We start from the raw sequence: 72,089 nt of genomic DNA, 5'->3' as shown, positions 1-72,089 counted from the left end.
TCTTTCTTTCTTTCTTTCTTTCTTACTTTCTTTCTTTCTTTCGTATGGCCTAATGTGGACCACGTTAATTCGATTTCAGCTGCTTCTGGGCTTTGATCTGCGCCCAGTAATCCTTGATTCTTTCACTCTGCAACCTTCTTCTCTTTTCCGTCGTTGGTGTTTTGGTCCGAAAACTAACTTTTTTTTGGAAACTCTTTGTGTTCTTTATTTTCAACTTGTAAGTTTCCCTGTTGCATATTTCCGATCTTTGTACTCCCATTTCTGTCAAGTCCTTCTTCACTTCCTGATGCCAGCGTAGCACAGTTTTCCTGGTCTCAAAAACCTTACTCTCTGGTTGGTCAGTCTTCCCCGGTCCATTCTGTAGATGTGTCCAATGAACATGGCTCTCCTTTTTCGGATGGTGTCTGATATTATTATTTGTTGTTGTTCTTTTCTATTTGCAATATTAATAAATATTTGTTATTATTGTTTACATAATTTACAACATTTGTCATATTTTCACTGTTCGTCTGACAATGAATCTCTCGAACTTGACTCATTATTACATAATTTGTGTGGTATTTTCCACAGAAGCACCGAAAACAAAGCATTTCGCGTCAACGAGCACATTTAATTAATGCAAGTGCAGAGCAAGAATAAGACTTTGACCTCAACGAAGAACAGATGATGTTCAGAAATTTTTAAAAAAAGATCAACATCGGATTCGAAATCCCAATGTCACGGAGACAAGTCAGAAATATCTGCGAAAATAAGACTACAAAACATTGAGGATGCATTTTAACGTTAAATTTTTAACAAAACAAGGCCTATTGGCAAAAACACTACAACACTTGTTAATGAAGGGCAAATCCTCGAAATTTGAACAATTTTCTAGAAAAACACAGGGCGTCCTCCTCTTGTAAATCTAACCGTCGTCGGCTTGTTCTCCCTCTACTTCTCTGAACCTCCATGATCGTGTCCCTTCCGTGGTTTTCTATTTTCACACCAGGCCAATGTTGTGGCTCTACCATAAGTAAGGCCACGGCCGCTTTCTACCCACTCCTAGCCCTTTCCTGTCCCATCGCCACCATAAGACCTATCTGTGTCGGTGCGACGTAAAGCAACTTGTAAAAATCCGAGTTCACTATTCTCCTAGTTAAAATATCCTGCTGCATTCACCAAACATGACCCCATCATCGAAACCTGTTTATGCGTATAGCTTCATAAATGGAGTGCATTCCTAACTTAGAAGGAAGATTTGGTACAATGACTTCAGTAGGAATGCTTCATCCAGCAACATCAAAGTCAGATGCGCAGTCGTATACTTAGCACTTGTTTTGGGGTGTCAATGTTTGCTCATTTAAGCACCGCGTAGTGAGGAGTGAGTGACGGGAAGCAGGTAGAGGTGGGGAAATAATGTGTGTGCGAGAGAGGAAGAGGTGCCGACCGCCCCTCCTCTGAATTTGAACGTACTAAAACTCAATCAGATCGGAGACTTGCAGATGGAAGGTTTTCCCTGTTAGCCTTTGTTTCCTCATTCCCAGCAACCTCCTGCCATTCTTCCCACGTGCTTTTACCAGCGATCATTCTCGCTCCTTTCATGTCTGTTACTTCTAACTTACGATTAACATATCTTGAGTCAACCCAGATTTCACTCCCGTGCAGCATGTTGTTGTCGAAACATCCCGCTGTAAAGAAAGTTTCATCCGGGAGCTGGCTTCTTTCTTCTGTTGATCACAAGTGCGAGATCAATGCATCAGCTGTGCTGCACTTGATTCAATCTCACTATACTATCATCCTGCGAGAACACACGTCCTAAATACTTGAAGTGATCTGCCTGTTCCAGTTTAGTATCCCCAAACTGACATTCATTTCCGTTAGGTCTCGTCCCTACTGATATGACTTAAGTATTGGAAAGGTTAATTTTCATGTCATACTCACTGAACCTGTTTTCAAGTTGCAAGATACTAGATAGCAGGCTTTCAGCACAATTTACCATTAAGACCAAGTCGTCAACATAGCCCAAACTGCTTACTACATTTCCACCTAACTGAATCCCTACCTGCCATTTTATAGCTAAGCTATGAACAACAAAGGTGAACAATCAATCAATCAATCAATCAATCAATCAATCAATCAATCAATCAATCAATCAATCAATCAATCAATCAATCAATCAATCAATATTGATCTGCAATTAGGGCAGTCACCCAGTTAGCACATTCCCTATCTGTTGTATTCCTAGCCTTTTCTTAAATGATTGCAAAGGAATTGGAAATTTATTTATTTATTTAACGAATATTTGCCCCAATTTGTCCTCTTGAATTCCACCTTTATCTTCATATTTTCATTATTCCTACTTTCTAAAACACCATTCGTCTGCAAAAATCATTCCATGCCATCTCTCCACTGACAGCTCCGAACATATCAATTAGTCGAATAGCTCGTCTCCTTTCTCCCAAGTCTTCCCAGCCCAAACATTGCAACATTTTTGTAACGCTACTCTTTTGTCGGAAATCACCCAGAACAAATCGAGCTGCTTTTCTTTCGATTTTTTTTTCCTGTTCTTGAATCACGTAATCCTGGTGTGGGACCCATACACTGGAACCATACTCTATTTGGGGTCGTACCAGAGACTTATATGCCCTCTCCTTTACATCCTTACTGCAATCCCTAAATACCCTCATAACCATGTGCAGAGATCTGTACCCTTTATTTACAATCATATTTATGTGATTAACCCACTGAAGATCTTTCCTTATATTAACACCTAAGTACTTACATTGATCCCCGAAAGGAACTTTCACCCCATCAACGTAGTAATTAAAACTGAGAGGACTTTTTTCTATTTGTGAAACTCACAACCTGACTTTTATCCCCGTTTATCATCATACTATTGCCTACTGGCCATCTCACAACATTATCGAGGTCACCCTGCAGCCGCTCACATCTTGTACAGAATAACATCATCTGCAAAAAGCCTTATCTCTGATAATCCCTGTAAGTTCGTTGAACCAAGAACTAATTTTACATCAATTCTCACTGCAGCCGAATTGTCAAAATAAATGAATTCGATTGCTTTTAATAATCTCCCCTTAATCCCACAGGCCCCAGTAAGGCGAATATCTTATCCCTCAGTACTCTCTTATATGCCTTCTCTAGATCTACGAAATGTAAACATAACTAACTGTATATTCCTCTTGTAACATTTTCAATTACCTGCCGCATACTGAAAATCTGATCCTGAAATCACACTGGTTTGTACCCAGTTTACTCTCAAAATTATTATTTGCGCTAATCCTGCGTGGTTCAGGCGTCCGTGCACCGGCCTCTGACCGCTGAGTTCCTTGATTCAAATCCCGGTCACTCTATGTGAAATTATTGCTGGACAAATCGGAGGTGAGACAGGCTCTTCTCCGGATACTTCGGTTTTCCCTGTCATCTTTCGTTCCAGCAATACTCTCCAACATCACTTCTTTTCATCTGTCAGTCGTTAATCATTGTCCCAGAGGAATGCGACAGGCTTCGGCAGCCGGCACAGTTCCTATCCTCGCCGCTAGATGGGGCTTCATTCATTCCATCCCTTACCCGGTCGAATGACTGGAAACAGGCTGTGGATTTTCATTTTCAATTAGCATAATCACTTATGTTTGAGAACAACACTAGCAAGGAAATCCTTCCATCTGTAAGTTTCCTATCTGATTATGATTTGGTACAACAAATTCAGTTGGAATGATTTATTCAGTCATATGAAAATTAGACGCTCAGTCGTATATTTAACACCTGTCTTGGAGTGTCAATATTTGCTCATTTTAAGCACCGCGTAGACAGGAGTGAGCGGTGGGAAGTCGGTAGATGCGGGCGCCGGCCAGTTCATGTGTCTCGCTCTCATTCTTTCTCTCTCGCACACACATTACTTCCCCACCTCTACCTGCTCCCCGCCACTCACTCCTGTGTACGCGGTGCTCAAATGAGCAAACCTTGACACCCCAAAATAGGTGCTAAATATACGACTTGGCATCTAATTTTGATATGGCTGAAGTGGTACCAAATCTCAATCAGATCAAAGACATGCAGGTGGCTTTCCTTGTAAGCAAATATGAACTTGTCCGCTACGTGTAGGCCTCAGGCTGTACGGAGAAAACTTATGAAGACCATTGATAACACGGTTTGTGTGTCGCTTTTGACCAAATAGTAAAACGTATTCTTCGTTAATAATAATTAGAGTCCGGGTATTTTGGCACTGAAAATTGTTGAAATAGGCTGGTGAAAGAAAGGTAAACAGAACATGGAAAATAGGCACTAAAACTTAAAAGGACGCAATTTTAAATTTCTTTACGATGAAGCCTGCTAGGGATCACATGGCAATTTCAATTCATCCTTCCATGTTGTTTTCTCTTCTGTGCTTTCCACTATTCTTTCATCATTGCACTAACTTAAGCTTTAATTCCTCTCCCATCAGACCACTGGGGACCACGTTTCCCTTTCATTCCTCCTTACATTCCTTCCATTCTTACATTTTTTTAAAAAAAGTATCCTTCTATAGTTTCTTTTTCTCTCATTTTTATTTCTTTCGAAATCTTTGTTGACCTCTTGTATCCGGCTCGTTATTGACTTTTTCTCCCAAACGTACTAGAATATGTGTTTTGTCAATCTGTTCTTATCAAATCTATACTTACTTACTGGTCGGCGCTACAGTCCATGTAGGTCCTTGACCTCCTTAATCACCTGCCTGTATTCGTCCCGGTCTTCGGCTTTTCTTCTCCAGCATTTAACTCCCATCTTTCTAAGGTCGACCTCAACATCACCAATCCATCTCGTCCTGGGCCTTCCTCTCCTCCTCCTCCTTCCTTCCGGTTTTTCTATAAAGACATTTTTGACAGTACTGGTTTCTACCATTCTCTGAACATCAGCCCATCCAATTCTTCCCTTCTTAATTCTAACAACAATATTTGGCTGGCCAAACAATCCTTGCAGCTCTGCATTTGTCTCATTCTGCATCCATCCTGATTTCTAACCGCTCCAAGTATGTTTCTCAGTATCTTACTTCCCCACCGTAGCAGCCACCGTTCTTCTCTAGTGGTCATCATCCATCGTTCTGAGCTATACATCACTATAGGTCTTAGTACTGTTGTGTGTATTTTTATTTGTCTATACATATGTCCAAGAAAAGAGCAATCTCTTTTTCTTATTGTTACTGTTCCATTTTATATGTTCTGCAATATTACCTTATTACTTCCTAATTTCCATTGTTCCGTTGTTTTCATTGGATCTGAGATTTTTCTCATGATTCTTCTTTGTAGCACTTCCAGTTTAACTAAACTATAGTACAAAATTAGACATTCAGTTGTGTGAATACATTCTGGTTCCACTACTGTATTGTAATGCTTTATTTTAAGACTTTTACATAAGCATCCCTTAGATTTAGATTGATGTTTTCACGTCGTATAATTGTAGACATCATCATAGGCTTTAGGGATTTTCCACTGTCAAGAAAACAAGGTGAAATTGTTTACGTATCGCAGAGACCTTTGATCCGTGTCTTCAGAAGTAATTCTTGTCTGTCCACGAGCAAGATTTCTCTAATAATGAAGGTTTGAATTTAATAATGCTTTACCGTTGGTCTTTGGTAAGTGGTTCTTCGTTCGTCACTATAACCGTAATATAAAAAGAAGCATTTTGACAGATAGAGCTGGAGGGAGGAGCACTGCGCGTTGTTGCCACATTCCTGCATTTCTTTCTCCTTCCCTTCGCTTCCGGCTCACTTGTTCCTTCAGACCGCTGTGTTCTGTTGTACGTAACTCAGAAGTGAGAGGTTTGGCAACTCCAAGTAACACGAGCCGACCAGCAGGCTTATCTCCAAGGCAACCGCAATGGGTCCACCCGCGTTTCCACGGTAACCATGCCTCCTACTCCCTTCTCCCCACCCAGGCAGGCAGTAAACGGACCTCCCTCTAAAAAGTGTCAGAACGCATCTTTTCAATTTACGACTATAGATGGCTCACTGTGCGCTAGCCCTCCGAGCTCCAATAAATATGTTCCTTGCTCCATCGTATGTGCGTGCGAAGTAAACGGCAAGGTCAGAGGAATCAAGGACGAATGCGGTAGAAAAAATAATAAGTGCAAAATCAAGTGCAAAGAAAGATTAATAGAATGAATTAATAGAGTACACAAGAAGATCGAAGAAGAAGAAAAAATGTGTAGCAGAAAAAACAGATGCAAGAGTAGGCCTAAGCAAAACATAAAAGAGAATCCTAAGGAAAATTACGGGACCTACTTGGGAGAATTGCGCATACAAACTGAGACCAGAACAAAATTTATACTAAACATCAGACTAGAAGAGGATCAAAAGAGGATCAAAATTCCTTGGATACCTGTACAGAATGGACAAAGAGAGATTAAGGGGAAATGGAATCTAATTTTGAGTGAAAAAATCAAATTTCGCTTTTTTGTCTTAATTTGTTCTCTGAATCTTCCTCTTTAAAATTACACCTTGAACATGACTCTAGAATAATTGTAACTATATTATTTTTCCATTTATCTGAGACGGAGGGGGGGGAGGGGACGTGGCGCGATGGCTGACTTCATAGCTGTCAAACTTCATTCGTGATTTCAAAGCTTCTACTTTTCAATTGGATATTAGTCTGTGGTAAAAGAAAGGTTGATTTCAACAGTTGGTGCCATGCATGTGATGCTCTTCTGTTTTATTTATATATTCCTTGGATTTTGCAAACGATTCAATTGTTTCGAATCCGTATCCGTAGTTTAGTGATCTATCTTTCTGTGGAAATGCCTCGAGTTAGCGGGGAATTTTTAAAAGGCACGTGAACTGGCAGGATAAGAGAAAAGAAAGCAATTTTCAAGGCAGTGGCAACATACAATCAAGAGAATATTACGAAGTGTCACGTTCTTGAAACGTTAGGGTTATATGCTGCTTCTAAGACATTTGATGCTTATTCTGGCATCAGACAAGCTCAGACTCAGAAATGGATACAGTGCAATCAAGATTTCAGTCAGAAAAGCAAGATAAGTTAGAAGAAATGCAAATAGAAGCCTCAAGGATGTATTTGGAGATGACGAAGGAAGTGGAGATTATATGGCACGGATGTTCTAACTTTGAGCTCGGTTTTCTGTACATTTAAAATCTTCATACTCAAGGTAAATTTTTTCAGATTCTACTGACTCTATTCTTCTGAACTTTTCAGGACATGTTCATTTAAGTACTCTAGATGTACTGAAACAGTTTTATTTCAAAATATATCATAACTAGCTGATGTACCCGGGATTCTCAACAAAACTGACTTTGTGGTTTTCCTAACTGAAGTCAACATAGCTCATTACAATGTAATGTAGCAATTAAAAGCAATGTTATCACGTAAAATACTCAATGAAATGAAAAACTACACATTTTCTCACTTTTAACAAACAGTACTACGGTGCCGATCTAACAGTCCATAGTTCCAGAGCTGGAATGACCAGGCCATAGACAGCCGTGAACACTTCTCTGCCATTATTCTGTTAAATATGCACACTTCTCATTCCAATCAGGGATTGAATAACGTGAATGCTGTGATGAAACAGTGTGTTACGTACCAGTAGTATCGGAAAATTTATGAAACAGAGGAATGGCATGCTAAAGAAGAAAGTTACCTAACTCCCCAGCTGCTTCCCGCCAATATTTAGGCAGACTGTTGCACATGTTTGACTAGGCGAGTTGGCCGTGTGGTTAGGGGCGTGCAGCTGTGAGCTTGCATCCGGGATATAGTGGATTCGAACCCCACTATCGGTAGCCCTGAAGATGTTATTCCGTGCATTCCCATTTTCCAAATGCTGGGGCTGTACGTTAATTAAGGCCAAGGCTGCTTCCTTCACACTTCTAGCCCTTTCGTATCCCATCGTCGCCATAAGATCTAACTGTGTCGGTGTGACGTAAGGCAAATTTTAAAAAAATACTCGGTATGCAGCAGTAATCCTATCTATCGGAGATGAGTGGCAACAGAAGACAAGACACATCACAACAAACAATGGTCAATGTAATGTTATTGTTGATCAATTTTATGAGCTTTCTATATTGTAGTTCTTCACATTTAGTCTTCTTTAGACTCCGTGATATTAGGGCGTCTTATAAAATTATTTATAGCGTAGAATCTAGTTCCTTATTCTCCGACTTAACATACCGATTTTCATTAAATCCTGTTTACCCATTTTCTCATGACTCGGTGCTGATAAGAACTTAGTAACAAAAATGCAAATTCATGAATATCTCTGATCATAGCCGGTATGGCAACAATATATGACATAAATAATCGGAAATATACATTTTAGGCCTACCCCTAAACTACCATTTCATTCAGCGTGAATAAAATTATTTATAGCCTAGATTATAGTGACTTATTCCCCGACTTTGCATACCGATTTTCATTAAGATAGGACCACTAATAACATAAATAGTTGAGAATTCCATTGTAGGCCTTCCCCTAAACTATAATTTTACTCAGTGTGAATACAATTATTTATGGCCTAGATTGTAGCGACTTATTCCACGACTTACCCTACCGATTTTCATTAAGATACGACCATTAATAACAAATATTTGAGAATTACATTTTAGGCCTTCCCCTAAACTACCATTTCAGTCAGCGTGAATAAAATTATTTATGGCCTAGATTGTAGCGACTTATTACCTGAATTTGTATACCGATTTTCATTATATTCTCTTCAGCCGTTTTCTTGTGATGCGTGTACAGACAGACAGACAGACAGACAGACAGACAGACAGACAGACAGACAGACAGACAGACAGACAGACAGACAGACAGACAGACAGACAGACAGACAGACAGAAATTACGGAAAAGTAAAAAGTGCATTTCCTTGTTACTTTGGGCACGACTGATACAGAAATACCATCCTTTTTAAATTCTGAGCAATGTACAGACAAAACTCTTATTTTTTATATATAGATGAAAGTTTTTTGGGGGGGGGGTAATTGTTCTAAAAGGTGTTGAAAATGTCATATACACAAAATAAAATAATATATCACATAGGAATAGCACAAAAAGAAACTCTTGTTTCTGTGCAGACAACATAGGCCTATATGTTTGCATCAATGTCAAAAATATATATTTGTAGCTGCAGTAGTTTATAAAAAAAATATTCCCTATATTATTCACACTTTTACAAATTTTTAAACACTATTCAAATTAAAAACCAAACCACCATTTTTGAAAGAGGCGGAATAAGATTCAACTACACAATATTAAAAAATAACAAATTTCAAATAGAAAGTAATTTAGGAAAGCAATATTTGAGGTTGAATTTCCAGACAATTCCAAAATGAAATCGGGCAGTAAATGCACGGAAGAAAGAAATAAAGAACACCGAGAAAAGATGAATAGGTTTTGGGAAGACAAGATAAGAAAACTGTTTCATATGTTCCTATGATGGACAAACAATGAATAATAACAATCAACATAGTACAGTAATAATATTGATGAGTGACATTTGCGATGTATCATCTCGTAAAAATACAGGTTCACCTCTCAATCTTTGAGTCATTGATATCATCATTACCAAGGAAGACGTTTGTGGTTTTGAGATAAGATCGTGTTTCTCGGGAGTGAGAAAGCCTTCCGTAATTGACAGGAGGGTGGCTTCTTAAGGGCACTCGTTAGGGGTTGTAGGTAGACAATAACAATACCACGGAGATGGAGGGGAATTGTGACCGTAACCAATGCGAGTGGGAGATACGAGGTGTGTCCAGAAAGTTTCAGCAAGTTGGAAATACAAAGCTACTGTAGTGTTAATTATTATTCCCCACCAGACAGGGGCGCTGACTGCGGGGGTGCTACGATGTTCGAGCAGCAACGTCCACCAAAAATAAAATGTAATGGTGGAGCCCAACACTCCCTAAAAACAATTTTTCACCGTGACGATACCAAGGTATTTCTGTTCCTACATTAGCAAGAGGTGTGGGGGTTTGGGACTGAGAAAACCACTAAGAAATGTTTGGTTATTTTATTTTCAATCGCAAGTGAATTATGCGGATATTTTATTTCATTAACAAACAATGAAAGTGGCTGAGTAGGCGGAGAGATGTATGCAGTTGGAAATTTCTTCGAAGTTCTGTCATATTCTTTTACAGTTTGTTTCTACCACTTGATACTAAGTTTCAGAATGAGACCATGCAGTTTCCTGAAGAAATAAGATCGTTTAATTACCTGTTAAATGCACATGTCAATACTTACGGTAGAACTACAGAATTAAAATTAATGACATGTGTCATCCCAGTGAAAACTCGCGTTTGAATTCACAGCGCGAGCAACGCAGTGTTAAATATTACCTATTTTAAATTATATCGTCGCCGTTACATCAAAATCTCGTATCTCTTACATGCTCTTCCTGTCCATTGTACTCCTTAAGACTGCTCACGCCTCCCAACCACATATGGAAAGCTTACGCAGTCTATGAGAACAATTTTCGATGTGTTCGTTTTCCTATGCTAATATGTAAAGGAAAATGAACCAGGCAATGTATCGGTGAAATTTGGTGAAAATAATGCCAAAAGTCCATTTATTTTACGTTTTTACTATTGTTACGGAGTTATCCGTGGTAGAGGTGAAAGAAGGTGCGGGCGGGAATAGGTCTCAACTACAGAATTAAAGCTAATTTTAAACTTTAACAAAGGTTATATTTTCTTTTTCCAAAATCAACAAATGACAACAAATAACAAAGGTGTAACAGGTACCAAGTAGCAGATCAACAATTTAAGAATTTACAGATTACAGTCGTTACAAGATTTGGGCTTCGAGCCCCAAGTTTAATTCCTGAGCTCTCAGCTCACAACCACCATAGCTGAAGGGCAGAAAACCCCTAAGTACGAGGAGCACTTGCTCCTAATTACAATGTTAAGAGAAAAACAGCAGACCCGCTCTCAATTTTACAAGCCTATCAAAGACTACAACAAACTTCATTCCTAACTTCCCTTAAGGCACACATACAGTGAAACAGGGTTATCTTGTACCCAACCTACAGGGCCTTCACATGAAGAAAACAAATTCTGGGTTAATTAAATGGCCCAAAAAACCAAATTGACTGGAGGCGTAGCTTGCACTCCTACATGAAACCTCTTAAAACCTAGGTGGCACTCGGCCAGTTATACAAGGGCTAATCCCATACTAGGGAGGTGACTCGTAGAAGAATAATTTATTACACTAAGAAGAGAAGAAAATCGGGTATGAAAACGTAGTCACCTCAAAACAACAAAAGTGGGAGCTCGAGAGGGTTAAGCACTCTCTATCCCAAATTGCGTTTAATTTACATGAATATAGTAAGGTTTACATTGAAAAGGATTCGAACCTTCCCCCGCGGGTTAAAACTGCTGAGCTAGCAAGAAATAAAGATGTTAACAGGCCATTACCTTGTTGATGAACTGCTGCCCGAAGAAAGAGGCGCTTCCCGCCCCCTGCTACATAATCACACACTAAGCAAGTTGTCGATAAAGTGGCCCGGAGACAAGAAAATCAGCAGTTTTAATACCCTCGTGGAAAATTCAAGACCTTTCAAGAATGAATAGACACACCCCTTCAACTTTATTGGTAGACTAGGAATTACACATGGAAACCTGAAGAAGAAAGCTATGATTGGAGGAAAATTAATTACAGAAATTACTGATTGGTTAAATTCAAAACTGGCGGAAAGAGAAGGGTTATACTGCCAACCCAAAAAATGAATGAAAGAAATTTAACAAAGAACACACTTATGAATACCAAATTTCTTCAAAAAACAGTTCCTTCACTTCGCACTAGGGTGCATAATTATAGTTCTTAGGCAGTGACATCTAGAAGAGGACGTCCACACTTCTTGCTAGATAGTAAACAAAAACACGTCGGAATGGACACAGTTCAGAAAATTTCAAATTTACACCATTTACCGTAGTAACATCTTTAAAGAAATAGTAGAATTAGTTCAGTTTTCAAGGTTCCAAACTTCTCCTGTAGAGGAGTTTAAATTGGCGCAATATTTGAACTAGCGGCGTGGAGGTGTACCGCCCGGTACAACTATGTTCATACCTTGTATTTTCTTTTTGCGCTTTGTTTTATCTAAATATCATCCATTTAAAGCCCTTAGCTGCCATTTAAATGACCCGGCGCAAGTGGGCGTTTCCTTACATTGTCACTATTCTCATAAATATCTTTAGTGTTGTTTTTCGTAGATTAACAAAAACAATTGCAAAGTATTCTATCTCTACATGTAGTAGCTGCCTCTGTGGATCAGTGGTAGAGTGTCGGCCTCCGGATCCCAAGATAGCGGATTCAAACCCGTCAGAGGTAGTCGGATTTTTGAAGGGCGGGAAAAAGTCCATTCGACACTCCATGTCGTACGATGTCGGCATGTAAAAGATCTCTGGTGACACATTTGGTGTTTACCCGACAAAATTCATTAAAAATCTCAGCCACAGACACCCAAGAGAGATCCGGTTTACTCTGTTTGCCATCTAGTGGTCCTAGAGTAAAACGGAACGTCGAAATTGACGAGCAGACAGCCAGAAGGCGTCAAATTGAAATGTCTACACACCGTAGCTGAGGCCATGCGATTATTATTATTATTATTATTATTATTATTATTCTACAGGTAGTACGTAAATAATAATTCCTGTGTATCAAAGACTTTCTTCGGATGAGATTTTAAATCGCTGCACAGTAGATACTGTAAAACACAGAATGCCAATGAGTCATTGCATGGTGTAATTTGGGCTAAGTGCCCGAAGGAAGTGTTTGTGTCAAAGAAAACAAATGGAGAAGGCTGTAATATCAGCAATTGCTGAATTCAGCATGGGTTGTGAAGCAAGTGCGAGGCTAAAAGTTAGTGTTAGGAGTGTTAAGTTAGCAGTTCAGGACAGAAAATTAGTGTAATGAGGGACAAGCGGAGTGTCCGGTCGACAAGGGTTCAAAAGAGCCCGAAGGAATCTAAAATTCTCAAAGACTGCTAGTGAGACCAAAAGGAAGTCAGCAGTGGATCCAGCATATGGTAATAATAATGTTATTTGCTTTACGTACCACAAACTACATTTTTAAGGTTTTAGGAGACGCCGAGGTACCGGAATTTAGTCCCGCAGAAGTTCTTTTACGTGGCAGTATATCTACTGACACGAGGTTGATGTATTTGAGCACCTTCAAATACCACCGGACTGAACAGGATCAAACCTGCCAAGCAGGGGTCAGAAGGCCACTCAGCCCGGCTCAGCATATGGTTCTGGGGAGTTCTAAATCAAGTAGGTTCAGTCAGGTACTTGACTATTGTTCACATCTAAAACATCAGTCTCATTTTTCTCAAGATTTTTCCCCGGCATTTTTCAAGATTTAAAATGTTCCTCATGTCACAATTTGCAATCAATGTACTTGAAATTCTTAGAATAGTTTCAGATACAACAGAATAACAAATTGATGTGCAAATTTTACAATTATGGAATAGATCAGAAGCAATTGCCATTTTTCCCATCGTGATCATCATAAAATATAAACATTGAATTATGACAATGTGAAATCATTTTTTCTTTTAGTGTAATTAACATTTGTCAAAATGCACATACCACTTCTTTTATATTAGTATTTTAAAACTGAGGTAAAATTTTCAGCCAGATCTGTTTAACCGTTTGGCCTGAGGATCATTTTATAAATACATCAAAAAGTATAAAAAAATTATTAAATTTTTGAATTTCTCAAAAACTGTTGTTGATAAAAACTTGAAACTTTGTATGCTGTATCATATTGATACTGACATAAACCCTCCCCATGGCACTACAGCCCTTGAAGGGCCTTAGCCTACAAAGCGACTGCGAAGGCTTGCAGATTACGAGGTGTCATATGCTCAGCACGACTAATCCTCTCGGCCGTTATTCTTGGCTTTCTAGACCGGGGCCGCTATCTCACCGTCAGATAGCTCCTCACTTGTAATCACGTAGGCTGAGTGGACTTCGAACGAGCCCTCAGGTCCAGGTAAAAATCCCTGACCTGGCCGGGAATCGAACTCTGGGACTCCGGGTAAGAGGCAGGCACGTTACCTCTATACCACGGGGCAGGCGATACTGGCATAAAATGATCAAAATTCTAAGGTGAAATGATGAAAATTGTAGATTTTAGGATTTTTAAAGGTGCGTTGCATTCGGTACATTATATTGTGGGAGTGCGTAAATGCAAACACGCAATCCTACAGCGCGGTGTGTACGGTAAGCTTCAATTTCCTTTACGGAACACAACGAACATTGTTGAGGCGCTGCCAGCCTTAAGGAAAATAATGGACAGGAAGAGCATTGGGAGATACGAGGTTTTGCTGCAACTGCGACGATATGTTGCTTTGAGAATTTGCACGTTATTAAATAACATTATGACGTATTATTTGATATGCCATACTTCAAAATTGAATAGAAAATTCTCACATTATTATCCCTTCCACTCCTAGCCATTTCCTATCCCATTGTCGCCGTAAGAACTGTCTGTGTCGATGTGACGTAAGAGCAATAATTGTAGAGAATCTTCATAACTTTTTAAATAGGAATACAAATGATATTATAGAGGATGACCTATTATGAACTCTGTTAGGAAATGCAGAATAGTTTGACTCATTTTAAAGATTTGGTGTCCAAGATTACATAATATTTTTAAAAAATCTGTTTTTAAAAGTCTAAATTTTGCATCATATCCATCACAGTGTACACAATTTTGTTTTAACGCATTTACGGCCTCACTGGGCCATGTTTATTTAGGTTTACAACCTTGTTTACGTGTCCTTGCCCACATTTCCTTCATTTTCTTAATGTGAGCGTTTTCTTCTGTCTTCTCACCAGGGAAGTAGTTTTGCTGCTTTGATCTCATCTTCAGGTACCCTTCAATCCTGGATTTGTGTTTAAGAATGCGTCTATCTAGGACATTTTGCTCCGTTATCCCACTCAGCCTCAGATCATCAACCACTCCTTGGGGTCATCTAGGTTTACCTTTGAGATTCCAAACTTGTGTTAGGTTCTGTTTCGTCAGACATGCGGAGCACCTGACCGAAGAAAGTCAGCCGCCTTTTCCTGATGACGTCCGTTTCTTTGCCCGTCTAGTTATGCATATCTTCATTTTTCTGAACATCCATTAACGTATCCACAAAGACGCACACGAGATGCTGTCATGTATGATGCTTACATGTACATGTATTTACAAATTGAGCACACATAACCTTACTCAAAGTATCACAAACAAAACACTTCATTCCCAGAACACCAACAAAGCCGCCATTTTAAAACACCTGAATAACACAACACATAGAGGTTACAACCTTGAACCACAGTTGAAACAGATGACTACCTACTGCCTACATCGGCATGTTAGCCTAACCACAACACGTATTCACCAATGAAACTCCTATTAAACAATAACTCTCTGTTACCGTCAAGACCACCTCCTTATATATCGTCCCTGTTCTGCCAAAACGGTGAATGTAACAATGCTCTTCCTATCCATTATTTCCCTAAAGACTGGCCACGCCTTCCAGCTATATATTGATATGCGGTCCATCAGAATAATTTTCGTTGAGTTCATTTTCCTATGCGCGTGTGTAAAGGAAAATGAACCTTAAATATATCACACTCTAGGAGTGGGTAAATGTCATGCAAACATACATTCCTTCAGTATGGTACAGTAAGGTTCATTTTCCTTTACACATGCACATAGGAAAATGAACTCAACGGAAATTGTTCTGATGGACCGAATATCAATATGTGGCTGGAAGGCGTGATCAGTTTTAAGGGAAATAATGGATAGGAAGAGCATTGTAACATTCGCCGTTTTGGCAGAACAGGGACGATATGTGCCTCGTCATGCTTCTATAAATCTACATTACAAAAAAAATCTACCTTCGTGAAAATTCTAGAGCGCATAATACATAGATTATAATGTATGGAATATTCTCAATCGTTCTCGTGCCTATTACCATTCTAGAAGTTGCATTGTGTTTCACAATTATGGATTACAATTCATTACAGGCAAGAATAAATTATGATATTAATTTACAGGTATTTACATTAACGAAACTGATATAAATGTCTAAGTACAACACCTGTTTCATGACATAACCTCACTCACAATACGATCATTCAACTACGTACATAATAATAATACTAACACTAAATGGATATACATTACTTCATAGCCATACCTGCAAATAATAATAATAATAATAATAATAATAATAATAATAATAATAATAATAATAATAATAATAATAATAATAATAATAATAATAATAATAATAATAATCGTAAAGTAATGATAATCATAATAATGATTCGACCTCGATATTTGCATTAGTTACCCATGAGTGAGAGAATATTGTTTTCAAGTTATACCTGTTATCGAACTTGCGTTATAGTTGGAGACAAATCATGACGACCTCGCCTCACACTACTTCGTTCCAGCGGCAGCTCGGTGTCTATTAGCGACTTATAGGATTTACTACCTCTACTGCAGCCAGAGTTGCCAAATCGGCTACTGCACTCTACACGAAGAAAGGGTAAATACTACAGGGAGTATGGAAGAAAGTGGTTTGGCAGCCTCTCCAAAACAAACAAGGATCACTCAGAACTCGTTAACTCAGCAGGGTGCAGGGTGTGATTGACTACTGGCTTCCAGCTCGCTTCCAGGAACTGAGGCAGTCATGTTTTTCCCCAACCGTACCATGTTCCTCCCTTTTTAATGGGTCCTAAGATCTTTCTCCCTATCCTTCGTTCTAGTTTCTCCAGTTCTAGTTTTGCTATTCTATTTCTCAAGCTCAGTGTTTCTGATGCTTATAAAATGTCTGGTCTTACAACTGTCTGGCAGTATCGGATCTTAGCTCCTCTCGATAATGCTATCTTACTGTATGCCTCAAGAGTCTTCATGTACGCTGCCTTCATTTTCATTAAGTTTTCCTCCACACCCTGTTTTTTAATTGTTCTTCGTATCTAGCCAATACCCTAAATAGTTTGCCTTATTAATTTGGCCATTCTATTTTGCCTGATTGTCATTGTTCATCTCATATGCCGTTTGTCGCAATTCCATGGCCATTGGGCCTCCGAGAAGGAGTTGTTCAAGGGCCATATATCCGTATCAGCTGTTCATTTCATTGTAGTTTGTTCTGGCTTATAGGCTGGTTATTATTATTTTTCTCATTTAACAGGTTAAATGGGTATTTTTTACTGTAGATCTGGAGGAAAATAATAAAGAATACAATACAATACAATACGATACAATACAATACACTATCCTGAATATTTGAAAGTTTCAACCTTTTGACCATCACCTCTGCTGTTTTTAACATAAATTGACTGTCCATAATACTGGACATACATTTCGTTTTTTTCAATTATTATACATAATTTTGCAAAGTTTCATTGAAATCAGACAAATAGTTCTCAGGATGCCATGTTTCTTGCGTGAGAAAAGTTACTTTTGAGTAAAAAAAGACTATAAAGGTGTAACACATTTTCACTCACATGTTATCCTAGAAGGCGCCATTGGCATAGTTAAACCTCTCGCTTTGAATATTCTTCCAATTTAAGTCGTCTTCTGATGGCTCTTCTGCCTTTTTCTGTACTGACTTGACAAAAAAATAAGTCGTTTCTTTCATTGTTATCCATTGTCAATGCCTTTGTTGGCAGGACCTAGTGTTTACAATGCACTATGTCTTCTGGTATGGGCCAAAGCAATTGTGTTACTTTCATTGATCTGTCTCTGTCTTATCCTTGGCTTTGACAATACGAAAGTGACTGAGGTATGAGCGATTCTAGTAATGCCATTCCTTCTGCAGCCAGTCCCTGCTATGAATGGTATGAGAATGTTGCTCATAGGGTCGGTTGGTGCATGCATTTCATTGGTCTTGGCAGACTGATATGTAATAGCAACTTCTGGCTCAGTGAGGAAAGCAAGGGAAAACTACCTCACTCTTCATTTTCCTAGTACGCCTTTTCAGTGATGCCTAGGCCATCTATGACAGCTAATGGCAGAGCTGTTGAGGATCCAACCAGCCTTAGGGCTGAAGACTGGACATACATCCATTGTCACACCCATTTGCAGTGTGCAACCTGTTACTAAAACGTACATATAAGTACAAACAGAAAGGCATCAACTTTTATTAATTTCATCTTTTGTTTTGGACAGCTATGGACCGTTTTCTATCTTGAGCTTTAACACACGCCCAGAACTTCCGCATTCTCCTTCGGAGAGCTTCCTTGCGTTCTTGGGTCCACGTGTTGGCGGTCTTCATTTTAGGTTCTGTTCGAAAACTCTGTAGACCTTCAAGTTTCTTCTTTAAAGGGTCACGTTGCAGGATGTCAGGACGTAAGATCCCCAATTCTTCACCTCGATGAACCAGACCCCTTTTGTTTTCTTATTCAGAAAGTAGGCAAAGATTTGGGTGAACAATCTTTCTGGTCTCATACGTGTTAAGTTACCACAGAAAGAAATCCTTCTTCCCCTAATAGTGTCTGTTATTTTGTCCATATAAAGATACAGTTCATGATTGAGCCTTCTCCTGTGTTCTTCATTTTCCTGCATTGGGCCCAAGATCTTCCTTAGAATCGTCCTTCCTTTGGCTTCTAGTTGTTCTGCCAGATCTTTCTTATTCATTGAGAGGTATTCTACTCGTCGAATTACTGTACAGTAATGTATAATTTTGAACTTGAAAGATATTGGCCGTTTGTTACAGATAATTTTCGTGAGGCAGTAGGCCATTTCCATCTTGTTGATTCTTTATTTAAATGCCTCTTTCTCAGAAATATCAGGTTCTATCCACTCGCCTTGATATTTGAATTTCTCCGCCCCTTTTATTTTGCTCTGTTTGATCTGTAGATTTCTGGGAGCTATCTTGACGTTTGTTATGAGCTGTGGTTTCTCAAATGAAATCGTGAGGCCTGCCTTCATCTGAAGTTGTTTTATTTGGCTTTTGGCTCTGTCAAGTGAATCAGAAAAATCGCCGGATCATCCACGAAGGCTTCATTACTCAGAATAACTTTCTCTAGAACACAGTTGTGTCACTCCTGTCTTAATCTGAAAGCTGTCTGAAATTTCTCCTCTAAATTTCACTTATATATTGTTTATTTATTTATTTATTTAGTAGATACTGCCGATGGACGTCCATATTACACTAATAATAAAACAAATTTAAATAAGTATAATAAGGTAAAAATCGTGATAAACAACAATATTAAATGTTAAGAACAATAGGAGAGTACCTAACAAGAATGACAATAACTGGCATTCACAGGGTTACTGTGCTCGTCTGTCAAGAAGGCACGTGGTTGCGAGGTAAGAACTGCGAGGGGTAAACATGGCTGCTACGCATGCGCCTATCTCAGGTCTCAAGGCCTGACAATAAACATCTCTTCCGCACGTGATGACTCTTGCGAATTGAGGTGGTGGTGTGAAGTTTCAAAGTGTTAGAGCAATTGTGCCTTAGTTATACATTTACTGTGTGCACTGTATAATGAGGAATATGCATTGATTCAGAAGAGCCTCCGTGGCTCAGGTGGCAGCACGCCGGCCTCTCATCGCTGGGTACCGTGGTTCAAATCCCGGTTACTCCATGGGAGATTTGCGCTGGACAAAGCGGAAGCAGAGCAGGTTTTTCTCCGGACACTGCCGTTTTCACTGTCATCTTTCATTCCAGCAACACTCTCTAAGATCATTTCACATAATGTGTCATTCATAATTCATTGCCCCAGAGGAGTGTGACAGGATTCGGCAGCCGGCACAATTCCTATCCTCACCGGTAGACGGGAGCTTCATTCATTCCATTCCTGACCCGGTCGTATGACTGGAAACAGGCTGTGGATTTTTTTTCATTGATTCAGAGAGCTCACAATGTCTGTCACGACTGATGTTTGTAGCTAAGAGAGTAGTTTTTGTTACTCGTTCCGCAACTCCTCGTCAGACGCAGATAGTAGCAAGAGGAAAGATAACGTTTTCGAAGGAGGGAAGTAAATGGAAAAAATGCAGAGAACCTCAGAGGAATCTTTTAATTTCTTCTTTGAAGGATGCATAGGGTGTGTATATGTCAATATCGGGTAGAGAGTTACCAAGAGTAGGGAGAACGTTGTGGTAAGGTTAGACGCGGACGGCACACATGATGAGTATGGCGCGTGTTGGGCAGTGGGGAACGGGTACAGGGAAGTCCATTGAGAGAGTATTACATTTGGTATAGCCAATGATAATTTTATTCAGGTAACAAAGGACGGTGGACTGTAAACACAGGGTTGAGTGGCTCAGACGGTTGAGGCGCTGGCCTTCGGACCCTAACTTGGTAGGTTCGATCCTGGCTCTCTTCGGTGGTATTTGATGGTGCTCAATTCAATATTTCGCCTATATTAGCCTATTGTGATGTGCCAAAGGGCCTAAATCTAGGAAATGGTGAGGATTTGACATGTAAAACCACTTCCATAACCCTCCCAGGAGCATTAAGAACAAAATAAGAAATTTTCAGCGAAATCGGTGCAGTAGTTTTTGAATCTATAGAATATGAACGAAAATTATTTTTTTTATGTATAACACAACCTGATAGACAGACAGACACCAAAAGGAAAAGTTCTATCTAATATTACCTCGGTGTTCAGATATATTAGGTTGGGATAAATTTAAACCCGAGACAAATATGATTTTCTCTTGTTAGGGTTGCCTTAAATTACTGTACGTCTGCGAGGGTGCCCGACACAGGTTGCAGAGCGTGAAGTCCGTAGTAAATAGTAAGAATTGTAATTTACTCCGTCATTTGAAGAGTAAGCGAAATTATGCACATAACAAAAATTATTTAAAATGAAGGGGTATTTCACATACGTACCTTTTTTACGTGCTCTGAAGATGAAAATCAAATTCACTATCTTTGTCCAACGGGGGCTGACTCATGGTGTAAGTACAAGAAATCTGTAGCAGTTAGTGGAACCTACAGACACGCCTTACCAATACCAATAATCCAAGGTACAAAACAAATGTATCGAGACCTCAGCCAACCCTCTCTTCTGAAAAAATGTATTCATGGAAAAACGCAGAATGTAATGAACAACTGTATCTGGGAGAGCGTCCCTAAGAATGTCTTTGTGAGCATTCAGACACGTAGGATAGGTGCATATGATGCTGTACTGACATTTAATGATAGTTTAGTATCAATAATTGGAGTCTTAAAAACAATGGGAATATTACCTGGAAGTAAATGTAATAAGCCTATTCGCTCCATTGACAATGCTCGGATAATCTACGCCAATCGTGCAACTGAGGCCATGACAAAGTGATCCAGGACAGAAAGAAGATTGCATTAAGAAGAATAAAAGAGGGAGATGAGGATATTGAGGAGGATTATTGCCCTGGGATATAAGAACGTCACGTCATTTCGCTACTATTTTTCATTTTCTTTATTTCCTATAAAACAATTGAATATAAATGTACCATTTTCTCCAGACTGGTAGCACCAATCTTGATGATTTTGTACACGTACAATCTAGTTTACAATAATGCCTAGGAACTATAATTGTTTAAGTACCATAATAATTTTCAGAATTTTGTAAATTCACACACTGCAAAAATTTGGAAAAAATGTAATAAATTTTAAAAAATCGTATCTTACTACAAGAAAAAAGTAGACAATTTATTGTAGTTCCCAGAAATTAGCAAGAACTGTTGAACTTATAATAGAACATTCATTTTAATTCCAGTAGTTGATAATGAGAAAATGGTACAAATATATGTCTAAGTTTTCAATTATTTCCCCAATAAAAACGTCCATAAAAATTTTTGTTCAGCTTTTGATAAAAAAGGGGCTGCCTGGCCGAGGCGGTAAAGGCGTGCTCGGTTCGCCCGGAAGGACGTGGGTTCGAATCCCCGCCAGGAAGTTATAAAATTTCAGAAACGAGATTTCCACTTCCGGAGGTGCATATGGCCCTGGGGTTCACTCAGCGTACACCAAAACTGAGTACCAGGTTAATTCCTGGGGGCAAAGGCGGCCGGGCGTAGAGCTAACCACTCTACCCCATCACGTGCCGAGGTTACGAATGGTGGAAGCCTTTACCTTCCACTCCTCCAAGGGCCTTCATGGCCTGTACGGAGGTGACTTTGGTTTTGCTTTTTTTCATAATAAAATTGAAAGAAATCTTACATTGTATGTATGTTCAGTCTTCAGCCCTAAGGCTGGTTGGATCCTCAACAGCTCTGCCATCAGCTGTCATAGATGGCCTAGGTATCACTGAAGAGGCGTACTAGGGAAATGAGGAGTGAGGTAGTTTCCCGTTGCTTTCCTCACCGAGCCAGAAGTTGCTATTACATATAAGTCTGCCAAGCTCATTGAAATGCATGCACCAACCGACCCTATGAGCAACATTTTCACACCATTCTTAGCAGGGATTGGCTGCATAAGGAGTGGCATTACTAGCATCCCTCATACCTCAGTCACTTTCATATTGTCAAAGCCAAGGATAAGACAGAGACAGATCAATGAAAGTAACAAAATTGCTCTAGCCTATACCAGAAGACATAGTGCACTGTAAACACTAGGTCCTGCCAGCAAAGGCATAATCTTACATTAGGGATTCCTAAACATCACTAGAAAATATCAAAAAAGTTCCTTGAAAACTTTAGGAGATAAGAAAAATTGCGAATGGCTGCTTTTTACGGCGATAAAGTTAAACATACTCTTCAGTTGAGATATATTTGTCATAGCAGATGAGGACTAAATAGGAGAAGAGAAGTCAATAAAACATAAGAGACGAAGTATAATTTTAAGTCGTTATTATCATTAAGTTCATATGAAATGAAGAAATGGACTTGTTTTGTATTTTCTACTGTACAATCCCCCTTAAAACAATAATCATCACCACCATCATACTTCGAAAGATCCTAACTCTTCCATTTTTCCTCTAATTTGTTTTAAGTTAAGATGGCTTCCTAGTTGTAGTTATTCTTAAATCCACCATACGTTGAAGAGTTATATTTCTTCCATTTCTTTTTTAATTATCGTTGAAAAAACAATGATTACGACCGCTACCATCACATCTCATGCCATATAAGGACTGTGTTATTAACATTTCATTTTATGTTAATTAATTTCATTTCAAACGTACTCATCCCACAGAAACTTTGCTAGCTAAAGAGTTCTTCAAAATGACGGTAGTAATGAGCTTTATCTAAAACTAAACTTCTCCTGAAAGAAAAGAATTACTCATATTAAAACTTTACTTGTGGGCTTGTTAGACGCCCGTGTCGTAACTTACAAAAGACATCGCGTCCTTAATAACGTCTTACAGCTCATCGTCTCGTTAGGAAACACAACATCATTATGATAACAATGTTAATGTTCTTAAGCTGCTTGTAGCGACAACTGCGGCGTCAAGCAGAAACCTGAGAGGCTGCACACCACCGCCTTCTAGATTACTTAAAGAAAACATCTCATTAGAGGGCGACACGCGATACCTTCACGCTAAGAGTTACAATATTTTTCTGACACTCATTATCGAGATATTGAAAACTGATATTGAATTCTCAAATATTGTGTAACAGCTTAATCATTACCGGAATCAGAAAGCTCTACCACCAGCTGGTAAGAAGAATAAAACAGAAAACGATAGAAGCAATATGATTCAGACTTGTGAGAACTAGATTCTCAGAGTAGGAAATCTTTCGATACGAATAATGGTAGAATAATTGAAGACTCGACTTTCTATAGACTCTAAGGATAAATGATTTCAGTCAACTTTTCCTGGAATAATTATTGTATCTTCTTCGTCTGCCGAAAGGTGGAGCCCATAACAGCTACGTGTACTCTAGATACTGCCGCACAAAAATGTGTTTTTCTTGCACAAGTCTCCCAGATTCTTAAGCCAAAATATTTTTCTGTTGCCATTGATGCTTTCAAGGCCCCTACATATAGACATGATACTGTATAGGCTTTTGGGCTTATGCCGTGTCAAGAAAATAAGGTGAAATTCTTTACGTTTCGCAGAGAACTGTGCTCTGCGTCATCAGAAGAAAATCTCGACTGCCCATAAGAAAGGCTTATTAAGGGGGTACGGAATGCCCTATGCTGCCAATGATAAAATCGGCTGTTTATATTGTACTTTTTCTCTGAATCCACTGAAGGTAGACACTTCAAATTTTTGCAGCTTATAGTTGAATATCTTGGTCTTCTACTGAAATGAACGTAATTTTTATAAGGACATAATTAAGAAAGATATTATTTTTTATTTTGAAACTAGATATTTTTGGTATTTTTAGAATGTATTTTTGCTAATAAAATTTGTAATATACAGACAAATTAAAAACTGTTGTTTCAGTAGTTGAAAGAGGTATTTATCAGTATGGCCTACAAATTTCAAGTTCATATATTCAAAACTGGCTGAGAAAATGCACCTTATGCATTAAAAAAGTAAACTTACGGGAAACGGGCTTCAAAGTTAACACATCCATGCATGCCAGGTCCATAGCTCGGATTATCTGGATCTTCTTTAAATTCCTCTTGTAGTCTCTTCTTAGCACCTCTTCTGTCATTTCTGGCTTGAATGGCTATTTTTTAATGACATTTTCAGCAGGCCTTAGTCTTAGCAGGTCACTACGCAACATTGCATCAACAGTTCGACACACAACATTCAACCCTAACACTTGCATAACTTCGCACTTTGTGATGTTTCCCTGGTTAAAACTTGAAACAGCATCGTATACACTAAAATGAAGTGTGCTGAAACCCACAAACACTGTTTTGGGTAGGCGGTTCCAGATGACACTTTTGACACATTAGTTTGGGTTTTGTGTCCTATCGTGCAGGCATTTTCTCAGGAGACTTTTGTCAGAAAGATCCCTGAAAATTGGTTTGATCTCATCCATAATGGCTGGTGGCAAACTGTGAGGATGGTTATATTTCTCCCCTGTTACTTTGCTCCTGTTATGTTTGCACCAGCTGTCTGTCTCTGAAGGACACAAGCCATGTACAGGATTTTCATTACTGGAATAAATGTGGAAATACTTAGGTATGATGCCAAAACAGCTTTCCTCATTGCTTCCACATTATTAGTAGGCTATTTTGCCTGATTGCCAGACCACAGTAATTCTGGAGAGTATCAATAACTGAATCAATCAATCTGTTCTTACCCTCTATTTTCTACCATCACCACATTTATTTCCCTTCATTCTTGATTTTAGTCGCCTCAATCTTGTCCCTATACGTTTCTGAACGTGACCAACACATTCCGATTTGGTTATATTTACATCATTACCATAGGGTTTAGAATCCTGAACCACTTTGAAAGCCTTAGATTCACCATCCTCTAAGTAATATAAATACCTAACATTGTACCACTTGCAAGAGACCGTTATGTCTACTCACAACAGAAATCTTTTTTTTTTTTTTTTGCTAGGGGCTTTACGTCGCGCCGACACAGATAGGTCTTATGGCGACGGTGGGATAGGAAAGGCCTAGGAGTTGGAAGGAAGCGGCCGTGGCCTTAATTAAGGTACAGCCCCAGCATTTGCCTGGTGTGAAAATGGGAAACCACGGAAAACCATCTTCAGGGCTGCCGACAGTGGGATTCGAACCTACTATCTCCCGGATGCAAGCTCACAGCCGCGCGCCTCTACGCGCACGGCCAACTCGCCCGGTCAACAGAAATCTAGCGTGCATCATCATATAAATTATTTCAAAAAGCATACTTGTAGTTATCATATCATCATAATTTACACACCATTTTAAAGAGGACATTTGACATATTAAGAAATAACAATAATATAAAAATGACAAATTTTCGGCAAAATACCCATTCCGTATCCCCAACAACGAGACAAGGAAGGGAACTACCTAGGTAAATCTTTAATGGCTGGCAACCAGGTATTATTTAATTGATAGCCAGTGTCCCTGTTGAAATTGTTAGGAATTTTACGTATTTCCACAGTTTCCCGTATAATCCTCGACCTGTAGTGTCTAATGTGGGTAAGAGCTCGAGCATCTTGGAACATGACATCATGACCCGACGATAGAGCGTGCTCAGTTATTGCCGATTTGTCTGGCTGGTTACTATCGTCTTTTCACTCTTGTTATTTCATCTCGCTGTTTTCCAATATTCGTACGTTCCTCATCGCCAGATGTTTCATTCCAGGCTTGTGTCAATGCCATACACCTGTCAATGTCATATGTTACGTACACATGTTATGTGACACTCTTAGACTGATTCTGATGATTCGGTCAGCTTCCGCTTCGAACGCTAGCGCTGTGCCACGTCCGGGGAGCCATCTGGTGACGAATGAACGTACTATTATAACGTCTAAATCTAAAAAAGTCATTGTTTAAGAAGCCTTTCACGTGGACAGTCGAGATTTTCTTCTCTGCGAAACGTAAAGAATTTCACCTTATTTTCTTGACACGGCATAAGCCCAAAAGCCTACACAAAATGTTTTTTGTCAACCAATTCCCCGATGTCCTTGTATTTTCCGTTACATCTCCAATTTTCTTTTCAGTGTACTGTCCGTTGCACTTCAAGTGTCCGAAATAACCAAGCATCCGTCTTTTGTTAGGTAGCAATACGTAACCTATCCATTACCTCAATATTACTCACATTTACCGCGCATGAAAAACGAATCATCCGTATGGTGGCTTTAGAATACATTCATGTTATTCCACGCCTGCCGGAGAAATCCTCAAGGGCTTTCACTTGGGAGTGTGGGTTGGTGACCAAGGACCCTGGAGCTGAATTGACATTGATTCCACACTTGTAAGGTTCTTCACTTTCAGCTTTCCTATCCGAACTCCTCTTCCGATCCCGACGTTGTTAGATTGCGAAGGCCTAAAAAATCCTTCACATTTCCTTCCTTGGTGATAATAATAATTCCCTAATAATATGCAATATTTTAAACGCCTGAGGGTGGTGAACTCGTATGGATATATGCTGAATTTCTGAAGAGTACTTCATTTTAAAGTTTATAATTTTGATTTTGGAGTGCCACCTAGGGACTTGGATTTTGTACGACTTACCAGAGTTATGTAACTGTTTAGGGGTTGGCACAAGAAAGCTTAAGTCTTCTGTTTCTAAGTTGCCACTACTGGCATTTCTAATTAAACCAGCCAATCATCGCCGAGCTCGCACCTGTAAATACTGGCAATCTTGGTAATCTGGATCTTGAACAGTGCAGCGACATGTGAAGTTCTCTTGACACGAGACAATCGGCGAATGGGACAGCATTTAAGGTAAGCGATAATCCTTTCCTCTAACATGTGAACTTACTTGAGTGTTTTGCGATGAGAAAATACCAGCGCTTCCTTTTAGCCTTAATTTTATAATGTAGGTTTTCTTAAATTCGATTAGTTTTGTAATTTTTAGGTTTCTACTGTGTCTGAGGACAGAGTGTAACCATCCTAGTGAATGTGATCTAATTATAAAGGATGTACGAGTGTGAACCCTCGTTTCCTTTGTTCACGTTACTTTTTAGTGACTAAGGTTTCCTAAATTTCTAAATTGTTTTCATACTTCTCAGCACCAACGTAGTATGGCTTATTCTCTGTGCCACCGGACCTTCTGCCCCATTCGGTTTTATGCAAGTCCTGTCACGGGCTTGCTTCAGTGGGTTCAGCATCCCATTCTGTTTTATTTTCGGACTTTTATATTTATCCATTTTTATTGTCATTTTCGGCCATGTAGTATGAATTTCTGCTCCTGCTTTTCCGATTCCTTCGGATTCTTATTGTGTTTTGTTCCTTTCCCTCATAATAAGGGCAGTGAGTCAAGTGGGTGAAAGCTAAGAAGCTTTTAAATGTAAATGTACCTGGTTGTTAACTCTAGAGACATTCCGAAGATCTACTCTGATGTACGGTACGTTTGTCCCTTTTTATTGTCTGCATCTACTACGTAGTCCAAAATCAAATAGTGTGCAACGTGTTTACGATCGAGCTCCTGGCAGGTTGTCAGCCGATCTGAGATATTTAAGCGTGGGTAGCGCTGACATTAATCACAACTAACCTGTTGTTCCTATGTTCAAAATACTAATATTTGTACACTCTAACACTTCTTCTTATTATTGTTTACGATGTGGCCTGTTAGGGACCACACATGTCAATTTCAATTCATCCTTCCTTGTTTCTCCCTCCTCCGTTCATACCATTATTTCTTCATCACGGCAGTACGATTCAATCTTCTCCCCTCAGACCACTTTGGAACGGGTTTATTTTCATTCTTCCTCGGAATCCTCCCATTCTTAAAACATTATTTAAAAACATATCTTTCTATAATTTTTTCCTATTATTTACTCTTTCTACATCTTTCTTGACCTCGTGTATCCAGCTCGTACTTGAATATCTGTTCTGTCAATCTGTTATCATCCATTCTATTGCATCCATAAGGCGAAAACAGGGTACAAAAATAGCAATCTCCTTTTTCTTATTGTTCCAGTTATATCTTACATGTTTTAGTATAGTTAATTATTAATTCTTAATTTCCATTGTGCTGTTGCTTTCATTCGAACTAAAATGTTTCTCATGTTTCTTCTTTCTACTACTTCCAGTTTATCTAAACGATAGTTCAAAACTAGACACTCACTTACGTAAAGACATTCTGGTTTCACCACTGTACTGTAGTGCCTTATTTTAAGATTTTTAGATAAGTGTTTCTTGTTGTAGGGGCTGCGTGCCCGAGGCGATAAAGGCGAGCTCGGTTCACCGGAAGGACGTGGGTTCGATTCCCCATCAGGAAATCGAAAAACGAGATTTCCACTTCTGCAGGTGCACATGGTCCTGAAGTTCAACTACAAAATTAGTACCAGGTTAATTCATGGGGACAAAGGCAGCCGGACAAGTGCCAAGGTTACGGATAGTGGAAGCCTTTACCTTCCGCCCCTCCAAGGGTCTTCATGGCCTGTACGGAGATGGCTTTGCTCTTTTTATTTCTTGTTGTAAAAATTCCTTTGTAACCTTTATTCTAAAGCAGATTTTTTCTAAACCACCACCTTGATTTTTTTTCAGTCAGGTATTCTCAGGTATTTCAATCTCTTCACTTTCTCTATTCAACCAATATGTGTTGTCAAAAATATTGGAGCGTTTTCTGTGTTTGTAATAAATGTGATTTTTCTACAGAGATTCTCAAGAGATATTGATTTGTGTTCTTGCATCTGTCAAACCACTTTCGATCGGCTTTACTTTTCATTCCTCCCATTCTTAAAACATTATCTTTAAAAATCTCTTTCTATAATTCCCTCCTCTCTTATTCTCGTCTCAGTCTGTTATCATCCATTCTGTAGTCATGTCCAAAAAGTAGCAATCTCACCTTTCTCATTGTTTCTGTTATATTTTTCCCTGTTATGGTATATATCATTATTATTTCTTCTTTTCCATTGTTCTGTTGTTTTCATTCGACAAAAAAATTTCTCATGATTCTTCTTTCTAGAGCCTCCGTGGCTTAGGTGGCAGCGCGCCTGCCTCTCACCGCTGGGTTCGGTGGTTCAAATCCCGGTCACTCCATGTGAAAATGTGCTGGACGAGACTTTTCTTCTGGTACTCCGATTTTCCCTGTCATATTTAATTCCAGCAACACTCTCCAATATCATTTCATTTCATCTGTCAGTCATTAATTATTGCTCCAGAGGAGTGCGACAGGATTCGATAGCCGGCACAGTTCCTATCCTCGCCGCTAGATGGGGCTTCTTTCATTCCGTACGTGACCTATAATAGACTTAACTAAAGTTGGCGTCTGACAGGTAAGTTTGGAGGGAGGAGCACTGCACGTGCCATTTCACGATGTTGCCACATTCCAGCATTCCTTTCTACATGCTCTTACCCCTCGCTTCCGGCTCACTTGTTCCCTCCTTCATTCTGACCACTGTGATCTGTTGTAGACTACCTGGCCAGGCGGTGTCGTCCCATTTGCGATACAAACAATCAGACTGTTATCAGTGACAGTGACAGGTTTGGCAACTCCCAGCAAGACGAGCTGCCCTGAAGTTTTATCTCCATGGCAACCTCAGTCGCCCCACCCTCGTTTCCATGGCAACCACACAGACACTCCCTTTATGCCGCCTCGGCAGGCAGTAAACGGACCTCCCTCTAAGAAATGTCAGACACCAACTCTTATTATTAGCAGTATAGTCGAATGACTGAAAACAGGCTGTGGATTTTCATTTTCATTTTTCTTTCTAGCACTTCCAGCTGATCTAACCTACAGATAAAAACTAGACATGCACTTGGATAAAGACATTTTGGTTTCCCCACTGTATTGTAGTGCCTTGTTTTAACATAAGCACTCCTTTTTGTAAAAATTCTTAATTATGCCATACGTTCTTTCCATCTTGTGTAACCTTTCCTCTACAACATATATTTCTAAATTACTTGAATTATTTCTCCCAGATATTTAAATGTCTTTACTTTCTCTATTCAGCCAAGATAATTGTCAAAAACTTTGTAGCGATTTTTGTGTTTGTAATTTGTTTTTTGTACAGAAATTTGCAAACTTGTCTTTTTTAGCTATTTCTTCCAAGATATTGATTTGTGTTGTTGCATCTGTCACGCTCTCTGAAAGTATATCAAAATCATCTGAAAACTCCAAGCAATTAATTTCAACACCTTTGTTTTTCTCTCCAAACTTTTCATTCTGAATTCTTACAATTTTCTCTAGGATAGATTTGAATAGAATTAATTTACGAAATAAATTTTTCTGCACCCTGTCTTCTCTTGTTGGGCGTAAAACAGGCCTGTAAGTAGGTCGTAAACAGTGGAGGAGTAAGCCTTAGTAATAAATTAATGAAAATCCTAATTCATTGCCCACCGAGGGTAGATCACATTCACAGAGTACAAATTCGCAGTTACTTGGAAAGCCCCACAGCAGTTCGTGGGATGTGCCCGGGAAGACTCGTCTCTGCATTAGAACTCATTAACAATTCCTGCCTGATATCTGCAGTGATGATGTCTTCCTCTGTCTTTTCTGCTCGTTTCCTTCTCGCAATTACACTTTCAAAGAGAAATGGGATGGTGTCCCCCGGGGCATGGCATGTCATGGGCAGGGGTTACCAAGCTACCGCGCCAGTAGCGAGCGAGTGGACAATATATTATGACACTACGAAATACACGTTGGGTGCCAGGAAGATAAAAATCTATCTATCATCTATCTATATATATAAAAATGAATGTTTGTATGTTTGTATGTTTGTATGTAAATGACACATCTCCTCCTAAACCACTGGAGAAAAATCAAATAAATTTGGTACACTCATAACTTACCATCTGGAGACGAGCACTGTGGGGGTAAGCGATCCCTAGCACCCTTAGGGGTGGGGATCAGGGGCGTTATATATAAAATTAATAGAAAGTAGTGTCGGATACATAGTTTTCGGGTTCGCTGACATGAATAGTGACACGCCGTATTTTTTAAAGTCCAAGTCAGCCCCCTTCGTGAAGGGGGGCGAGGGGGCAGTGATATATAAAAATAATCGATAATAGTGTCGAATCCGTTGATTTCGGGGTCGCTGAGATGAATAGTAACACTCTGAAAATTTTTAAAGTCCAACTTCAGCCCCCTTTGGTGTGGGGGGGGGGGATTTTTTAGTGATATATGGAAATAATCGAAAATAGTGTCGAATCCATACTTTTCGGTGTTGCTGAGATGAATAGTGTCACTCAGGATATTTTTAAAGTACAAGTTGGGCCCGCTTTGGGGTGGGAGGCATACAAATATTACCTACTATCTGGAAAACATACTGTGGGGGCTGGACACCCCTAGAACACATAGGGAACGGGGTTAGATATAACCCATATTAAAAAATGGAAGTCGGTTTGGAACTATCTATATACGTAGTATACTGTACTGTATATATAAGTTAAGGTATATACATTAAAATAGACGTGAATTAATGAGACACTTCCAGGCATCCTAGAAACTTAAAACTTGGTACCGGTACCAGAGAAGCTGGTGACTTCAGGAACCCAAGAAAAATAGAAAATTTTCAAAATACCCTGAGGGGCCTCGCTGGGAGTCTCAAATTTGGGGCTCAGCATAAGAACGCAGTCAGATATATTTATCCTAAACGATAACCTATAGGTTTCATGGGCTTAAAAGTCTCCTGAAAGTCCTAATTTTTAATCCTCTCCTCCATATCAAGATGGCGGCAAAATCTGCCAGAAGAGCTAGAAAATTTAAATTGAGCAAAAATATAGCTTTTAGCCTGTAATCGACAGAAAAATTACGAGATGTTAAAAATGTTTATTTTTTACCCCCCAAAAATATCGAAATATGGAGGCAATTTTAAAGACAGTGCAGACCTTCCTTTTGAGGTCTTTGGTGGCTAAACGGTAAGTCGTATCACAAAACGGATGGCACATTCTCGGTTCAATTTGGAGTGATCTACAACATTGGTCCTATGACTGTTTGTCGTATCTCTATCCCTTATGCGTTAAATTTGACTGGATTTCTGGATTGTACGTATTTGTTGCACTTTTTACACGTATAATTGGTTGTTTGATTCACTTATCCGAAAGATAGGAGCATGAACTTCTACGTAAACCTTGCCCCACGCAGTAGCTACATGTGTACCAAATTCTATGATGTAGTTGTCACATATATGTACGAAGAGTAATTCAATGTGAGAAAACTTTACCAAAATTTCACCGTATTCAATATTCTAGCTCAATCTTACCCCAAAATATATGATATATGAGAACATATCATATGACCAGCCATTTAGACTGTTATATATGGCGTCTTATCGTAGGCCTACAATCCTATTGTCGATATGGTGAACCTTTTAGAGCAGTTAATCTTCAAATGATGGTAAAAATGCACTTGCTTTCGTATGTTGATCTCTACTTATTCATTGAAATCGATTTGTAGCGATCCAGAAGGAGTTTGCATGCCTTTGTAATTAATACTTTACAAATCGATAATGACTCTCAGCAGGAGGGCATCTGCCTTTGTAATCAGTACTCACCACATCGACTTAAACTGGCAGTATGAATGGGGTCTATCTCCAACTCCTGTGTACCATTATAATGAATATTTTCCTTCTCGATTAGACTGGCAGATGGCCAGGGAACATACAATTTTTTTAAAGCTCCCATAACCGATTGTGTTTGGTATTAGGCTGGGGTGCTCGCCATTATAAACACATTTTTGCCCATCTAAAATATTCTTGACGTTGGGCATAGTGGCCTGCTATCATAATTGAAACTCACCAACTCGGTGTGACTGGCAGTAAGCTGACTGACATTAAGAAAAGGGGCCTGCCATTATATTGATAGCAGCACAACTAAATTTTGACTGGCTGTAGGGAAGGTGCCTGCCATTATAATAAAAATTCCTCGATTGTTATCTGTCTGGAAGTATGAAATGGGGCCTGTCATTGCAACGAAAATTCCCCAAATATATGGTGGCCGCGCAGCAGGCAATGGGGCCCGTCGTTATAATGAATATTCCCAAATCGATTGTGAATGGCAGTAGGTTAGTGGACCTGCCGTTATCGTCACAACTCCGCTACTCGCTCTTTACATTAGAAGCAACGTATGTGGACCTCCCTATGCTTTTTCTCGGATAACGCTCAGAGACATGGAATTAAAAACATGTTATTCACTGCATGTACAGTAATTTACTTCGATATCCGTATACAATTTAGAGTACCGTAGCGAAGCACGGGTACATTTGCTAGTATATCTATATAAAAATGAAATATCTGTCTGTCTGTCTGTCGAAACATCAATCTGATAGAAATGAAATGAAATAGCGTATGGCTTTTAGTGCTGGGAGTGTCCGAGGACATGTTCGGCTCGCCAGATGCAGGTCTTTTTATTTGACACTCGTAGGCGACCTGCGCGTCGTGATGAGGATGAAATGATGATGAAGACGACACATACACCCAGCCCCCGTGCCAGCGAAATTAACCAATTAAGGTTAAAATTCCCGACCCCGCCGGGAATCGAACCCGGGACCCCTGTGACCAAAGGCCAGCACGCTAACCATTTAGCCATGGAGCCGGACTAATCTGAGAGAAATTTCACATGACAGACTGATTGAATAATTATCATTTATTTCAATATATTGAGCTGAAAATTAATTAATTAATTAATTAATTAATTAATTAATTAATTGAGAAATGGAATGGTTCAAAAAAGAATCTTAAAACATCAATATCGGATGTTCTAAAGAAAAAATTAGCTTAAACTGTTTGGGATTTTCTGATGACCTTTAATTATTATCTAACAACATTTAGGAAATGCACAGAAAATTGGTCTTCGAATTCTTCTGAAATAACTGAAATCATGTTAACTGATCCACCACTCAAAAATAATTTTAATGTTAATGAACATGAAATCGAAATTGTTCATAAATTTAAGTATTTGGGTGAAATTATAACTTATAATCGGAACGAAAAACCAACCTAACAAAATATAGTAAATAAATGAAAGAAAGCAAATTATGTCACCAAAACACATCCAGTACAACAAAAAAAGCTTATCGAATGCAGCAAAATTCAGGCTTTTTGAAAGAGGCACACAGCCACAGGTGACTTATGCAAGTGAACTTAGTTTCAAAACTAATAATACTGATGAAATAGTTGAAATAATTCAAATAGAAAGAATGATTAGAACTTGTATAAAGAAACAATACCAAGTTAATGGCCATTGGAGAATAGCTTCAAATACTGTAATACACTTTGTAAGAAAATCGAACCAGTATTGTGCACAATTAAAAAGAAGCGCATCTCCTAATTTTTAACATCTTATTAGAACACCGTAAACAAGAATTAGTAGAAAAAGTTAGAACAGCAATACCACAACCTCCCACTGGTATCCGGCTGGCCATTTTTGTTCTGTACTTAACATGTCTTCAATACGTACTGCTCTTGCAATACGTGATATTGTTTTTCTGGTCAGTGATGGACCAACTAGAGAGAAGAATATTCTGGACGTGGTGCAGGTAAAACCAGCTGAGCTCTATAGAAAATTGAAAAATTGAATTGTATGTATAACTAACATATGGGAGAAACAGGTTCCAAGAAGGACATTCCATGAACCATTAATGAACAAGAGGAATGTGAATGTGAGGATCTACAGAAGCAGAAGTATTCTGTCAGCAGCATGCAAAGATTGTTTATTACAAAGATAATTTCCAGATAGGGGAGGAGACTAATACTATTAAAATTGAAATTTAGCTATATCGTTTCCATAAGACTTACTTGTGTTGGTTCAATATAAAGCCAATTGTAAAAATACCTGCGATAACAAGAGAATTTACAACGAGATACAAAAGTTTAAAACTAGAAAAGCAGATGCAATTGATGAGATTTCTGGGGATATACTTAAGACACTGGGTTGGGATATAGTACCATATCTGAAGTAATTACGTGATTACTTTTTGCATGAAGGAGCTATACCAAATAAATCGAGAGTTGCTACAGTAGTCCACTGAAAAGGGAAGGGCTGATAAACATAAAGCCGATAATTACAGGCCAATCCGCTTGACATGTATTGTTTGTTAGCTCTGGGAAATGATTTTTCCTGATTATATTAGATACGTTTGCAAAATTACCAACTGGTTCGATAGAGGCAGTTCGGATTTAGGAAAGGTTATTCCTCTGAAGCTCAACTTGTTGGATTACTCTCTGTTGGTTTAGTTTTTTCTTATTTTATGGAATAGGCCTAAATTTTATGCGAGTTAAGAAGTGGTCTGTGTCAGGGTTGGCTGTTTTCCGTTCTTACACAGTCATGCTTTCTCTAATATTCGTCTGCAAGATTGCAACATGATCTAGCTAAAATTCCTCGAAGTCATCCCGAAGAGAGCGCCGTTTGCTTTTTCTTGGGAAATCTTTTGAATTATGTAGACATACGTTTAGGATGAAAAGTTTCACACAATTCGACAAATATTTTACCATGTGTGTTTGTTCTATTGTGGGTAGTATAATAGCGCACTATCTTTCGAAATTGAAGTTTCTTTCCATACTTGAGCATTGAATTCACCCATTAACATTTTTTAATTGTTATAGGGAGTTTTATGCAGTTCGTTCTCGAGTTGGTTCCAAAACAATTCCCCCTTTTCAGGGATATTTCGGATGTGTTCATTTGTGGGAGCATGTGCATTGAATAATGTGTGTCGTCTGTTTGTGCACTTCAGTGTCAGTGTGGACAATCTGTTAGAGGGGGAACTGAAATCTGTTATCGAGTCAATTATTCACTTGTTTGCACAGCAAGCTGTACCGAACTGTTGCAGATTTCTTCCGATTCTCCTCCCATGTTTTCCTTTGAGTATTCTCTAATTTCCTGAATCAAAAGTATCCGATCCTGTGAAGCATGTCTCTTGTAGTGCAAATATCAACATTTTCTTCTTCTCCATTTCAGCTAATGCCCATTCAAGTTTCCTGTCTGGAGTCTGTATATCGAAATGGAAAGATACCTGGAGAAATTTGAAAGATCCTTATATCCCAACTGACTGGAAAGTAGCCGCATATAATTCCAACAGGAGATAAACATTTCCAATCGAAACAGACTTTCAACGTATTAGGTCGTGTTATGTGTTACGTACATGTAGTACGTATTGAAGACATGTTAAGTACAGAACAAAAATGGCCAGCCGGACACCAGTGGGATCCGAACCCACAACCTCCCGATTTCGCGTCGGTTGCTCTACCAATTGAGCTATGGTGGCCAAGGCCATCTTTGTTCTGTTTGAAAGGATCTGAGCTACAGGTCTGGTACTGCAGCTAGCACACTGTAGAGTGCGTTTAAGTCACCCGTTGTGGGGCATGTCAATGAATATTGAATTTTCAGGACCGCATTGTAATCGAAACAGACTTTCAACGTATTAAATTGAGGTGGTGTACCCTCAGGTTGAACCACATGTTTTGCCGGATGTTCAATGGCACATCTCCCAAGAGCTCTTGTAATACGTGATATTGTTTCGCGTGTAACACGAGTTCCTATTTGAAAATATTACCTCCTCGGCTCTTCCCACACATTTTTGAAATGTATAAATGAATTTGGATAGAATACATCCTGTAGATTTGACAAAGGTACGAGAAAAACCCGTCTGATGGCAATGACTATCTGACACTGTGGTTATCCGGTTTGAGTACCTTTGATGGAAAACCATTTCACCATCAGAATGTTGGCCGAAGAGGAGAGGTGGTGGTATATACTAGGCCTTTAACGTCCAATCAAAAGATTAGGTGCCAAACGCCTAAACGCAATACCAAACCTCTCCACACTGGATGTACCTATGGTAGAGTTAATAGTGATTAGCCCGTCGGATGGAGACGTTAAGCGTTCAGCAGACCACTTGGTGTTATTCGATAAGAGTAGGCCATGTGGCGGCACCGGCTTTTACCCTCTCGCTTCCTACTGTCATATATCATGTCATACTTTCATCTCATTAACTCCTCTGAGGACATCCACTCATAAAAAAAATTCGCAACGAAGATTCATCTCACTTCATACCTGACCCCGTAGAGAAAGGGAACAAGAGCTGGACACGCGCGCACACACACACACACACACACACACACACACGCACACACAAATATGACAATTTATTTATTTATTTATTTATTTATTTATTTATTTATTTATTTATTTATTTATTTATTTATTTATTTATTTATTTATTTATTTTATTTTATTTTATTTTACATCGTCTTATGGTAAATTATGGGAGAGGACAGGGACCAGGATTGGGAAGGAAGCGACCGTGGACTTAAATGACATAGGCCTATAATCCCAGCATTTGCCTGATATGAAAATGGGAAACTATGGAAAACCATCTTCCGGGTTCCCGATACTGGGTTTAGAACCTACTATCTCCTAAATGTAAATACAGCTCACACTTCACGTGCTGAAAACCGCGTATTTAACTCGCTCGGTGAGAACAGAAGGCCAAGACATAGATATGAGGGTAGTTCTAGAAGGCCAAGACGCAGATATGAAAATAGTACTAGAAGGTCAAGACACAGATTTGAGGATAGTACTAGAAGGCCAAGACGCGGGACTGAGGATGGTACTAGAAGGCCATGAGGATAGTATTAGAAGGCTATGCGGATAGTACTAGAAGACGCGGATATGAGGATAGTAGTAGAAGGCGATGAGGATAGTACTAGAAAGCCATGAGGATAATACTAGAAGGCCAAGACATAGATATGAGGATAGTACTAGAAGGCCAAGACACAGATATGAGAATAAGTGGCCTATTAGAAGGCCAAGACATGGATATGAGGATAGTACTAGAAGGCCACGACATAGATGTGAGGATGGTACGAGAAGGTCAAGACACAGATATGAGAATAGTACTAGAAGGCCAAGACGCGGATATGAGGATAGTACTAGATGGCCATGAGGATAGTACTAGAAGGCCAAATCATAGACATGAGGATAGTACTAGAAGGCCAAGACGTATATATAAGGAAAGTACTGGAAGGCCAAGACGCGGATATTAGGATAGTACTAGAAAGCCATGAGGATAGTACTAGATGGCCAAGACATAGATATGAGAATAATACTAGAAGGCCAAGACGCGGTGATGAGGATAGTACTAGAAGGCCAAGACATGAATATGAAATTAGAACTAAAAGACCAGGACATATACAGCGCGATTCAGCCGCCCCTTCCAATGTAGTTTTATGCAACCCACAATATTCATTCCGTCCTGAAAACATTTGCCCTGCCGGTATGCTCAGACAACACAATCGGATATCTTGGTATTTATCGCTTCACCTTGATAGGACGCCGTAATGTGTGTGCGTGTCTCTTCTAGATCATAATGAACCTAAAACGCCGCCGGCGAAACACTAAATTGATATTGTGACCGCAGTGAACCTAATAGTTGCAATAAGCTGCCCTGTGTGCCGTACGGAACCCTAGTGTAATTGGTAAAGGCGTATCGGAGCGAGCTTGCATGTCGGGTGGAAGGTTGAGTACGGGGCGAAATTTACAAATTTTTGAAATATTCGTTTATTACGTACCGCTCGCAATGTAAGTTCAATACCCGCTTTCATGCAAATCGTGTGTGAATGAATGTGTTTGTGGCCCTAAGAAGGATCGATTAGTTAGCAGGCCGGATACATACAGGCCGGGAATAATTGAAACACAACTGCCCTGACAAGGTTTTATCGCAGCAAATGCTCGATGTGATGGCCGTTTTGGTTTATGCACATTCGGGCCCGGTGTCCAATAGATCATCTTGCGCGCTGAAGCATTCCAGGTGTATTGCTTGGCAGGCGTCCGTGATTAGTTGCCGGAGCTGGTCGGGGTTTTCCGGCGCTTGAGTGTAAACGACGTTCTTCAAATGACCCCACAAGAAGAAGTCTAACGGCATTAAATCCGGTGATTTAGCGGGCCAAGGAACAGGGCCCACTCGTCCTGTCCATTTCCCTGGCAGTTCCTCGTTCAGATGGTTACGAACGGGGAAAGTCGAATGTGGTGGAGCTCCATCCTGTTGCAACCACACCGTCAAACGATCGTGCAAGGGCACATCCTCCAGCAGCAGTGGGAGTTCCTGACGCAGAAAGTACATGTAGCGTGGGCCCGTCCAATGGCCCTCAAAGAAATAAGGTCCAATCAGGCGATCTCCCAAGATTCCACACTTAACATCCACTCCCCATCGCACTTGATGGGCTGCCTGTCACACCCAGTGAGGATTGTCCGGACTCCAGTAGTGCATGTTGAGGCGACTGACGTTCCAATTTTTCTGGAAGCTCGATTCATCCGCGAACAGGAAATGCTATACGAATGCAGCATCATTTTCGCCTGCCTAATAGCTACCGACAGAACTCCATTCGAGTTTCCAAATCCCGCCCGCGGAGCTCTTGGTGTAGCTCAGGATGGTATGGGTGAAATATATGTACATGCAGTATTCGCCAGACGGACGGCTGGCTGGTGTTCACCTGTCGTGCAATCGCCTTTGTACTGATGTGTGGATTATTACGAGCTGCCTCCAGAACGGCCTCTTCTGTTTCATCTTCTGTAACGGGCCTACCGCGGACTGGTGGCTGGTTGGAATCCCGCCTGTTGTCCTTAGGCGTCTTTCAACACGGCGGAATGTCGTAGTAGCCGGGTGTCACCTGTAGGGATACCGTACCTGGTACAGACATAGTGTCTCGCACGCGGTTTGCCTTGCTTCCCAATAAACAGCGTCATTCCACTGTTCGAATGTGGCAAACGTGGGCCTGTGCTTACGTATTCAAACATCATACCTATGCGAAGATACTTGAACGATGCAGGATTCGAACCACCACTGCAACATTCCCTCGACTGCTAGGCGAACGCCTAACCACATCCGCTACGCTGCACTGCTGGAAACGTGCTGGTAGTACGACGAAAGCAGAGTACATACTCCATACGGTTCAGTGTTAAAGACATTAATTACTGCACTGTTACCTAGTTTTATGCATGATTCCCCTCTTCGTTACACCCGGTCACGAGGCACGACATATTCACATAGTTATATGGTAAAAGAATGTTGCTACATGATTTTAAGGCGTCATGTTTTGCGATCGGATAATAAGTTATAACATTTCGCTAGTGTTCAGAATCGCATGCAAAATGTGCTCACTGAACATTAGTACCATACAGTACGCCTGCAGGGTAATAGCACCCCTATAACCATGTGCACGTTAGTTAGGCTGCAGTAAACGATGTTGGAAGAGGCTGCTGAATCACACTGCATATGAGGCGTGAATATGAGAATAGTAGCCTACTTCTTCTTCTTCTTTATCTGCTTACCATCTAGGGTAGGTTTTCCCTCGAACTCAGCGAGGGATCCCACCTCCACCGCCTCAAGCGCAGGCTTCAGACTCTGGGTCGGGATAAAACTGGGGAAGATGACCAGTACCTCGCCCAGGCGGCCTCACCTGCTATGCTGAACAGGGTCCTTGAGGGGGGATGGGAATAGTGGAAGGGATGTACAAGGAAGAGGGAAGGAAGCGGCCGTGGCCTGGAGGAGAAGTGGGAAACCACGGAAAACCACTTCTAGGATGGCTGAGGTGAGAATCGAACACACCTCTACTCAGTTGACCTCCCGAGGCTGAGTGGACCCCGTTCGAGCTCTCGTACCACTTTTCAAATTTCGTGACAAAGCCGGGAATCGAACCCGGGCCTCCGGGGTGGCAGCTAATCACATTAACCACTACACCACGGAGGCGAATAAGAATAGTACTACAAGGCCAAATCATTGACATGAGAATAGTACCAAAAAGCCAAGACACAGAAAGGAGGATAGTACTAGAAGGCTAAAGCATAGGTATGAGAATAGTGCTAGAAGGCGGGTATACGGATAGTACTAGAAGGCCAAGACGCGGATATTAGGAAAGTACTAGAATGTCATTAGCATAGTACCTACTAGAAGGCCAAGACATGAATATGAAATTAGTACTAGAAGACTGGGACATATAGGCTATATGAGGCATGAATATTAAAATAGCAAGTGTAATTAAAGGCCAAGGCATTGGTGATATAATAATAATAATAATAATAATAATAATAATAATAATAATAATAATAATAATAATAATAATAATAATAATAATAATTTCGTGTGGCTATTTCTAACCGGATGCAGCCTTGTAAGGCAGACCCTCCAATGAGGGTGGGCGGCATCAGCCATGTGTAGGTAACTGCGTGTTATTGTGGTGGAGGATAGTGTTATATGTGGTGTGTGAGTTGCAGGGATGTTGGGGACAGCACAAACACCCAGTCCCGAGCCAACGGAATTAACCAACGAAGGTTAAAATCTCCTACCCGGCCGGGAATCGAACCCGGGACCCTCTGAACCGAAGGCAAGTACGCTGACCATTCAGCCAACGAGTCGGACAAGACGCAGATATGAGGATAGTACTAGAAGGCTAAGACATAGACAATGGTTGGGGGTGTCCAAGACATAAATGTGCCAAAAGGATTGATGTGAATATAGATTACCCTCCAAGAGTTTCGTGGAATTTAAGAGGTTAGCAAAGGATAGGGTGGCATGGACAGCTTCATAAAGCTAGTCTGTGGACTGATGAATCTGTTGAGTGTGAGGAAAGCTACGTGATTAGTGGACGTGACTATCGTTGGAGCCGCGAGGTCTATCGTGGTGCGTCCCGGACTGTGGTGATTCCCGCGCCGAGGGACTTGCTGTGTGCATTAAAGAGACCTACAGCTTTCAACCAGGCGTATAAATTCTCTCTCTTTCCTTTTTATGATCATCCAATGAGAAGCCTTCTGCTTGAGCATGTAAGTATGAGTAAGCACCAATAGCATTAGGTAAGCCGGCTAGGGGGTTTACTTTTTTAAAAGATGTAGGGGCGGGGCGACTTGAACGACTTTTCTTGTTCCGCGGGCTGGGCAGGCCTGTCACACCTGGTGGGGCTTGCATACATTACAGGCTTGCGGCAGGGAGGGTGGAGCCCTACAGGGCGAGGAGGGGTGTATATACACACACCACATGGTGTGCAACCACCATTACAACATGCGGTCGTCTTTATCATTGAAAGACAACAGTTATATTACGGTGTATCAAAAATAACGTAAGCTTTCACCGCACACCTCTCCACCCTCTCACTTGAAATCAGGGGCGGAACATCATCTCCACGATAAGCAGGCACAAAGAGCACTCTCATACGGCTACGGGAAACAATGGGGCGGATGCATTACAATAATTTGCTGCCGATCCAGTGTCGTCAATTTAAACATTGGATTGTTAACGTAAAAATATCTCTAAATACAAAAAAGGATCCATCTCGGAACTGAGGAATTCTAACACGGAGTAAGTCCTTTACACTAGACTACGGTCAGAGGGAAGAGATCAAGGTTGCCCACGTCAGTGGTTTTTGGTCTAATCCAAACCAGAAACTCATACAAGGACCGGTCCAGATGATCGGAGAAATAATAATAATAATAATAATAATAATAATAATAATAATAATAATAATAATAATAATAATATCGACCTTACGTCCCACTAATTATTTTTACGGTTTTCGGAGATGCCAAGGTGCCGCAATTTCGTCCCACACGAGTACTTTTACGTGCCAGTAAATCTACCGATACGAGGTTGACGTATTTGACCATCTTCAAATATCACTGGACTGAGCCGGGATCGAACCTGCCTAGTGTTTTTTTTTTTTTTTTTTTGCTAGTTGTTTCACGTCGCACCGACACAGATAGGTCTTACGGCGACGATGGGACAGGAAAGGGCTAGGAGTGGGAAGGAAGCGGCCGTGGCCTTAATTAAGGTACAGCCCCAGCATTTGCCTGGTGTGAAAATGAGAAACCACGGAAAACCATTTTCAGGGCTGCCGACAGTGGGGTTCGAACCTACTGGATACTGGCCGCACTTAAGCGACTGCAGCTATCGAGCTCGGTAACCTGCCTAGTTTGGGTCCTAGGAACATAGCCTCAACCGTGTGAGTTATACAGACCGGCCGGAGAAATCACCTCTGTGGTTTTCCTTGGTTTCCCTTTTTTAATGCTATTTATTCAGGGCGTCGACCTAAGAAGGTATTTTCCCCCTACTTTGCACCATGTGTTGTGAACCTGCGTGTATTTGGAAATTGCGCAATGTGAGGAAAAGAACGTTAAGGACGACACAAACACCCAGTCCCCAGGCAAGGAATGTTAATAATTTACAATGAAAAACCCCTGACCCGGCCGGGAATCGAACCTGGGGCCGCCGGGTGACAGGTGGACGCGTTGCGCCCTACACCGCGGGACCGGGCATAAAAAATCTGCGTGGCAGATGGAATTGAACCAATGGCACGTGGTGTTCCCAAGCGGTCACCCATCCAAGTACTGACCACACCCAATGTTACTTAACTGCGGTGATCGGACGAGAATCTGTGTATTCAACATGGCATGGCCGGTGGCATAGTAATATTATTATTATTATTATTATTATTATTATTATTATTATTATTATTATTATTATTATTATTATTATTATTATTATTATTAATTTCGCGTGGCCTCAGAAAAGGGCTGGCGCAGGTCTTTCGAGTTGACACCATATGGGCAACCTGCGCGTCTGTGATGATGATGATGATGATGATGATGATGACGAATGTTCTAATGAGAAACATGGCAAGCACATCCAGCCCCCGAACCATTCGAATTAACCAATGAAGGTTAATATCCCCGACCCTGCCGGGAATCGAACGCGGGAACACCTGGACCAAAGCCAGCACGCTAACCATTCAGCCATGGAGCCGGACTAATGCCGAGATGGTACCTAACTTATAGTCACGGCCGCTTCCTTCCCCCTTCCTTGTCTATCCCTTCCAATCTTCCCGTCCCCACGACAAGGCCCCCGTTCAGCATTGCAGGTGAGGCCACCACCTGGGGGAAGCACTGGTCCTCCTCCGCAGTTCTATCATACCGACTCAAAGTCTCACAGTCCAGGACACTGCTTTTGAGGCAATAGACGTTGAATTCCTCGCAGAGTCCGAGGGAAATCCAACCCTGGTAAACGGACTAAGAAAGAAAAGAAAGAAGAGTAAAAGGGAACCCTCACTGAAATTTTAGGAGTTTATTAATATGACTCTACTGTAATCAACAAACCTTTCAATATTGCCTATGTAGATGAAATCTTTCCGAAATAATGTAATTCTTCAAAAGCGATGGCATCCATATTATAATTTTTTTATTATTTTGAAACAGCTAGGCCTATGAAGAATAAAATTCCACAGCATGTTTCCTGTCACTCAACCAGGTCAGGAATGGAATGAATGAAGCCCCATCCAGCGGCAAGTAGAGGAACTATGCTGGCTGCCGAAGCTTGTCGCACTCCTCTGGGGCAATGATTAATGATGCAATGAAATGATACTGTACGGTGTTGCTGGAATGAACGATAACAGGAAAAACCGGAGTACCCGGGCAGAATCCTGTCCTGACTCCACTTTACCCAGCACAAATCTCACGTGGAATAGCCGGGATTTAAACCATGGAACCCAGAAGTGAGAGGCCAGTGCGCTGCCGCCTGAGCCACTGAGGTGATGTTCAAAATATTTTGGTTTATTATTTTGAAGGAGTTATGTAAGTTACAAGAACATATTGCAGTATTATTTCTACCTTCAGTAAAACTTTATATGGTTTTCCGTGGTTTCCCATTTTCATACCAGGAAGATGCTGGGGATGTACCTTAATTAAGGGCACGATCTCTTCCTTCCCACTCCTAGCCCTTCCGATCCAGTCGTCGCCATAAGACCTAACTGTGTCGGTGCGACGTAAAGCAAATTGAAAGGAAATCTTCACCACGTTGGTTGACTCATTCTCATAGCAAAACGCCTCCTATGATGTGACGCATTGGGCCTGCAGTTATTTACCCCAGGGTACATAGCAGGATGTGACACATAGCGCGATCAGTAGGTTAAAAAGTCTTAGTTGGCAATAAAGGAGGGAAGGAGGCAATCAACATCGGACTCCACACATTCCATTACTCGTCGCATTCGTCTTAATTGCACTGTGGACTTTTAGGCAGTAACTTGGTAGGATGTACACTAATTTGGTTATTTGGAAGTGTCCACTAGCCCGTTCTTCCGTTATGCAGCAAGAGTAACATAAATTCTAGGGGTTGTGTTGGGCCGTACCCCTAAAGTTCATGCAACACTCATATCACAACCGTTATGTAGGGTGGACTATACTTGCTATCCGCTTCAATACGCTTGCATTCTAACCTAGTAATGCCTAGTAATGGATCAGAATCAGTTCGGTTTCCGAAATGGCGTTGGTACACGTGAGGCACTCTTCTCGTTAAATGTGTTGTTACAGAGGTGCAGAGATATTAATGTTGATGTCAATGCCTGTTTTATAGACTATAAAAAAGCTTTTGATTGTGTCAGGCACAATAAGCTGATAAAGATTCTGAGATCAATAGGTACTGACTCCGGTGACTTACGTATAATCAGTAATCTGTACTGGAATCAGTTTGCAAATGTCAAAACTGATCAAGGAACTTCAGAAACTGCTTCGATCAGCAAGGGCGTCCGCCAGGGTTGTGTACTGTCACCTATGTTGTTTAACATTTACTCAGAGGCAATCATTAAAGAAACATTGGAAGACTATGGTGGGATCAAAATTAACGGGAAAATCATCAACTACATCGGATATGCAGATGATACTGTTGTCATAGCTGATGACATACCTGCCCTTCAGTGCATGATAAACTCCTTAGTTCAGCACAGTGAAGAGTTTGGATTATATGTTAACCCCTCAAAGACGAAACTGATGGTGTTCTCTAAGAAGACAATTCGGACAAATCTCACAATAAAAGATAAAATAGTTGAGCAAGTGTCTTCTCTCAAATATCTGGGTACCATCTTGGATGACCAATGTAACTCCAAACGGGGGATAATATCTAGAATTGGGCAGGCCAGGAAACAATTCATTACCATGAAGAAATTCTTTGTGAGCTCAGATCTGTCTCCATCTACGAATTCGTATGATCCGCTGCTATATATTTTCTGGTCTCCTATATGGATGTGAAAACTGGACTCTGGATCCAATCATAGAAAAACGTATTGATTCCTTCGAAATGTTCCTGTATCGCCGTCTCTTGCGGATATCCTGGGTAATGAAAATCTCAAATGTCGAGGTCCTTCGTCGGATGAAAAAGCAAAAAGAACTACTGCTCACCATAAAACAGAGGAAAACGCACTATCTAGGGCATATCATGAGAGGTGAGAGGTATCAGTTATTACAGCTTATTATCGAAGGGAAGATACAGGGGAAGAGATCTGTTGGGAGAAGAAGAAATTCATGGCTGAAAGACCTTCGAAGATGGCACTGCTGTACTTGAGAAATGGCATTCCATTCTGCGCTGTCAAGATCAGAGCTAGTTACGTGGATCGCCAACCTCCGCTCGGAGACGGCGTCTTAAGAAGAAGAATGCCTAGTCATAACATAACGAACATTGTTTCTTACTTTACTATTGTTGAATTTACGTCCCACTAACTACTTTGAGAGTTTTCGGAGAAATTATTTAATTCGTTTTAACCAAAAATATGTAGGATATAACAATAACGTAGTGTAGGTCAAATCTCCAGGACACATCCCTTACACGTGAAAAAAGAAAATAGACTATATTATAGGGACATGCGTCCGGAAATCTTTCACAGTCGAACCTCGATATCTCGAACCTCCATTACTCTAATTTTCAGTATCTCGAAGTAACTTAAATTTCCCGGCCGTTTGCCCTATTCTTCACGTGTATTTACGTCCCTATTACTTACTCGAAATTCGGTTACACGAATTTCTCGATTTCCCGAAGCAAACATTTCCTCCTTTCAAGCTAAACATGCTCTCTAACTGGAATTTTGTGCAATATTAACTGCGCAATACGGCATTTGTGGTTTCTGAGGAACAGTTAACAAGTAAAGAAAGCTAATATAACGGGAACGGAAAATCTCAAACTTCTAATGATCAGAAAATCGGTGAATCCTCGATTTTCCTCGGGTGTGAATTAATTACCGGTCTCTTACGAAAGCAGTCCACGAAGTCGCGGATGACAAGCTCCATTTACGAATCTCGGCTGCGTGGTATTGACGATAAGTTTCAACGTGAAGGGAGGAAAGGTTAACAGTAACAAACAGAGGAGACTAACGATTTTTTTATAAAGGTGTTAACGGAAGTATGTCTCTTGTTTCACTACTGTATCCTGTCTTCTAAAAAGTGACTTTAATAAGTTTTATAATTAAAGTGATGCCTTAACTCTGTCCTGGAAAAATCATAAGAGAATGGACCAGGTCATTACCTCAGAACACCGGATTAAGAATGGGGTTAAAATCAGACAACCTGAGTGAGGATTGCATGCCTGGCCTTTGCTGATGACCTTACTTTATTAGCAAACGACATGCATGAGGTCACTATGCAGCTTCAGACACTGCACTCTATAGCAGCTAAAGCGGGCCTCATGATCAACATTGGAAAGACCGAGTTTATGACCAACATCAAAGATGCCCCTACAACAATGGGAGTCAGTGTTACAAAACGCATCAAGAGAGCTAAAAATGTGAAGTACCTCGTAGAGTGGATTTCGGAGGACCTAAGTGAAATGATGGCTCTTGAACAAAGGAGAATCAAATTAGACAAGGCCTACCATGCCTGCAGAAAACTGTATGCCTCAAAGCATTTATCAAAGAATGTAAAACTGAGACACTGCAATGTAGTAGTCAGACCATCAGTCCTCTACGCAGCAGAATGCCTATCCCTAACTTAAAAAAAACCCACTGAGAGCCCTGGAAGTGCAAGAGCGGAAATTCCTGAGAAGAATAATAGGGCCAAGGATCCTACCAGATAGAAGGCTATCGTACAAACCCAACTATGACCTCTACCAGCATCAAGAAAACCTCATAGATGCCATCAGGAGGAAACGTCTGACTTTCTATGGACACCTATACAGAATGGATCCTAATAGATTATCCCATAAGATCTTCAAGGTTGCTAACAAAGGCAAAGCTACTGGATTCCCCTGGACCAAACAAGTGGACAAACATCTTGCAGAGCTTAATATTAATCAAGCCGCCATTACTGACAGAAATGCATACCGTTTAATGGTCAAAACTAAACCTTTCCTAACATCCCTTACATCAGCTAGCCACAAAGGAGTCGGGAATTGGTCAGAGGAGCGCAGGAAAGAATTCAGCAATAAAATGAAGGAATACTGGGCCAACAGGAAGGCACAAGAGGCCACTAAGAACACAATCCAGTACGCTAAAAGGGGCAGACGACGACAAAAACACAGCTAGAACACAAGGACCGTGGTCCACAGATGGCCTAAACGCAAAGAAAAAAAGTTTTTAATTTTTTAAATACTGTTAATAATAGTGTATTCAGTATAATTCCGTAGATACATATGATTTAATTATGTTCAATATATGTTCAATATTCTCTATATGTCGAAATTTCCATAACTAGAAATAAATTTAACTCCCGAGGTGGTTCGAGTTATTGAGGTTCCTAACTTCTTCTACGTTGTGTCCTGAAGATTTGACATACGTTATTGTTGTAGCCTGTATAATATTTTTTTTATTTTTTTCAATTTCCTTTACGTGGGCACGGATAGGTCTTATGGTGACGATGGGATAGGAAAGGGCTAGGAGTGGGAAGGAAGTGACCGTGGCCTTAATTAAAGTACAGTCTCAGTATTCGCCTGGCGTTAAAATGGAAACACCATCTTCAAGGCTGCCAATGAAGGGGTTGGAACCCAGAACACAAGCTCACAACTGCGAACAGCACGGCCAATTCTCTCGGTGTATAATACTTGATGTGTGTGTGTGTGACCTCGTACCAGGATGTCGTTACACCACACTTCATGGTACTTGGACTGGTATTTTACGCGGCTACAAGGAAGCGTCCCCTTCAAATGATGCAGCCCCCATTACCCGAGCCACACTGACCGCGGAGCATGACTGCAGAGCGCACGATACTTCGCCGTCACAATTAACCGCTCTGAGTTGGCTGTCACAATTGTGGTAGGAATTTTCGTCTCTTTCAGTTTTTGTGGGAGCTTCCGTTTTACATCGCTTATTCATGTTTCAGTAAGCGTGTTCGAATCGCAATATGATTGTCATGTAAATTGCTTCAGTGACATTCACTGAGCTTAAAATATTTAGACTATATTAATGCTCATTTTGCCTATATATTTATTACCATAAAATAGGAATCTGTGCATCTTGGAGGGACTGCACATGGAATTATGTGGTGATAAATCCACTTAAGAGTGGACGATTTCATCAGCACTTATTCTTAGAAATTTCTAGAGTAGAACTTTTTTCAGTCTTTTCTCCAAATACATTACAGATGCTGGTTCCAAATATTAAAACCGCCCCTTTTGTTGTTAGGATTTCTTCCCGTGCTCACAACATTATTACGACCATTTCGTGTACACTCAATTACGATATTTTATTTTAAATACAACATTATGCAGACCTCTTTCGTATATACAACATTATGCAGACCTAAGACATCTTCTTGTACATACAACATAGTGCAGACTTTTTCCTTATACATACAACATCGTACAGACCTTTTCTTGTACATACAACAGTGTACAGACCTCTTCTTGTACATACAACATCGTACAGTCCTTTCCTTATACATACAATATTGTACAAACCTCTTCTTGTACATACAACATCGTACAGACCTTTTCTTGTACATACAACATCGTACAGACCTTTTCTTGTACATACAACATTGTACAGACCTCCTCTTGTACATACAACATAGTGCAGTCCTTCCCTTATACATACAACATTGTACAGACCTCTTCTTGTACATACAACATAGCGCAGTCCTTTCCTTATACATACAACATCGTACAGACCTTTTCTTGTACATACAACAGTGTACAGACCTCTTCTTGTACATACAACATCGTACAGTCCTTTCCTTATACATACAACATCGTACAGACCTTTTCTTGTACATACAACATCGTACAGACCTTTTCTTGTACATACAACATTGTACAGACCTCCTCTTGTACATACAACATAGTACAGTCCTTCCCTTATACATACAACATTGTACAGACCTCTTCTTGTACATACAACATAGCGCAGTCCTTTCCTTATACATACAACATTGTACAGACCTTTTCTTGTACATACAACATTGTACAGACCTTTTCTTGTACATACAACATTGTACAGACCTTTTCTTGTACATACAACAGTGTACAGACCTCTTCTTGTACATACAACATCGTACAGACCTTTTCTTGTACATACAACATTGTACAGACCTTTTCTTGTACATACAACAGTGTACAGACCTCTTCTTGTACATACAACATCGTACAGACCTTTTCTTGTACATACAACATTGTACAGACCTTTTCTTGTACATACAACAGTGTACAGACCTCTTCTTGTACATACAACATCGTACAGACCTTTTCTTGTACATACAACATTGTACAGACCTTTTCTTGTACATACAACATAGTGCAGTCCTTCCCTTATACATACAACATTGTACAGACCTTTTCTTGTACATACAACATTGTACAGACCTTTTCTTGTACATACAACATAGTGCAGTCCTTCCCTTATACATACAACATTGTACAGACCTTTTCTTGTACATACAACATTGTACAGACCTCTTCTTGTACATACAACATCGTACGGACATTTTCTTGTACATACAACATTGTACAGACCTTTTCTTGTACATACAACATCGTACAGACCTTTTCTTGTACATACAACATCGTACAGACCTTTTCTTGTACATACAACATCGTACAGTCCTCTTCTTGTACATACAATAGTGTACAGACCTTTTCTTGTACATACAACATTGTACAGACCTCTTCTTGTACATACAACATCGTACAGACCTTTTCTTGTACATACAACATTGTACAGACCTCCTCTTGTACATACAACATAGTGCAGTCCTTCCCTTATACATACAACATTGTACAGACCTCTTCTTGTACATACAACATAGCGCAGTCCTTTCCTTATACATACAACATTGTACAGACCTTTTCTTGTACATACAACATTGTACAGACCTTCTCTTGTACATACAACATTGTACAGACCTTTTCTTGTACATACAACATCGTACAGACCTCTTCTTGTACATACAACATCGTACAGTCCTTTCCTTATACATACAACATTGTACAGACCTTTTCTTGTACATACAACATCGTACAGACCTTTTCTTGTACATACAACATAGTGCAGTCCTTCCCTTATACATACAACATTGTACAGACCTTTTCTTGTACATACAACATTGTACAGACCTCTTCTTGTACATACAACATAGCGCAGTCCTTCCCTTATACATACAACATCGTACAGACCTTTTCTTGTACATACAACATAGTGCAGTCCTTCCCTTATACATACAACATTGTACAGACCTCTTCTTGTACATACAACATAGCGCAGTCCTTTCCTTATACATACAACATTGTACAGACCTTTTCTTGTACATACAACATTGTGCAGACCTTTTCTTGTACATACAACATTGTACAGACCTTTTCTTATACATACAACATTGTACAGACCTCTTCTTGTACATACAACATAGTGCAGTCCTTCCCTTATACATACAACATTGTACAGACCTTTTCTTGTACATACAACATTGTACAGACCTTTTCTTGTACATACAACATTGTACAGACCTCTTCTTGTACATACAACATCGTACAGACATTTTCTTGTACATACAACATTGTACAGACCTCCTCTTGTACATACAACATAGTGCAGTCCTTCCCTTATACATACAACATTGTACAGACCTCTTCTTGTACATACAACATAGTGCAGTCCTTTCCTTATACATACAACATTGTACAGACCTTTTCTTGTACATACAACGTTGTACAGACCTTCTCTTGTACATACAACATAGTGCAGTCCTTCCCTTATACATACAACATTGTACAGACCTTTTCTTGTACATACAACATTGTACAGACCTCTTCTTGTACATACAACATAGCGCAGTCCTTTCCTTATACATACAATATTGTACAGACCTTTTCTTGTACATACAACATTGTACAGACCTTTTCTTGTACATACAACATAGCGCAGTCCTTTCCTTATACATACAACGTTGTACAGACCTCTTCTTGTACATACAACATCGTACAGACCTTTTCTTGTACATACAACATAGTGCAGTCCTTCCCTTATACATACAACATTGTACAGACCTTTTCTTGTACATACAACATTGTACAGACCTCCTCTTGTACATACAACATTGTACAGACCTTTTCTTGTACATACAACATTGTACAGACCTCTTCTTGTACATACAACATAGCGCAGTCCTTTCCTTATACATACAACATCGTACAGACCTCTTCTTGTACATACTACATAGCGCAGTCCTTTCCTTATACATACAACATTGTACAGACCTCTTCTTGTACATACAATATCGTACAGACCTCTTCTTGTACATACAACATCGTACAGACCTCTTCTTGTACATACAACATCGTACAGACCTTTTCTTGTACATACAACATAGCGCAGTCCTTTCCTTATACATACAACATTGTACAGACCTTTTCTTGTACATACAACATAGCACAGTCCTTTCCTTATACATACAACATTGTACAGACCTTTTCTTGTACATACAACATCGTACAGACCTCTTCTTGTACATACAACATAGCACAGTCCTTTCCTTATACAGACAACATTGTACAGACCTCTTCTTGTACATACAACATAGCGCAGTCCTTTCCTTATACATACAACATTGTACAGACCTTTTCTTGTACATACAACATCGTACAGACCTCTTCTTGTACATACAACATTGTGGTGATTTTTCTTGTAGATACATGTTTTTTACAAGTTGGTTTACGTCGCACTTTCACAGGTAAGTCTTATGGCAACGGTGGGATAGAATGGGGCTAGGAGTGGGAAGGAAGGGGCCGTGGCCTTAAGTACAGTGTGACTAGTATAAAATTGGGAAACCATGGAAAACCTCCTTCAAGGCTGCCGACAGTGGGGTTTGAATCCACTCTCTCGCGAATACTGGATACTGGCCGCACTTAAGCGACTGCAGCTATCGAGTTGGGCGCAAATTTGTTACAAACTTTCATTGTACATACAACACTGTGCTGACTTTTTTCTTGTAGATACAGCCTTTTTCTCATACATAAAACATTATATTTTCTTGAGAAGTAGGCTACTTGCCGGATTTAGGAACTAATCACGCCTCATAATTTGCAATGTCCATATCTCCATGCATCAACCCATCGTCGTATTGAATGCCGAATGCGCTGATGCGTCCCTGAAGGGCGCAAACGTGTATTAATGCCAACGGAAGGCATTTTTAACATTTCATGAGGAAAAAAAGAATTTCATGTGATATGCTGGTACGTTCTGTTCCAGTGTGCTTCTCATGATCATTGTAGTGTGTAGAGTTATAGACAATGCTGGAGCTGTAGCTTAATTAAGGTCACCGCCCCTTCCTTTCCACAGCTAGCCATTTCCTGTCCCATCGTCGCCAGAAGGACTACCTGTGTCGGTGGGACGTAAAGCAGCTTGTAAAAAGCGAAGTTGTACAAAATGAGTTCTAACATGGAAATAAGGCGTTCCCGGCCCGATGTCCATTAAACACATTTTCTTCTTCCACGTGTGAGGAATGTGTCCCTAAAGTCTGGCCTACTTTATTGTTACACCATGTATAACGTTAGTATCTATAATCATCTCGACAGAAAATGAGTTCTAATATGGAAATAAGGCGTTCCCGGCCCGATGTCCATTAAACACATTTTCTTCTTCCACGTGTGAGGAATGTGTCCCTAAAGTCTGGCCTACTTTATTGTCACACCATGTATAACGTTAGTATCTATAATCATTTCGAAAGAAAATGAGTTCTAATATGGAAATAAAGCGTTCCCGGCCCGATGTCCATTAAACACATTTTCTTCTTCCACGTGTGAGGAATGTGTCCCTAAAGTCTGGCCTACTTTATTGTTACACCATGTATAACGTTAGTATCTATAATCATCTCGACAGAAAATGAGTTCTAACATGGAAATAAAGCGTTCCCGGACCGATGTCCATTAAACATAGTTTCTTCTACGTGAGAGGAATGTGTCCCTAAAGTCTGGCCTACTTTATTGTTACACCATGTATAACGTTAGTATCTATAATCATCTCAACAGAAAATGAGTTCTAACATGAAATAAAGCGTTCCCGGACCGATGTCCATTAAACATAGTTTCTTCTACGTGAGAGGAATGTGTCCCTAAAGTCTGGCCTACTTTATTGTTACACCATGTATAACGTTAGTATCTATAATCATCTCGACAGAAAATGAGTTCTAATATGGAAATAAGGCGTTCCCGGCCCGATGTCCATTAAACACATTTTCTTCTTCCACGTGTGAGGAATGTGTCCCTAAAGTCTGGCCTACTTTATTGTTACACCATGTATAACGTTAGTATCTATAATCATCTCGACAGAAAATGAGTTCTAACATGAAATAAAGCGTTCCCGGCCCGATGTCCATTAAACATAGTTTCTTCTACGTGAGGGGAATGTGTCCCTAAAGTCTGGCCTACTTCATTGTTACACCATGTATAACGTTAGTATCTATAATCATCTCGACAGAAAATGAGTTCTAACATGGAAATAAAGCGTTTCCGGCCCGATGTCCATTAAACACATTTTCTTCTACGTGAGAGGAATGTGTCCTGAAAGTTTCCTCTTCTTCTTCTTAAGCCGTCGTCTCCAAACGGAGGTAGACGATCCACACGGCCAGCTCCGATCTTGACGTTGCAGCCATGCCATGTGAATTTATTGGAATATCTCTCAGGATCCTTAATGCAGTGGTTTCCCGTTGCCTTCTGCATCCTAATGCCGTTGACCAAACTGTTTCCTCCGCCTTTGGGAACAATTTCTTGTCCCCAGGACAATAGAGTGCCCTTACCCATACCCGCTCATCCACTCTCAGAGAGACTGTTGGCACTTGGTATAGGAGATCTCCTTATACCGGGAGATAATCGGTCCCCTCATTCGTTAGCCGCCTGCATATAAAATGTTATTTTTATATGCAGTCGTTGTCCCCTCTCTACCGCGGGGAGGTGAATGTCAGGATTTCACCGTCATTGAAACAAGGACCAAATGGCATTTCCTTGTTTCTCTGGTTCTTTAGAGAGGCCTGAAAATTTGGCCTATTTTATTGTTACACCCTGTATAAGGTTAGTATAAACACCTCGGCAAATATTGACTCCTGGAAAATACAAGTTTAACTACGAGCACATTACTGAAAATAAAAAGCAGATTTATTTGATGTGATCACCATAGCTGACTAACTCTGCGTAAATGGTGATATTTAGCTTCCTTACAGCTTAAAGTGTACGCCGTCATCTTATAAATTGGCCACGTCTACATCTAGCACTCTAATTTGGTTTGGGTATGCCGCTTTTCTTGTGGGGCACAGAGTGACTTTTAACCCTCTCGGGTGATTGGTTAAGTAGATACAGTCTTTCCCCTTCACCCTGAGAACCACAAGTTGGCAATCAGGCGCGCTGAGAGAACAAGTAGCTCAGATTAAGATCTCTGTACTCTTGTAGCAAGTGTACGAGGGGTAAGAACAAGTGTGGGACTTCAAACAAAAGAAGCCTTCTTACGACCGTCATGGTAAGTCCACTTCAGATGTATTGTCTGGAAAAAGAAAGACAGAATCTAGGTGGGTGTTTTAAGAGTGCGTGTAAATGGAGTAATCGAAAAACATTTCCTTTCTTAACTTGCATTATCAAAAGAGAGTGCTAAACGAGAAGGACTGTTCGAGAAACACTTGGAGCAGAATTAACTTTGATAAAATAGCACTTCAACGCTGTAGTAACCCTAAGTTTTCAATGTCACAGCTCAGATCTTTGCCAGAGTTATTAAATGACAAAGATTTACAGAGTTGAAACACAGTGACTGAGTTACGGTGGCCATGGTAAAGCAAAGCGTTTCGTCTTGGCATCATGTAACAAACGCCCTCCGTAACTCAAGCCGAGCACCAAAACAAACTACATTGAAATAATTGTTCATCTACTGACGACGTTTCCCTAGCAACGAAGCACTTACTTTTGTTTAATATTTTCATAGAATTCGCTATTAGAACAGTAAAAGAAAAAGCCAAAGCGATTGAAAAATTAACTGACGTAATAAGGAAGAGAAGACCACAGTTTTTTGTACACATTTATATATAGAATGGGAAGCAAAAGACTAACTAAACAGTTCTTCAATTTATTGAACAGTTACAAATCCATACGCACATGTTTTGTTGAAATTGAAAATATATGAAGAACGCTGGAATTACAACAGACACAATAGGAAAAAAGAAAACAGTTTAGAGAAGTAACTCAAAAGGTAGGATTTCAGGAGAGGAAGAAGCCGACAACTAGAAGAACATGGACTAAAGGAGAGAAAGAACGACAAATCTCAAAGGATTAAGGAAATTTGGAAGCAAAGGAAATCGAATACAATGAAAAATATCCAAAGTTGATTGATCGTACCCTCCAAATGTTAAACAAATTCATAGTATTCGCTTTGCAGATGATATTGTATTGATAGCTGATTCAGAGCACAAAATGACTAGGATGCTCGGTATACTAAATAACACGTTAGAGCAGTTCAGGCTAAAAATAAACACAAAGAAAACGAAAATGATGGTCGTTTAAAAAAAGAAGACTGAATTGAAAACATACATTAAATTAGGCTGTGAAAAAAAAGATCAGGTTAAAGAATTTTGTTATCTGGGTAGTGTTATTACCAATGATAATCAGTGCCTGACAGAAGTCGAAAGAAGAAATGCTACGGCAGAACAAGTGCTTCAAAACAGGAACAATCTATTGTTAAATAAGCACATAGGAATTGAAATCAGGAAGAAATTTGTTAAAACGTTTGTTTGGAGTGTGCTAACTTACGGTTGTGAGACCTGGACTTTGGGAAAACAAGCACAATCAACACTAGAAGCTGCTAAAATGTGGTTCTGGAGAAGACTGACAGGGAAGAGTTGGACAGAAAAAAAGACTAATACCCAAATCTTGAATGACGTTAATGAGAAACGGACCTTAATTTATTCAATAGAGCAAAGGAAAGCTAAAATTCTTGGACACGTCCTATGACATGACACCTTTCTCCAGAATGTCTTCGAAGGAAAGGTCCTAGGGAAGAAGTCGAGATGAAGACCACGTCTCTCATACCTTAGGAACATAATCACTCAGCTGGGTTTTGCTTCCTATGTCACGATGAAAAGGACTGCTGAAGACCGTGAGATGTGGCTGCAGCGACAAGGCTTAGCCTTTAGATAATGGATGGATGGCATTATTACTGACTCACTGGAAAATGCTCAAGAACAAATCAGAGAATTTCAAAAACAAGTACCAAATGTAGGATTACAAATTTCATTTGATAAAATGAAGTTCATGATAAACATGAGTGACGCCCCACAATATACCACATTTCATAATAACACAGTATGGAAAACAAATTGCTTTAAATACCCATAAGAATGGACAACGAACAACACAAAAGGAAAGACAGCCATAGAAACCAGAGAACACGAAATGGAAAGGATGTTTCGTATGATAAAAAGTGTATGTAACAAAAAATCCTTATCCTGGAACACGAAATTGGGACGCTACCAAACAGTGGTCAGATTCGAAACTCTGAAATGAAATGTCATATGGTTTTTAGTGCCGGGATATCCAAGGAAGGGTTCGGCTCGCCAGGTGCAGGTCTTTCTATTTGACACCCGTAGGTGACCTTCGCGTCGTGATGAGGATGAAAAGATGATGAAGACAACACATACACCCAGCCCCCGTGCCATTGGAATTAACCAATTAAGGTTAAAATCCTCGACCCGGCCGGGAATCAAACCCGGGACCCTCTGAACCGAAGGCCAGTACGCTGACCGTTCAGCCAACGAGTCGGACTCCGAAATTCTATATGCGGCAGAGACACTTAAAATAACTAGAACTGGAGATATCGAAAAACTAGAGAAAGTTGAAAGAAGAATTTCAGAAAAATACTAGGAGCTAAAAGAAACAATAATGCAGAATACAGGTTGAGGCCAAGCAGAGAGCTATATTTGAAAACTGAAAAATTAACTGACGTAATAAGGAAGAGAAGACCACAGTTTTTTGTACACATTTATAGAATGGAAAGCAAAAGACTAACTAAACAGATCTTCAATTTATTGAACATTTACAAATCCATACCCACATGGTTTGTTGAAATTGAAAAGATATGAAGAACGCTGGAATTACAACAGACACAATAGGAAAAATAAAACTGTTTAGAGAAGTAACTCAAAGGCAGGATTTCAGGAGAGGAAGAACCCGACAACTAGAAGAACATGGACGCAAGAAGAGAAAGAACGACAAATCTCAAAGGATGAAGGAAATTTGGAAGCAAAGGAAATCGAATATAATGAAAAATATCCAAACTTGATTTATCGTACTCTCCAAATGGGTCATTCGAAAGAAGATGAAGAAGAGGAGGAAGAAGTGAATACAGTCTTGTGTTGATTTCTGGAGTGATTCCTCACAAAAGAGGAGGATGTATTTATCTGAAACATTATTTCCACTCATATGATGGAGCGTCAGATTCGACCGAGTCTGCTTCATGTTAAACAGTTCGATTTAATAAAGAGCCAACAAATAATGGAACAATGTAAGGTGTCGTTGACACGGGAACAGTCTCATGTCAATAAAAGGGGACAACACGGCTCCCAAGAACAGTCACTACAAACTATAATTATGGACGAATTATCCACTAGCAGCCATTCCCAAACTGTGCTCTGCGGATTATGGGCCGCCACGATAATCCAAGTGTCCCACAATAATAATCTAAGTAGTAAGATTTTAACGAGTAAAATTTAATTATACAGACGCAATTCATAGATCATTATTCGACAATTAGGAAGAAATATCTTCACTGCTGAATAACTTACATACAGTATATGCAATTCTTGGCCGATAAATGGTAATTTGGCAGTATCTTGTGAAGACCTTGTGTCACAACTCCACATCTCTGATCGACTTTTGGGTCCACGACATCCCCTGTTCCCCACAATTCTAGAAAGAAACCACTGCATTTCATGTTTTCCGTGAGAACATACCTGTCTGAATGTACCTTTTCTGCTCTCTCACAAATTAAAGCGGAGTACAGAAACAGCGCTAATGTAGAGGCTGAACTTATGTTCGGGTAAGTACGCTTGTAAAACACTTGGTCTTTGTAAAACAGCACCGTCCGTCCAATTGATCCAACAACCGGCGAATGTTCTCAAGTAAGTTTCAACATCCAGACTGTTGTTATTAGCCAAGAGTCGCATTGTCTTATAATTTCTACGAATGTATGAAATACAACCCGTGACCATAAAGTTCGGTGAATGACGTCAGAACGGTCGGTCCAGCATCACTGGCGACACAGAACGCTGCACCTGCGTAGCAGCAGGTTTTGACCACCTGCTCCCAACGTTGTTCAGTTGAGCATCGTGTGTGTGTGCCGTGTAAGACCTGTTTGTCACAGTGCGTGTTTAGTGCGTTGGTTCTGAGCTGCGAACAGGAACATGAACGATCAAAAGATCAATGCACAATTTTGTTTTAAGCTTGGCAAGAACCGAAAGAAACGCATGCGATGCTGGTACGTGTTTATGAAGATCAAGCACTGTCCTTGAAGTGTGTGTACGAGTGGTTCGCCCATTTTCGAGGAGGCCGGGAAAGTGTTTCTGACAACCCCCGTAGCGGAAGACCGGCGACCGCCGTCAGTGACGAAAACATTGAGAAGGTGAGGACATCAATCACGAACGATCGGCGATTAACTGTGCGTATGGTAGCGGATGAACTGCAGATTAACCGTGAATCCGTGCGACAAATCGTTACCCAAAAGTTAGGGAAGAGGAAAGCGTGTCGTCGTCTTGTGCCATATCACTTGACTGACGATCAGAAGGAGGCACGTTTAGAGGCTTCACAGGATTTTGCGAAACGGCGGATGCGACACCAAATTTCTTGAACTGTATCGTCACTGAGGATGAAACCTTGTGTCTCAGGTACGACCCTGAAACGAAACGGCAAAGCATGGAATGGCGTTCTTCGGAATCCCCTCGTCGGAAAAAGGTCAGAGCCGAAAAGTCACGCATCAAACTGGCTTTGAAAGGAAAGAGAATTGACGATATTCCTGACATCCAACGAAACGTGACGAGGCTTTTGAACACCATCCCAAAAGAATCCTTCTTGCAAAGTTTCCCGGACATCTCAGCAGTGCATAGTTATGGGAGGGAACTATTTCGAAGGACAGTAAGGTCACTGTCGTGCATTGTTAATCTCTGTTGATAGTACAGGACTATTCACGGAACTTTATCGTCACAGGTTGTATATTTATGTAAATGAAGTTGTATTTAAATGTAAAGGAAAGTAAATATTAGTCCTAAATTATATGAATACGATCAAACATGATAACATTAAAAAATATATCCTATGTTTACTGAATTCAGTATTATGTTCTGTGTCTAGGAGGTCTTATAAATAGTTGCGATATGCTCAGGGGGTCTCAGACACAAAATGTTTGGGAAATCCTGCATGAGATGTTACAGTCTCCAAAGCGTAATCTATGAATAGAACAGAATATTCCCATCCTCTAGTTCTGGATCCCCTCAAACTGAGGAGAGGGCATTCGTTTATTGGAAGCCAATTATATGATTATACTAAATTAAATATTACCCTCTGTGGCTCACGTGGCAACGCGCAGGCCTCTCAACCCTCGGTTCCGTGGTTCAAATCCCGGTCACTCCATGTGAGATATGGGCTGGACAAAGCAGAGGCGAGACAGGTTTTTCTCCGGGCACTCCGGTTTTCCCTGTCATATTTCATTCCAGTAACACTCTCCATTATCATTTCATTTCATCTGTCAGTCATTAATCATTGCCCCAGAGGAGTGCGACAGGCATCGGCAGCCGGCACAATTCCTATCCTCGCCACTAGATGGGGGCTTCATTCATTCCATTCTTGACTCGGTCACTGATCGGAAACAGACTGTGGATTTTCACTACTTGAAATATTATACTTAAAGCTGATATTGTTTATATTCATTCCACAAATTATCATCCCTTTTCTTTTCTTTTTTCTTTTCTTTTCTTTTCCTTTCTTTTATTTTCTTTTCTTTTATTCTCGTTTCATTTTTTTCGTAGATGTAGTACAGTATTGTTTAGTTTAGAATAAACGTGTATCCGACCCTTTATTCTTTTAGTTAGTACTTTTCATGTTTCATTTCCTTTTCCCTCATATTTTAAAGAATTGCTAATCTTCCTGATGTTATCCCTTCTTTGTTTAATAATTTAACAATTCTATAGAATTCTTTCTCGTTTTTGAGGATGATGTTCTCAATAGAGTAATAAATAACTTTCAAGATTGTGGGCAACTGCAAAATGTTGTGTGATTGTCAGCAGGCATGATGATAAACGGGGTTAAAAGTCAGATTGTGAGTTTCACAAATAGGAAAAGTCCTATCAGTTTGAATTACTGCGTTGATGGCATGAAAGTTCCTTATGGGGATCACTGTAAGTACCTAGGTGTTAATATAAGGAAAGATCTTCATTGGGGTAATCACATAAATATGATTGTAAAATAAGGGTACAGATCTCTGCACATGGTTATGAGGGTGTTTTGGGGTTGTAGTAAAGATGTAAAGGTGAGGGCATACTAGTCTCTGGTAAGACCTCAACTAGAGAGGGGACCATCACCAGGAATAGGCCTACTTGTTTCAAGAACTGGGAAAAATACAAAGAAAAGCAGCTCGATTTGTTCTCAGAGATTTCCGAGAATAGATTAGCGTTACAAAAATATATAATGCAAAGTTTGGTGTGGGAAGACTTGGGAGAAAGGAGACGAGCTACTCGACTCAGTGATATCATCCGAGTTGTCAGTGGAGAGATGTCCTGGAATGGCACAAGTAGACGAATAAATTATATAGTATTAACGAATTGTCCCGAATACTCTGAGAATGAACTCAATCGCCTTATTTCTTAATTGGTGTCGCAATATAAGCAGAAATAATCCTAATCACATAGAATTTATGATAGATTTATTAATATAAATGAAAGATGGCTTCAGACAACACTATGCGTTCTTATATATAAAGGCAGTGGAGAAAAGAAAAGAAGTCGTCCGTCAATGCCTTTTTCGGAAGCTTCTGACTGCACTAAACGTAAGAAGGCCCAAGATCTGCGGCAGACGTATTCATCAGAAGAAATAGCATATGCCACTCAGATGAGTTTGCGAGCAATTGGTGACATAGAGGCTTCAACGTTAGTGAAGGAAAACATTGTTAATGCATCTCCTTCCCGAGGAAGGCAATATAGAAAAGCTATTCGGGATTCGTAACAACAAAAATCTCTACCTTGACTAGAGAGGAAGGTCTTTCCATGATTATAGAAGTCAAACTTTCAAGACATCAGCATGAAGTTGTGAGATCTGAAGACAGAAATAGATTATCTTCATACAACGAGATCAAAGAAGCTATAACGCATTATAATTTGAAGATCAATGTACAAATATCGTTTTATTTTGCGTTATTTGTGTTATCTATGGTAATTTGTTATTAACTCAGTCCAGTACTCTTCTTCAGTTCCCTTGAACTATTTAATATCAACTTTGGAGGCCTCCTGCCCCACTGTGCGCCGGTTTGATCGCCTTCAAGAAGACACGAGGTTCTCAATAATCTCAAACATTTTACTGCGGTACGGGTCGAGGAAATTATGATAAATAATGTTATTTATTCCATCGTTTTAATTACTTTTCCTTGAGTGATATTACAGTTAGGATTTTTTGTACATAATCCTGATTGTGGCGCATTTTGTGCTTATTTTAAAATTCTCGAAAGTCTTAAAGAGTCCAAATTCATTTTAACATGGACAGTGGGGGGTCATCAATTTTCCGACATCATTCTAACTATGGCAAACACTGTTCGTCTACGTATACTAAAGCATTAGCGTCAAAAGGGTGCTTTCTTCCTGTAACTAAGAGCTTGAGAAAATCTCGTATCAAGTGAACCCCGTTCTGCTTCTCAGTACAGAATTAAAATCCTTGAAGTTGCCGGGAAATGAAACAAGCACCTTAGAATAAGAGAATGGCACAGTACCTCTACATCACAGACCTGGTTAATATATATACTAAAAGCGTTTAATAGAGACAGATTTGGCAAGTCCGTCCGCCTGTTCTATTGGACCGATCTGCTTTGTTTTTGTTTTATTCTGTCCGGAATTACCTGCCAATGAATTATGAGACATTAGTTGGTCTCTAAATTCAGCCAACTTTCAGAAATCATAAAATCAAATCATTAAATGATCTCTCCAATAATTGCAGGCGAAGGCTTACCCTAACCCGCAATACATCCTGTACTTAGCAGGTTGCTATGTGACTAACACTTTCATTGAAATGACGTATAGCTTTTAGTGCCGGGAGTGTCCGAGGATAAGTTCGGCTTGCCAGATGCAGGTCTTTTGAGTTCACGCCCGCAGGTGAACTTCGCGTCGTGGTGAGGATGAAATGAAGATGAAGACGACACATACACCCAGCCCCCGTGCCAGCGGAATTAACCAATTATGGTTAAAATTCCCGACTCTGCCGAGAATCGAACCCGGGACCCCTATGACCAAAGGCCAGCACGCTAACCATTTACCCATGGAACCGGAGAACACTTTCATTAATATTCTGATATACTGTATATTATTTTGATCCTCAGTAATGTCGCTGCATGCAGCCATGTTTGATTTTTTAGAGCTATTTTGCCCCTACTTGCACCATATGATATGAACCTGCGTGTAATTGGAATGGCGATAGTGTGGAATATTGTGAGTGAGGAAGGGAAGATTAAGGACGTCACAAATACCCAGTCCCCAGGCCAGGAATATTAATCATTACAATTAAAAAACCCTGACCAGGCCGGGAATCGAACCCGGGGCCGCCGAGTGACAGGTGCACGCGTTGCCCCCTACATCGCGGGGATAGACTAAAGGAATGTTAAGGATGACACACCAGTCCCCAGGCCAGGGATAATAATTATTTACAATTAAAAACCTCTGACCCGGCCGGGAATCGAGCCCGGGGCCGTCGTGTGACAGGCGGACGCGTTTCCCCCTACACCGCTGGGCCGAACAGCCATGTTTGATTACTACTTGTCAAGCCAGAGAGTATACACTTCCTCTGATCAAGGAAGAATACTATTCCCTGCTAAGATACTCTCTGACTCTCTAAAATTTTCCAGTTTCCAAATATACTCGAAAGACGGCAAAGCGTTCCTAATAATATGCATGCTGCTAAGAGAAAAAGGTCTAGGTAAAAAGAGACCCCATCATGACATACACCTTAGACATTATCTGGGGAGACCTATCGAAGATTAACCTAGCTACACTAGAAAGAGTGAATGGCGTGCATCTTAAGAAAGTTCTCTTCCTGGCAATAGCGTAGCCAGGATTGACAGATGGGTTGGTTATATTTACAAAATAATGATAGAACATACTAAAGGTGCTTGTGCGTGAGTGGCGCGCGCATGCATGAGTGTCATTATAAGACCATGGATACAAGTGATTTATGTTGATATTCAGATTGCAATAGAGGACAAAATCTTACATTCAAATACAGAACAAGAACTATACAACCTGTGACAATAAAGTTCTGTGAATATTCCTGTACTATCAACATAGATGTACAATGCATGACAGTGACCTTACCGTCCCTCGAAGTAGTCCCCTCCCATAACTATGCACTGCTGAGATCGACGATACATGTCCTGGAAACTTTGCAAAATGACTTCCTTTGCGATGGTGTTCAAAAGCTTCGTCACGTTTCGTTGGATGTCAGGAATATCGTTAAATCTCTTTCCTTTAAAATGAGTTTGAGTCGTGGGAATAGGAAGAAGTCTGGAGGATTGAGATCTGGCGAGTATGGGGGATGTTCAAGTTGCACCACCCCTTTTTGCCATGAACTGTTTGACGATATTGGCTGTGTGTAGGCGAGCGTTGTCAGAGACAAAATAAAAACATGAACCTTATTGTCCGTACTGGTGTCGTACCCTGCGTAGACGATTCATGAAATGGGTCAAAATTTCAATGTATCGTGCAGCATTCAACGTCGTTCCCTCAGGTAGAAATTCGTTGTGGATAATGCCTTGACTATCGAAAAAAGTGATGAGCATCGTTTTGATGCGTGACTTTACGGCTCGGACCTTTTTCCGATGAGGGGATCCCGGAGAACGCCATTCCGTGCTTTGCCATTTCGTTTCGCGGTCGTACCTGAGACACCAGGTTTCTTCCTTAGCGACGATACAGTTCAAGAAATTTGGTATCGCATCCACCGTGAAGCCTCTAAACGTGCCTGCTTCTGAACGTCAGTCAAGTGATGTGGCACAAGACGAGAGCACATTTTCTTCTTCTCTAACTTTTGTTACACGGACTCGCAGTTGATCTGCAGTTCATCCGCTATCATGCGCACAGTTAATAGCAGATCGTTCGTGATGAGTGCCCTCACCTTCTCAATGCTTTCGTCACTGACGGCGGTCGCCGGTCTTCCGCTACGGGGGTTGTCAGAAACACTTTCCCGACTTGCTCGAAATCGGGCGAACCACTCGTTCACAAAGACAGTGCTTGATCTTCATAAACACGTACCAGCATCGCATGCGTTTCTTTCGGGGCTTTGCCAAGCTTAAAACAAAACTGTGCATTGATCTTTTAGTCGTTCATGTTCCTGTTGGCAGTTCAGAACCAACGCACTGAACACGCACTTTGTCAAACTGGCCTTACAAGGCATACACACGATGCTTTACTGAACAACGTTGGGAGCAGGTGGTCAAAACCTGCTGCTACGCAGGTACATTGTTGTGTGTTGCCAGTGTTGCCGGATCGACCGTTCTGACTTCATTCACCGAACTTTATTGTCACAGGTTGTGCATATGATCAAGGTGAACAGTTTTACAGCATGTTTTGTGTTCAGTTTCAAATTTAAAATCCAATGATCTTCGAGGCTTTCGAGCCTTCTTAGACAATAGATTCGGCATATCTATTTATTTTACAATTATGTTTCTGTAAATGTTTATTAATATAATATGTTATTGCCAGTTTCTGTTCATTTTATTTAAGTAAAAATTGAACTGGGGGTTTCTAATCCTCAGTACCCTCCCCCTCACTGGTTACGTCCCTGATGACTGGAATCCCCCCCCCCCTTTTAGACTAACATATGAGCTGACAAGACAACCATTCTATATAGAACTGTTATTAAAAATACCATGCCCTTATACGACACAATACCAAGCTTTACGACAAGAACTGCAGGATAAAAAAACGAATACATGGATTTCTTACCAAACAGACGCCACAATGACGTCGGAATCGATGAATTCTGACTACGAACTGCGGTTTTTATTAAATGTTGATAAAACCATTGAAAATGGCAGGCAAAACGTTGTGACTACGACAGGAACATCAAGACGAGTTATCTGACGAATATTGCCGAGCAGCGCGAGTCCACTAGTAATAATAGTAATTAGATTAGTATTATATTTAAGAGATCTAAAATGTCTTATATTTTCTCGCAATTCATAAGCCGCTTAACATGTTTCTTTGGATTTCTCTTTAGATTTATTGGAACTCTGCATCCCCCTACGCACCTCTGTGAGTAGAGATATCAAAGGATGTAACCCCTGCATCCCAAAAACATACCCATGATTCTACGCTTTCCCGTGTAGCACAGAAAATGAACGATTGCAAAGTTTCCCTTCCATTTTTTTACAATTTACTTCATGTCGTACCGACTGAGATAGGTCTTACGGTGACAAAGGGATAGGAAGAGGCTAGGAGTGGTAGTGGAAAACTCTGGCCTTTATTAAAGTACAGCCCCAGCATTTGCCTGGTGTGATAATGGGAAACCACGGGAAACCCATCTTTAGCATTTTCAGGTGATTTTGCCATACTTTCTAACAGAGGGGTTTCGAACCCACTATCTCTCGAATGCAAGCTGCGCACCCCTAACCTCATGGCCAGCTCCCTCGGTACGTTTTCTCTTTTTCAGTTCTTTTGCCAACTTGACGTGGAATGCCCGTTAGGCTACATATTCTCAATGCTTTCAGCAAATTGCATTAAACCTCGAGGGATTTCACGAGCGTCGAATGAAACACTAAAACTTTACTTTAGGCATGTCGAAATTCAGTTAAACGATAAGTCTACACAGATTAATAATAATAATAATAATAATAATAATAATAATAATAATAATAATAATAATAATAATAAGCTATCATCAATAACACCGGGAAGAAAGAATAGAGGTGTTGAAATAAACTTCCTAGTATTTGCATGTGATTTTGCCATACTTTCTGAAAACCTGAAAAATGAAGCAATACATGTAAATCTCTTGGAAGAAATAGCATACAGAACAGGTTTAAGAATTTCTGTAGAAAAAACTAATTTAGGACAAATATAAAAAATGCTCCAGAATTTCTAGTAACAGAAACTGGTCGAATAATGTAGGTAAAGAAATTCAAATATTTGGTATAAAAATTCAAGAAAATCGTTTGGAGAATTCCGCTGTAGAAGAAATGATACACAAGACGGAAAGAGCATACGGTAAAACTAGGAATATATACAACAAAAAGTGTATATCTAGAAACCTCAAAATACAACACTACAACACAGTAGTCAAACCGGAATGCCTACACGCGAGTGAATGTCTAGTATTTCGTTACAAGTTGCGTAAATTAGAAGTACTGGAAAGAACAATTATATGCAATATGCTCGGCCCACTAAGAATTACAGAACTCTGGAAATCAAGAAGCAATGATGAAACATACCGCAACATAGAAAATATAACAGATACAATGCGGAAGAGGCGACTGACATTTTTTGGCACATTTATACAGAATGGATGAGAACAATAGATCTTCAAATATATTTGGAACAAGAAGTCGACGACAACCTCGATTCATGAAGTCAAGAAAGACTTGAAAAAAAAAACAGCATTAGAGAAGGAGAAGCAACATAGGGGGAGATATTTATTAAAAAGAAAGTGTTAAAAATGGAAGTATTCGAATGACGCGTGGGAAAGAAAACAGGCTCGAAATGGTCTGAAGAGGAAAAAAGGGTTCATAGAGGAGAAAGACGGAAAAGCAAAGGAAGAAGCATTGAAATTGTTTCCTGGTCCCTAGAGGACACTAACGGAGAAATATTATTATTATTATTATTATTATTATTATTATTATTATTATTATTATTATTATTATTATTAGCTACTAGTTATACTTTCTTACATTCTTATGAGCCCATATACACATTTAAAATTCTGCGAAACTCACGGCTTGTGTATTAAGTTACAGTGGGCATTTTTAGCGTAACCGGATTTCTTCTGCGTGTTTAGTAAACGACCTGATATTAGTTATGTCTGCAATCTTCTTAGACATATTGACAAAACTTTGACTATAAACAATAATCATAGGTAATAAATCTCATTATTCCGTATTGAAGAGCAATATAATGTAAAACAAAACTGCAATACTCCTTTATTGTGACCATAAAACAGTTACATGTATTTGATTATACTAGTTTCGGTGTTGCCAGAGACCATCATCAGTCCAAATCAATAAATTTAAGGCAAGACATTAATTATAGATAAAATTTATGAAGCAAGCGTGTGTTGTTGATATTCAGTGCAAGGCAACTAAAGATTTCGATGTTAAACACTCCTTACAATGACTTGTCTTATGTAAGTCCTTAGTTTTCTTTCAATTTGAAGAATGAGCTTCACAGAAGACCAGGTGAAATGCTTAAAATACTAGCACTTGAAGCAAAGTCATCTCCGTACAGGCCATGAAGGCCCTTGGAGGGGTGGAAGGTAAAGGCTTCCACCATTCGTAACCTCGGCACGTGATGGGGTCGAGTGGTTAGCTCTACGCCCGACCGCCTTTGCCCCCAGGAATTAACCTGGCACTCATTTTTGGTAAAGGCTGAGTGAACCTCAGGGCCATACGCACCTCCGGATGTGGAAATATCTTTTCTTAAATTGTACGACTTCCTGACGGGGATTCGAACCCACGTCCTTCCGGGCGAACCGAGCATGCCTTTACCGCCTCGGCCAGGGAATCTTCTTGAATTCAGTTCAGCTGAAACAAGTGTGAACAGAATAATGTTGATAACAAGGTGTCGAGATGTTCATTTGTTTCCATTTGTTTGTTTTTTAAGGTTACATACAATAAATAGCAGTGAATAGGTGGAAACCTTAGCTTTTGTTTTACTTTCTTTCTTAATCTGTTTACCCTCCAGGGTTGGTTTTCCCTCGGACTCAGCGGGGGATCCCACCTCTACCGCCTCAAGGGCAGTGTCCTGGAGCGTGAGACATTGGGTCGGGGGATATAACTGGGGAGAATGACCAGTACCTCAACCAGGTGGCCCCACCTGCTATGCTGAACAGGGGCCTTGGTGGGGGATGGGAAGATTGGAAAGGATAGGCAAGGAAGAGGGAAGGAAGCGGCTGTGGGCTTAAGTTAGGTACCATCCTGGCACTTGCCTGGAGGAGAAGTGGGAAACCACGGAAAACCACTTGGAGGATGGCTGAGGTGGGAATTGAACCCACCTCCACTCAGTTGACCTCCCGAGGCTGAGTGGACCCCGTTCCAGCCCTCGTAACACTTTTCAAATTTCGTGGCAGAGCCGGGAATCGATCCCGGACCTCCTGGGGTGGCAGCTAATCACACTAACCACTACACCACAGAGGCGGACTTTTGTTTTACTTTATAAACGATAACATAGAACTCTTTTAATCATCAGCATGTTGATTATTAGGCCAATTTCAATATTTTATTTTAATAAAACATTACATAAATGGATATCATCTCATCAGGCATCAATTTTCGTAAAAGAAACTAAGTGTCTCATAGTGCATTGTCGCTGTCTTTGGCTACAAACAGTCTACGCAGTGGCCTCTACTGTATACGACAGCCATCTGGCTTGATAGGTGTGTTAGTTACCAACTGATGATCACAAATTCCACACTGTTGGGGGGAACGCTGGCAACCAGGAATGAGTTAGCCGGAAAATTGATAATGTCCAATAACGGACCATTTATACTGGAATTATATGACTGAAAAAAACACCATTAGCTCTTAAGTGGTTTCGGATTCTTTAATGGACTATGCGTCTCCCACAAGTCCAACCCCTCGTCCACGTCGAGGGAGAAGGTCAACGTCATAAAGTGGGGGTAAGTACAGTGAAGTAGCCTACACGTGTGCCCCGAGACCGCCACGGTAGTTGTGAAGGCCCTTCAGGAATCCAGAAAAAGATCGCGGCTAACGGGGTTCTGGTGAAGTCACCACAGGCCTAGCAAGTCTATTATGGATATGAACTCGCTTTTAAGGAAATAAGGATGATGATGATGATGATGATGATGATGATGTACTGTCCGTCTGCTTGGCAGAACGGTCAATGGTTCCTGGGTAAGATTTCTGAACGGATTGTGGTATTTTAATCCTAAACTAAGTTATTAATTACCGGGCAGTTTGGGGCGCGCAGCTGTCAGCTTGCATTCGGGAGATAGTGGGTTTGAACCTTACTGTCGGCACCCCTGAAGATGTTTTTCCGTCGTTTCCAATTTTCCCACCAGGCATATGTTGAGACTGTACCTTAATTTTTTTTTCTTTTTGCTACTTGCTTTACGTCGCACCGACACAGATAGGTCTTATGGCGACGATGGGACGGAAAGGGCTAGGAGTTGGAAGGAAGCGGCCGTGGCCTTAATTAAGGTACAGCCCCAGCATTTTTCTGGTGTGAAAATGGGAAACCACGGAAAACCATTTTCAGGGCTGCCGACAGTGGGGTTCGAACCTACTATCTCCCGAATACTGGATACTGGCCGCACTTAAGCGACTGCAGCTATCGAGCTCGGTGTACCTTAATTAAGGCCACGGCTGCTTCCTTCCCACTCCTAGCCCTTTCCTGTCCCGTCGTCGCCAGAAGACCTATTTGTGGGGGTGCCAAGTAAAGCCAATTGTAAAAAAGCTATTAATTTCCTTCGTTGGTAGTCGAATGTTTTATCCCGGACACAGTATTCTTACAAATCACACACATCACTCTGGACGAATATCAAGCAGCCATTTTCTTGAATGTATGATCTACTTAAAAGCTTTCCACACAATTTCAATATAAATATGACACTTTAACATACCTGCACATTACCTATTAAACAAGGAATAAATATACACACTCTTAAACATGAATGACATGTTTCGTTCTAAAAAGAACATCATCAGGTTCTATCAAGTCACATTCAATATTTGGAAATATTCATCTGTGAATTTGAAATTTGGAACTGATGTTCTTTTAGGAAAGAAACATGTCATTCTTTGTTTAACCGCGGAGAGGGCGCGTCACCGTCTTTTCCACCGGGTTTCGGAGATAAATGTTTATAGTTCTTAAAGTAGCGGGCCGCTAGCTTCCATCCCCTCAGTACCAAACATTTGACTCGTCTTCTATCAGTGTGCGTAAACAATTTACCCCTCATGCTCCTCAGTTTCAGCCTAAGACCATTACTTGACGGCCCAGGTCTAAAATTTCTGGCGCGCCCTATGACGTATGCGTGTTTATGAATTCAATTTTACTTTATTT

At 40.3% G+C, this 72,089-nt stretch overlaps 1 pseudogene; it reads right to left on the bottom strand.

Annotated features, from left to right (window-relative positions):
• Positions 1–43,692: 43,692 nt before the first annotated feature.
• On the bottom strand, positions 43,693–43,811 carry LOC136883610 (5S ribosomal RNA; annotated as a pseudogene).
• Positions 43,812–72,089: the final 28,278 nt, after the last annotated feature.

Source organism: Anabrus simplex, chromosome 11, assembly GCF_040414725.1.
Source record: "Anabrus simplex isolate iqAnaSimp1 chromosome 11, ASM4041472v1, whole genome shotgun sequence".
Classification (NCBI taxonomy): Eukaryota; Metazoa; Arthropoda; class Insecta; order Orthoptera; family Tettigoniidae; genus Anabrus; species Anabrus simplex.
Note: the sequence above shows the minus strand (reverse complement) of the source record. Positions and strands in the feature narration are given on the sequence as shown.